Raw genomic sequence first — 72,089 nt, forward strand, 5'->3', positions numbered from 1 at the left:
TCTTTTCAAATTGTAATTCAAGGACATTAGAATTTGCTATTTGTTTTATGCTCTGTTGACCAGCATAATCTGGATAATGTTTTATTTATAGTATAATAATGATTCGTCATTAGCACTGTCTCTATTCAAATTTGCACAGTCGAAAAGACAATAACAAGCTGCACTACACTAAGTAGCTCAATGAAATACACATCAATCAAGTAGATTTTTAGCTGTAGGGTGTCTAGTTTTAAAAACCAGACTTTGCCATTCCCATCTCTGCCCCGTGAGCACCTCCTGCACGCATCTATCAGAGCAGCATCCTTTGTTTTGGAACGAACAAACCAAGGGGGTTTACAGAAGAGGAGTTGAATTATTATGAAATACCCTACTTGGTGTCAAACCATGCCTCCCTTGAGGGGTTGTTGAGCTTGGGGCTGCAAAACCTGTTCAGATCTGCAGCCAGGAGTGATGGGAACTGAACAGAGTCCACAGGACACAGCCAAGGCTGCTGCCACCAGCTCCATGGCACAGCTCTCCAGCCCCAAATACCTGGGGGGTTGCCAGTCAGAATCAAGCCCAGAGCTGTTGGTACTCTCAAGCAAGAACCCCAGGCATGTAGACTGAATTTTAAAAGAGGAAAAAAAAAACACAGAAAAAGATGTAATTCAGTTTCCAACTCAGCACAAATCCAGCACCAGCTGCAGCCCAATTAAAAAGCAATCACAGCCATGGGAAAACAGTTTAGTTGGAGAAGAAAAAATCCTACCTGCATAAACAGTGGTGGGACTCTATTTCAGAGTCCAAAATAAATATCAGCACCTTCCTATTCAACAGTAATGGAACAGCCAACCAGGTCAAATAGAGCCTCTTGCACTGCTCTCTGCTTTTGTTCTCTTGTTTCCCCTCAGAACAGAGGGGAAAAACTCCACTGCTTCAGGGACTTTTTAATAGATTTCCTTCATTTTATGGAAAATGCACACTGAGATCAGCTCTGAGCACGGTGCTGGTAACACCAAGGTGGTGGGTTAGACCCCACATGGACAGTGCACTTCAGAGTTGGATCAGTGATCCTCCTGGCTCCCTTCCAGCTCAGAATGCTCTGTGATTCCTCGCCCAGAAGCTGAGCTGTACCGAGGGTTCACAGGTGATGAGCATTCCCCTGTGCATACAAAAAGCTCAAGCCTTTCCCAGCCACCAGGAAAGGAGGGAGGTGGAAAGCACAGAGCTGGCACTTGGGGAGACCATGGTCTCCTTTGGCTGGTCAGGAGGCCAGAATTGGAACAAGGCCTGATGGCAGGAGTCAAGCACGGCCACGATGGAGGAGCCCCTGTGCAACAGCTGCCCCTGGAACACCTCCCCAGACACCCCAGTGCTCTCCTGGCCTCTCATGTTCCATCCTTGGAAAACAAGGCAGCTTTGTCACCAGCCTGATCCCAGACCAGCACCTCACATTCAGTCCTCACCCTGCTCACTTGCCCTTGGCAGCCCTACATCTCGGCCCCCTTGGATGCAAATCCCATTTCCTTGTTCTCTTGCCTCATTCCCAGACAGTTTGTGGCTCTTTCATCATTACAATCCAATTAAGTCTTGGCTACCTTATCTTAACAGCTCCAAATAAGCTGGTGATCTTCCTGAAAGGTGATATATTATAATTGGTTCCAAATTGGCAGGAAAGAGAACAGTGTAACATGAGACTTGGAGGTTATTTGAATTAGCCCTGAAGTTAAAAATGGACCAAAAAAACCACCCCCACCCAAAGCTATCAAGGCGTTTGCTTTAAACTTCTAGTCAGTGTTGCTTCCCAGGAAACAAGACTTTGCATCTTTTGTGCTAGAGGTCCTGCTTGAAGCAACCTGGCCTAGGGAAGGTGTCCCTGCCCATGGCCAGGGGTTGGAAGGAGAGGGTCCTGAAGGTTCCTTCAAACCCAAACCATTCCATGAGTGAAACAATAAACAACTAAACAACCATGAGAGACACATCCCAATTATGAAGTTTTAGATGGGTGGAGAGCACTTACACTCCTGCCCACGTCTCAAAAGCCCCTGATGAAATGCAACTCACGCCAAGCTGTTCTAGACAATGATCAAATCGGTTCAGGTGTTCAAAACACATCAAGTTTATTTAACTTGGACAGGAGAACATGTTCTGGCTTAGCAGGAGAACTGCTCTGAGAGGAGCTGTCAGTCCCTTCTAAGCCAGCAGTACTCCTTAAAAGAAGAGGTGCTGGAAGAGTGTGTCTGAAGCAGGTGATGCCGAGCACTGCTAACCTGGGAGCACAGAATATTTAACACAGATTTCTGAGCAGGTAAACTAAAGGATTAAAAACTATTTCAAGTCGCCACATTGAAGATGATAAGCAAGCCTATTTATTATATAGTACTTAGAGCTACTTAATTCCAATCCACTTCTCATGTCAGATATATTTAACTGAGGCGTTTCTGACTTCAGTCAGGGAAGATTTGGATTAGCCGAGGTACCCGGGGAAAACAAGATGCCTGCTCACCCCAGCTTCAGGAAGGCAATGCCACACAGGGAGACTGATCTGCCCCAAGGGAATAACCTCTCTCTTCCACTTCCATCACTTGGTTTTAAAGTAAAAATACTACAAATACCAGGCCTACAGTCTTTGGTCACAGCCAAGCACAAGCTGGCTGCTCCAAGCAAAAACAGCAGAACAGATGAATGGTGTGCAAGGCTGCCCAGATCCTCGGGGTCAGCCAGGCTTGTGGGTATCCAGACATTAAGGGATACTTACATTTGGCAAAAATATAAGGGGAGAGAGAAATCTATTTTGATTCACCACCCCAGTTACCTTTAAAACAAGCACAGTCCCTTATTTAAAATATGAGTATTGAATTGTGTTGCCAGAAGCAGATTAATTGCAGCTTCCAGGAAAAAAACTCTGAGCTTATTTCACACTGACTTTATTCCCACTTGAATTAAGTTCCTTATGCTACACCAACTCATTTGAATTTTTTGAATTGGTTTTGCATAGTATCATTTACTGATGTACTATCTTTAATTACATAACACACATACACTCTCCAACTGCATTATTAATGAAAGTGTTTTTAATTAAATGGCTCTCAGCATAATATTCAGTCATTAATTTCTCTAGCTCAGGATGTGCAGAGATTCTATTGCGATGGTCTGGGGAAGCTCTGTACTTTAGATGAGGGATACTTGCAAAGCAATAGTTTCTGAGAGAAGTTGGAATCATTATGAGCACAGAATCACCTCCTCAGCAGCTGCTGCTGCAGTTCTGCTCTGCTGGGCATTATCTGTTCTTCAGCTCAAGTGCTCCTTTTGCTCTGCCACACTTCACCACTGGTAATTTGAAAATGCCTCTCCCTGGACTCACCGAGATTCCAGGGTGAATAATCTGAGTTATCTTTTAGGAACAATTTACACTTAGACAATGGCACTAAGGCTGCACCCACTGCAATAAAAAGCTTTGCACCCTCCTCCCTAATTATGGCTGCCCACCTGTCTCCACTCTGAACCTTTCAGTGCTCCCCGAAGTGACAAAGAACATTCACACTCCTGGGACAGGAATTTTTTTGCCCACATGGAGACACAGACACACCGGCACATCATGCAGTCATTGCTGTGAGCTTCCTTCCTGCTCACCTGCTGCAAAAGTTGCCAATTATGGCCAAGAGGCACAAAACCAGCTTTTTGTTTGTTGTTTTTTTTTTTTTTCTGCAAACTAGCACAAATGTACCATTGTTTCACACAGAAACAGCAGGAAGACCTCTTCTCCAGACCAGCTGGGAAAAGAAAGCCCACGAAGGCAGTCCTGTACAAACTTTTCCCTTCCTCAAAGTTCACCAGAAGGATTAATTTTCACCTCAGTTTATGCCTTCTATTTATTGATGAAAAAGAAATTCCATTTAAAATAATTCCTAGGACAGCATTTTCCAGGAAGACTTTGGAGGTCTTGGAATTAATTTTTATCTTTTTATAGAAGAGCTCAAGGGGATTTGAGAGGAGCCAGACTGCACACTATGGTACCTGTTTCATCTGTGAATTACATGGTGAGTTCTGTCCATCCTCCACAAAGGCAACTGCATGTGAAACTGTTTTTGGATAGGATTCTTCCTGGAACTCATCATTTAGTTAGGCTCTAATCCAGACAGTCCTGGACTTTTGATTTTGACTAATGAAGTCCTTCTCCTTAAAAAACTCTGTAATTGCTAGGCTTAAAGGCCTTTCCCTCAGTGTTAATGCACACGAGGAGGGGAGTGGCTCTTGCCCACCCCATTCTCCCAAAAGCAGAACACCCTGGGTCACATCTCACTCACCAGCCCCATCTCCTGTTGTCAGGCACACTCTGGACTCCTCTCTCAGCTGAGCTGCCCTACAGCTCTGTCCTCCTTGAGCTCAAGGCTGGCCCTTCCAACCCTGCTCCTTCAAAAGAAAAAGGGGTGAACACAAAACTTTACTCTGCCAAAAAGATACTTAACATGGACATTTCAGTGGATTTTTGAGAAATTACTAATATTTTTATATGGCATGATTAATGATAATATATGCCCACATTCCCAGCACTTCATGTCTACATAAAACATTGTGCCATAATGAAGATAATTGAAAGTATGACTTCCATCAATATTTAATTAGCATTTGGTGCTAACTCATTATTTCGGTGCAATTAATTTGACATCTTGCTGTATGGCCTGCACAGATTTCCTCCTAGAGGGTTGTTTTATTGGTGGGACACAAGTAACATAAGACACATGACACCTTCCCCAGGCATTCGAGGGGACTGTGAAATGTGGAGAACATGACTGACACTTTAATCTACTGCAGGATACAAAAGCACATTAAAGCTCACAATGTGCACGTGCATTCAGCTAAGGCATTTCTGCAATAGGGCAATATTCTGCTAAACCAACATTTTCAGAAAACAAACTGTACCATCATCACACCAGGCTCTTCCACGTGTCTCTGTTCAAATCCCTTTTCCAGGCTGCAGAAGGGTACACATGATGTCAGCACACAGCTCTGGGGACAAGCACCAAAGAAAGATTCTCTTCCCTTCCAAATTATTTCTGCAGTTCTTCCCAGGAGCAGTGAGAGTAGCTCTGCCCCCACCCACTCAGGAACAAGTTACTGAGCCCAGCACTCACAGCACAGCCAGAATCTCTCCCCTACTGTCACTTCCCCTAACCTACCTATTCCCAGCAGCTGATACCTGGGGAGGGGACACAAAATAAATTCTGCAAGGTGCAAATGGGAAAGAATACTTGGCTTACCATGTGAAAGGGACACCAAGTCCTTCCAGCCTAAATTCACTGGAAATAAAAGCACTCATCACCCTCTGCTTACTGATTATTTGATGAATCTTCTGTTCTGAATATTTGACAAAGATGTAAAAGAAACAAATGACAACATATCAAACGGCAACTGCTCCACTGCTCGCTCCTACTGCCCTGCTGGGGGGCCCTGGGGTGGGCAACACAAGCCCCCTCCTTCACCCCCAGCTTCACTATTTAAGCCCAACTTGCTGAATATTTAATAAAGTGCTTTTGGCAGCCCCACACACGAGTGCCAGCTGTGGGCAGGTGAGCAGTGGTGCCTCGGCTCCACCCTCTGCCTCCTCCAGGGCAGCATTTCCCTCCCAGCTGTTCAAACCCTATGGAGCTGCAGGAACAGAAGCCAATTCTCACCAGGTTTAGCCCAACAAGAAGCAAGTTAAGATTACAAAACTATGATAGCACTACTACTGATGGTTCTGTGGCAAGAATCTCTGCATACAGCTAAATAAAGCTTATTTTTATTACTGATGCTGTCCCAGTGGCACTGAACATTGCTGAGCCAGCCCGAGGTTTCATTCTTGCTTCTAAAGAATGAAGAAAAATATTCATTCCAGGAAAAACTTCTTTCCATCCTTGGTAATTCATGCAAAAACACAAACCAGGTTTAATGTTGAAGACAATCTCAGTGCAATAGCACCCTCCCCTACATATTTTTATTCAGGGGAATCAAGAACAAATATTTAGCTTGCTCTCTTCAAACAAGCAACAAGATTATGGATTCTTTTGACAGCACTGACAAAATAAATACAACTGTTCATAGTATGACTATGACCAAGAGTGTTGATATGAGTAATTATTAATCAAAATGGGTGCAACTTCAAAATGCTCTTAGTTTTATACCACATGGAGTACCCTCAAGAGCTGACTATTAAAAAAAAATAACTGGTCCTTTAAACATACCTCCTTTAAAGTCATAAAATACCTGCACTTTTTATCTTTGCTTCTTTTTCTAGCTGCCCAGGATATTCCAATACCTTCTTGGAAAACTGCAGCCTCCTGCTGAGTGTGTACCTTGGTTACCAAATGAACACATTCTCAACACCCATACTATTTTTTTTTTCAGGATAATTCTTCCATAAATCCTGTTTTTATACTCTGCTTAAATACTTCAATTACAATTTGTACAGAATATTCAGAGGTGAATCTCACTGGGGCACACTGCCCCAGTAAACACCACACATTTAACTGGGTGGCAAAACAACTAGAATGAAGTATTTATTGATTTAAAAAGTAGCTGAAACTGCCAACACTCCGTTTCTTTGATGAAGTGTATCTAAAGAAAAAAGATTTCTAGAGCTACCCAAAGAGATGCTAATTTCAGACACACAGACCCCACCACTGTTGCAGGCTCCCAGAGCTGGGGAAGGTTTTGGGGTTGTTTTAATGAGTCAAATGCTGGACACCTGCAGAGCAGCATGGAAAGCCTGAGCTCCTATGCATAAAGAAAAGCAGTGACTTTCAAAATCTCCTGCTACTGAATTTAAACACAAATTTTGTATGATTATTTCTTTAGATAAACCCCTCCATGTGTGCATGTCAGGGGTAAAACAGAATTAATTACAACATAAAGGAGGCATACAGAGACTCAAAACAAACAAACAAACAAACAAACCAAAACCAAGCTCTGAAGAGCAGATGCCCTCCAGGATTTACCCAGTTTTACCAAACTGAAGCTGTAAATCTTTCTCAAAGCTGATGCAGGATGAGTTGAGCTCCTGACAATAACTTTGTACCCCTACATTCCCTACCTATCCACTAAAGAGAAAACATCTTTACAGGAAAAATTGAAGACCTGGGTTATGCCCAAATTATTTACGTGGAAAGAGCGAATTAAACTCCCTAATGCAGCCATCTTATTCCCTTGTTCAACTGGAAATACAAAGCTGAAAATCTGAAAAACCCCAGCACCCTGAAGAAATAACAGACAAACCAGCCTCACCCACATACACAAATCTGTATTTTTTTAGAAACACTGGAGACTGAATATGCAAATTATAAGAATGTATTAATTATCATTAATCATTCCTTCACAAAGACTAGAACTAATTGGAGAAATAATTTGAGAAAATTGAAGTACATGACAGAAAGCATTAAGATTCATTAAGTTTCAATTCTCTGGTCTGTCAGCTTGTCAGAAGTAGATGCCTGCTATTCTAGCACTACTGGTAAAATACTGAGTATCTTCCTAATCTAGTACACAATTTAACCCCTTTTATAGCTTGTTCTGAGATTAACTACATCTGACACTACACATTTTTTGCTAGAAGGCACTGCCACAAGGAAATTTGCATCTCCATTTCTTTAAATCAGCAAAATTGAACTTGCTCAAATTTCACTATAAAGCATTTGCAGGTTCACTAGTTATTTTGTATTTATTTACATTTGAGAGGTGCCAGCACACATTCAAAAATCCCACCAAGAGACAAACACCAAGGCATTTGAAGAAAAAGCTTCATTAAAAAAGAAATCCACCCTGCTCCATACCCACACCTCAAATTCATCTTGACTGGAACAGCCAATAAATATGCAAATATTTTATGTCCTTCTATTCGTGGTTCTGCAATAATCCTCCTCATCTGAGTTGGTACAAACTCCTGGTTGAGCACAATGACCCCCAGTCCTGCTGTGAGGGAGGAATGAGGGTTTGGCAGTGTAAGAATTGCCTTGTGTGTGTGACAAGAGCAGCCCATCTGCAAGAGGGACAGGATGCACCATTTCATTGACATTTTTTTTCCTCCATTTAAAAACATATGGTGTGGGCTTTACAAAGAGCACCACAGCTCTTAATCTTGGGATAGCACAAGTACCAGAGGCAAGATTCAGTCTTTGCTGGAGGCAAACATTTCAGTAGCAGACTTCAGTAGCAAGAGTAGGTGGTTTGTTTTAAAGTTTCAAGACTCAATAAACACAGCTGGGTTAAAAAATTGTGTACGTAATACATAAAGTTAATTTCAAAGCTTACAGGAAAGTCACCAACTTAAAAATGAAAAATATAAATAGTTTATGTGGCAATTAAGGCTAAAATAGGTCAGCCTGAAGTTAGGGTGAAATCTTAAAGCACAGAAGCTCCATTAGAATGTTTTTGCAATACGCTTCAAAATTTACCTTTTTTAACTGAAATGGCTCAGTCAACTGTGCAGGGAGAAACGTGGGAAGTCACAAACTGTAACTGCTTAAAATGCAGCACCAGTTGTCTCCATTCTGATCAGCAGCACCAAGTCTGACATGGTGTAATTTATTTTCTGCATGACTATCACTGCCAACGCATGAAACATGCATAAGTTGGGCAAAGCAGAGATTTCCACTCATTATACACGTACCCTTGATTGAAACACAGTACCTGCATGAAAATATTGCTATGCTCCAAACTCTGCTAAGAATGCAAGACAAAAATGTTGGTGTCAGGTAACATTTTCAAAGAAGGCCCTGCTCCCTGCCTGACAGGATGATGATCACCAGGTATTGCTGCAGCTCTGAGGCTCCTTCAAGAACACTTTAACCAAGAGCTCAAAGCACTCCTGGTGCCTTCTCTATAAGCCAAGGCCATGGAAATTCTGAGGTGTTTTTTTCTTCCTGAGTCTCAAAATTGCAAGTTTGTTTCTGTTCTCTGTACTCGACTTATGAGAAGCCCGATTTTACACTAAGAGCACCAACTTCACATCCTGTCTGAAATATAATTTATTGACACCCCCTGGAAAGCCATTCCAAAGCACTCAAGAATTCTCTCAGCTGAGCCTGGGTTGGGTTTTTTTTTCCCCTTGGTGCAGTGCTTGTAATGGAAAAGCAAGTCCTTTGCATCTCACATCTGAAATGCTTCACTCGACTCCTTTTATTTTTCCCAACTTTCTCTGAGAGTACAAAGAAGGAATCTTCAAAACTGACAACAAAAAACATATTCTCCTAGTGGAAGATTGCCAAGAAGTTTGCAGAAAAATAAACTGTTCAAGACTAATTTTAAGTGGCAATTAATAGCATTTCCTCCATTAGCACACTATCACAATGTTAAGTGCAAAGTTATTTGTGTGCAATGGAAGCAGCTGCATCTTTAATCTAATTTACTTAATAAACGTGGCAAGTCAAATTTGTAGTGGAATGGGTAATAATCTACCTTGAATAGTAATTGTAACAAAACCCATCTAAAACACAGAAAACCATTAATACTACGAAGTTTGGAGTAGTGGCACAAAGACTCACTTTAATCAACTTTAATTTCTCACCTGACTGCTCAGGCTGCACTCAAATGCTTCAACATCAAACCATCCTTTCAGCACAGGGCAGGACAGGCAATTCGGCACAGCAAGAGATGGGTTTTACTCTATTAGCCTCCATCACCCAATTGAGATTCAATATTTGAGCTTCCCCCTTTTAAAGAAAGGGCACATACACAGGAATGGACCAACACTGTAAAACACCTTCAACAATATTCAACTAAAATGAGAAAAAGTTTTCTTCGTGTGCTCAGTTTCCACACAAAAAACTGGAATTTGCTATAGAAGAAAGAAGGAAAAACAGGTGTTTTTTTTTAAATCAATGCTCAGTGAATTAATTCTGAATAACAAAGAAAACTTTTTATGATGACAAGATAAACAACTGGGAGGAAAACCATCTTCAGAAAGGATAATATAGCCTTCTAAAAAAAGAAATAATGAAGTTTAATATTCTTTTTTTTTATCTGGAATTTGAAGTTCAGATCAGACATTTGGATTGCATAAATAATTCTGATACCACTGGCAGTGGTAAGCAGTCCTGTTCCTCTCAGAGGTTACTAAACTGTGGGGATGTGAGTTATGCCATTGTTGATACAAACCCCACGAGGAACCTTAGACTGGATCATTGTGGAGTTAATTAAGGGACGCATGTTTTAAGCACACCTGGAAAATTTTGCATGTACCTACCCAGACACACACTTTTTTATAAAATAACTTACCCTGACATCATCATTTTCAGGAGTGCAGCATGCCCAAAGCCACGTACACAGAGCAGTCTATCAGCAATCCCACAATCACTGCAAAGTATTTATAACCATACTGAACCCCTGTGCTCCCCCTACAGATTCCTCTTACATACCACTTCTCCTGTAACAAATGCCAACAGCATTCCTGCTGGATGTGCTCATCAGCAGCCTCTGCTCTTTGGCAGGACAAAGGATGATGGTTTTTGATGGTGGGTGGAAGAGTAAAGCAGATTTCAAACCCACCAATCCCATCTTCGTTATCACAGCATGAACTCTTCTTCCCACCAGTCCTGACAGAGTCTGTGTAAAGGGAGACACTTCTCAGGTAGGCAAGTTAAGCTGTCCAGAGCTTTAAAGCATCAAAAGAGAAAAATAACCAAGTTAATGGAGATCAGAGCAAGGCTGCAAGATGATCCTCCCCAAAAGAGGCTTACAAAAGCACAGCAGCATATTTGACACCAGACTGACAGTGCTGATAAAATACCTTTCTCAAAGCAAAGGTAGCCATTGGGAACAAATGCAAGTACAGACAACAAATAAAGACAGACACACTCTGTATAAGTAACAACTTTATTGTAACTTGATGTGCTGAAACGCAAAAATATTTTCAGCAACAAGGTACAAAAAGTATTTCACCATTAACATCAGCTGATAAAAAAAGGCTGGATGGTTTGATACGACTGTTTACATATCTGAATTCTCTTTACCATTTCCACCCCAAAACAGATCCAAGTCATTTCACTGGTTTAACTTCTAAAATAGGACTCATTGATCTTAAGCCTTCAAAAACCAGGTTACAAACACAGTGAAGTTCCTTGCTAAACACTTGAAATAGTGAATTCCCTTTACAAACATAGTCCATTTACTGTAAGCAGAAGCCACGATATGAGACTGAGTGTCTTGGCTAGCTAAGGAGCTAAGCTCTGCACTAAATAAGCTATTGACACCAGACAAAGAGGACAGGTAACATTCTATTTGTCAATTACAAAAAAAAAAAAAAAAAAATCAGTTAAGCTTAGGAATTTTAAATCAACTGTAAAATTCAACAGAATCTGACAACATTTCAGGTAGCAGTACCTCACATTTGCAATTCACTGCCTTCTATGAAACACAGTTTCAAATACTGCACGCGGCTTTTATTCTCCCAAAGGAGAAGCCTTGCCGTGAGGATTTAAAAGGAACACAATCTCCATGTAGGTCTTCTACTGATCTCCTGTGCAAAGGTGAATTTTATACTAAATATTCAATGTTTAGAAAAACATCAGAACTAAAGTAACGTTGTGTCCGTGATTATCACGTTTTGACATACACTTATCTTGTAACAGCAAATATTATCACAATTTCACAAAAATATACCATTACTCAACTTGTATCTGTAATACTTATTTCACTTGTTTGTGTAGTTTGTACCTCGGTGAAATTGAATTTAGGAAGCAAGAATCAACATGCAACAGAGGTCAAATGTAACTTGAACTTTTCCATCTCGATTGTGTACCAGAGTATTCTTCTTCACCTTTAAAAATACGTTTTACAAAGACCTTGCACCCTGTTAAATCCCTTCATTGCAACAGTTTCTAAAAAGGCACAATGTGTTCATACTTCTGCATGCAGTAAATGGACTAGGAAATAAGGATTATTTATTGAAGCAACTTCCACCCAAAGCATCTCCTTAGGAGAGGTTTGAATGGAAACAAAAAAAAAAATATATATATATATAATACATAATAGCATTTTAACAGCAAATTGAGTCCTTATTTTTAGAAAGTCACCCTTGACAAAAACACCACACAGTCACACACACACACACGCACACACACACAGGACACATGCAGGGTTCTCCCCAGAAAAGCATGGAAGTGGTGGTTCACATCTATCTGAGAGAGTAGTGTTGGCAAGCCAAAACATGGCACCTTCATACGGCATTTTCCTAACCTGGAGGGAAAACTAGGAAAAACCCCCAAGATTTCAGCCTGGAAAAACCTGACCATTGATTATGGGATCGTTCCTGATCTGCTGCACTTCCAACTGAGGCTTAAAGGGCAAGTTCTTGAGGTGTGGGGAATGAAACTGAGCTACTGAATCCAAAGGGGAAGGTTGTAATTGCCAATGTCCTGTTCCAGTGAGAACGCTGCACGCAGGTAATTAAAGAGGTGAATAATTAGTGCACTCACTTAAGAATACAGCAACTGCTTTACCTTCTTCTCAAGATCTGAGAGAACTTGAAAACATAAATAAATAAAGTCCAACCTAAGCAGATGGATCAGCAGAGGGCTCTTTCCTGTTAGTGTAACACACAGCTCACACTGCCTGGCTCCAGGAGGGGACACTCTATGATGCAGATGATAGCACAGTGTCTGACATTTTTTTGGTACAAAGTGTGCTATTAGGCTTTAATAAAAAAATGCCTAGAAATCCTTAAGCTTTCCATCTGATTACTGTAAGTTGTTACAGAAGAACAGGCTGGGCAATCATTACAGCATTAAATATTCAAGTCACTTTGCACGTGAGCGCTGTGAGTTTTACAGTGATGAGGATGAGGAGCTGTACTCCCGACACATTACACAGTGCAGCAAAAACATCACGATTTTGGAATAAACAAACACATTCACCTCCTGTTATAGAGAATGCTTATAAGACCTTATCTTAGATAAATATTTAAAAATTGATAAATCCCTGTAAATATGAAATTTGATACCTTGTCAATTATTTAAATTTCCAATTTTACACTTTAGCCACCATTAAGATTTAATTATAGGCTAAGAAAAAAATTCATGTTTAGAGGTTTTAATCTATGAAATTGGACTGGGAATTTTTTTTCCAATTTACCTTTGTAAGCAGTTTACTAGATGCCAAAGTATAAAATTATATATTCTTTCCTCTAAAAATTTCATTCAGAGCAAGTCAGATGAATGTCAATGAAATGAGGATTGAGAAACAATCTGAAATTCTTCCTCTCTCCTCCCTGCACGACTTTTTTTTAATAGGCAAATTCAAACCCTTATGGAAAGACATTTATAAATTAGCTGAGATCTCCTCCCATTCCCCACTGCAAAACCCAAGTCTTCCCCCCCCCAAAAAAAAAGAGAAATACAGCATATTATCACTATTACAGTAAACTCAATGCAATAACTCAGGGAACATTTAGAGTGTGCACTACTGCAGACTTTTCCTCCCAATTGTAAACAAAGCTATCAAACACTGAGGATGTTGATATTAAAGCTAAGGTTCATATAATAAAGAACTGGCCCGTGACAAGCAGTTTACAAATGTTTCATCCTTTTCACATTATGCAGAATTTCAATACCATCCACAATGCTAGTACAATAACTGAAATGCAAGACTGAGCAAGTCTCTGCTTGCAGATACCATCTGACATTTCAGGGAAATACTCCTCGATGTGTGCACAGCCTCCCCAGGTGTTCGTGGGAGCCATGCACGTACGTCAAGATGGGAAAAATCCCCTCGAAGTTTTTACCATTCACATGCCTTTTTCAAATAAGCGAAAATATTCTGTTACTTAAATATGAAAGCTCGCAATAGCCACCTTCAATTGGGTCTTAAAAAGACATGCCTTTCTTTTCTAACAAAACTAAATCCCATGTGGCTGTGGGCATCTTAAAATGTATCTAAAAAGTTAAGCCACAATTACCTGTACCTCATTAATTCATCAAAAGCAAAATATATATGTACCACACAACATACAAAAGTTACACATTAAAAGTGCATATTCAGAATCCATTTGGCCCATTTCCTCAATTTACATTTGGTCATTCTATGCATCCTTGACTTTTCTATGAAACCATACACTGGGATATATTTATTCCATATACAACACTATTCCTTTTCACAATGAACTCTTTCACCTCTCGTTCAGTTCTGCATTAAATGTAAACTAATGATGGACCATTAAGAAACACAAGCAAAAGGTTTATTCTGTGTTTCTTTTCACCGCTTGGACAGCTTTGACACACACACAATAAGCATTACAAACTGTAATGAAAATACATTTTTGGGCCAAACCATTGCATATTTGCCCCCACAATGAAAAATAAATTATGTTCAAAGCAGTATATTGCCATAAATAGCCTGTAGGCATTTGCTGAAGGTAAACAGGCTCTCCCTATATTTAGCACTTGCCTAGGGTACATGATGTGCCTGTGGTTCAAGTGCTTTTGAAGAGAGGCCAGTCAAAACCTTCCAGTTAGCACAGGACCAAACTATAATCTTTTTCTTTTCTCTTCTGAAAATAATGGAAGATCCCTTTCAAAAATTAATCTTCAGTTATCAGCTTTACTGCATTATGGAGCTAGTGCAATCCTGCAGAGCCAAGTCAAAAAGACAAGGCACATTAAAAAATAATAATAAAAAAATCAAGGTACATTAGACTATATGGACTAGAGAGTCATTGAAGATAATTTAAGGCCTTTCAGTGAATTAGAGTAATCAGTCTAATTTAAAGCTGAGGATTAAACCATAAATTATCCATCTGAAAAGCAAACAATAGGCTTTTTCAGCTTCTGTTCTGTGGACAAGGATAACAAAAACTCTTGTTATGGTTTGTGAAAACACCTCTGGACAAGGAGGAGTGGAGTCAGTCCAATTTCTCTAGAGTTCATGGAAGATTTCAGGACTGTTTTAGTCGCTTGCGTGGAATGCCAAACTGTGGACACTGTGCAGACGCCAGAGCGCGAAAGGCCTCGGCTACTAAGTGAGGGTGGGAGTGGATCATGGACTTCCAGCCTGCAGTTTCCATTATGTCTGTTGCTTGGCTGAAAACAGAAGCATTAACAAGAGTCACACAATTTTACAAACCAAATGCACAGTGGAGAAGAGCAGGCAAGGCAGAAGTGCTGCAGAAGGGCAGTCAAATATTGTGGAGCAGACTGGGGATGCCAGTGAGGGTGCCAACAGAGAGAAGCAGCAATTTGCAATTTGGGTACAGAAATACAATCAGATTTGGGACAAAGGGTACTTGTTCTGCCCTACACAGTACCAGCCAGACCTCAGCTAGAGAACTGTGTCAAAATAACCACCTTGAAATTGTTCGGGAGAAACAATAAAGAGGAAAACTAGAAGAAAATGAGGTCTAGTGCAGAGATTAAAAGCAAGGGAAGACACAATAATCTCATTACATAAAAGGGCATGCTCAATTTGGGGAGAGAGAAGGATGACAAGATGAATCAGCTGAAACTGCAGCAAAAACGATGCAGTTCATCTCCTAGAAAGAGCCATGAAGGCAGATTAGCTGGCTGGCTCCAGACCCCTTGACTGGGAGTCTGCAGTCTCAGTACCAGTGGAGAATACTGAGAATATTCACTCTTTTTTCAGTGCAGATGATGGGCAACATTCAAAATAGCTTTCAATGGCCACTGCTGATTTTTAACTAACACAAAAGCAACAACAGATTTCACCAAATATCACATTGACACCCAGGAGATTAAAAACAATATATTTACTCTATGTATGTATTTACTTTTGGGTGAAATAATATAGAAAAAAAGCAGAAAATTCACTTTGCACATGAAGAATATTATATTGGTTGTGCTGCATGTCACACTGACACAGAATAAATTTGTCATTTGGAATTAATATGGGTCAGTCCCAGGTTCCCATTGCTCTGCATTTTCAAAAGCCTTTCATGAGCACCCTCACACTGTTTCAGGAACATTATCAAGCATGAAGTTATCGGCTGACCTCTACACCACATGATCTCTAAAACACCTTTGGCAGATTTCTAATGCAAGTCTTTCATCTGCTGCTGCAAGTTAGGGAAGGTAAGGGCCTTGAGAAACAATACCAAAGTTCAGACTCCTCAGTGCCTAGAGTCAGTAAATTAAGCCAGGCCCTCTCATATTATTTCCCTGAATTACTGTAGATGTTTTAGCTGAAGCAAAGATGACCAGCATGTTAACTAACAAACATTCAAGACAGAAATCAGCTCAGGGACTTCCAAATCATTTGAGAAGAAATACATCAAGTAGTTACATAGTTATGATACTGACTTATCTCTATTACTGGTATTTTACTATTTACCTTTCACCACCCACTTCTTTTCCACATCATGCTCGATCACTATGCCTGTGGAACCTTTTTTTTTTTCAAGGAGAAACGATAATTTAAACTAAGTGGTACAACACAGCCTTTAAGTTCTCTGGAGATTCTGATGGTAAGAAATAAGTGCTTTGCTGCCCTTACTGTTTGAACCTACCACCAGCTATTCTGCAGCTGGCTGTCTTCCACTCTGTGATTCACTTGAGCTGCTGCAATCAGTGCCAGAGCCTGAGCCACACAGTCTCAACCTATTTCCAGTGTAGGCAGGAGCCCTTAGAGTCAGAGGGACCTGACTGACGAGTTGTGTGGCCTCCAGAGCACTTGTGCTGGCATGTGGGAAGATGCACAAACTCATCCCCAAAGGCAAGACAGCAACTGTCCTCCTTTCTGTGGAGCTACTGCAGGCTCAGACTGACCCAAGCAAGTCTCAAAACCACACTGGGGTTATCACTCCTCCAGGCACAAACCTGGGTACTCATGGGAATGGTTTTCTCTATAAAGGCTGCTTCCATCATCTCACAGCACTCTGCCCCTGGGAGAGGGAATGAAAACCTGCTATTGTTAGGATCTCACACCGGACAGCAGTTAACATTGCCTGTCATTTAAAGGGGGAGTCACAATCAGAACTGGGGTAGCATCTGCTGAATCCTACTTTACTTACAGTCAGTGACAGGCCTCAGTAGTGTGGAAATGAAGCAACAGTTCTTAAGATCTGCAGTCTACTTAGCAGTGTTTGTACAGAACATCGTGGGGCAGGGAAACTTACTTGCTATTCCAGTTTTTCCCATCTTTACACCCAAGTTGTCTAAGAACACTGCACCTGCAAGAGAGAAGTGTGCTAATATTGCAAAAGTACACCACGTATAAACAGAAATATATTTAGAGTCTCGTAAGTATTACTTGCCTGTTAATAAAGTCTATTGCTTGTGCTTTTAGCTGTTCAGCGCTGTGCAAATCTGCGAGGATAAGAATGTCAGCAACATTTTCTACCGAGAGGTTACTACAGAGTGCCTCCTCACACATCACCTTCAGCCGTTCCAGTGCATACTGCAGAGAGAGAAAAACTGCACTAATCATTCCTCAAACTCATTCCTTCTGTCCTCATCTCTACACTTCCTAAGAAACTTCCAGCCAGGCTTGGTGCCACCCAAGCTAAACATCAAGCTGTTTCCCCACAGGTACTGCAAAGCACAATGTGCTGCATGAACACTTCTCAAAGGTAACACAGGCATTACTTGACACAAACTACTTAAAGACCTTGCTGACAAAGTTCTTATCAAAACAACGAAAAGTAACTCATTCAAAAGTTTGCATTTCACTTCAGCTTGGTGAGGAGGAGGAGCAAGGAACCAAATCAGCATTGAACAGGCTCACATCTCTAAGGGGCAAGAATTGATACAATGGATACATTGATTTAAACAAATTTAAGTTTAGCCCAAACCCATTTCTGAATTTCCTTATTTCCCTCATACCTTTGATACAGCCTACAAGAAATTTGATGGAAAATAACTGCATTCCCATATTACATTCTGCATGAATAAACTGTGCTTCTTTTTTGAAGGATGTCACAGTCTGAACAGGTTTTATTTTTATTTTCTGGTATTGCAGACAATCATATAACTCTACCTTATAACAGTCTCTACATTTATCAAATATGCCCTGAATCAAGGCCAGCATTCAAAAAAACCCCTAGTTGCTGAGCTGCCATAAATCCTTTAATTTTAAAAATCATAACTGAAAAAGCATTTTGAAGACCTACAGTTTTAAGACTAGACAAGATCCAAACAAAGAAGAGATGAAAGATTAGAACTATTACATTTTCAGGGAAGACAAAAAGATGAAAGTTCTATAGTAGCAGTACTTTAGAAAAGTACTTTAGGAAAGCACAGTTAATTCAAGAACTTGGATAAATCTTCTTGAAGAAAACAAAGATCTAGTATACATTTTATTCAAAACCAATTTTCCAAATAATATTAATGGTCTCCAATTTCTAAAAAAAAATTGGTACTAATACCTGAAATGCTTCTCTTTAAAAAAAAAGATTTATCAGCCTTCTACTGCTAAAAAATGTCTGCTCTTTCCTATCTCACTTAATTTCTCATGCTTCTCAGGTTTTAAAAAAGCAAAATATGTATCAAACATTCTAAATAAGATTAATAAATAAGAATAAATAAATAAATAAATAAGATCTAATAAAATCTAAAATAAGGTATTTTTTTCATCACCATTCCCCAAGCAAACACCAGGTTTGGGAACTTTGGAGTCAATTACTTACTTTGTCTGCAGCTGCCAACAAATTGTCAGCCATTTTTTCAAGGTTTGGTGCTTTTCCTGTGTAAATGAATCTCATCATTTCTTTAAAAACTTCAGGGTCTACATCATTTATTTCTACACGATTCTAGTAAAGAAGAAGAAAAAAAAGTCTTTAGAATTTAGCTACAATTTCAAAGTGAGTATTAAATATCATCTGCATGCATGCTACACGTTTTCATTCACCATACATCATACAAAATCCTTACAAATTTAAGGTAAGATTCAACAATGTTAAGCCGAAAGCAATCAAAAAAGCTCTCAGAAGTTAGGTAGAAATCAGCTGGAAAAGCTTCAGCAATAAAAAGTAATTGCAATTTTTTTCCTAGAAATGCATATCTCTGGAGTCTATCACACAGACCCTACATAAAAGTCAAGACAGTTTCAGGAATATTTAAAAATGTTTCCAACACAATGTGTTTGGAATATCAGAAGTCAGAGCAGCAGACAGAACAAATTGAGCCTTTCTTGGCTCAACTTAAACTGAGTCAACACAGCTCGGAATCCAAAAAGCAAACACGCAGAACTGACATCACACAGCTGAAGATTGCCCTAATACAACAGTGGCACTGCAAGCTTAACCAATCCTGTAACAGCACTCCCTGTAAGCAACTAATAAAGTAGGAAATGATGTCAAAGACGTAGACGCAAACACCAGACTTTTGAATGGAAATGCCAGGCACAGGAGATGTACATGGTCTGGTTTCCTGTCAGTATTTAGGAGTAGGGCTGCACTGGAGATCCACTGCTAACATGAAGGCAAAGGCCTGGCAAGGCACATTACTCCAGCTGTGACATGCTTGGATTTCTTTCAGAACAGGAACCTCAATAAAATGCCCCCAATATTCCAATTCCACCTGGGACAGTTTCCAAACTGGACAGGTGCTGGGAAGGAAAGTGACCCTCAGTTGCAGCACAGCACCACGTTCACCTAATGCGTTTGTGCACACAAGTGGCATCCTGCAATTTTCAAGACCAAATGATGATCATCTATCATAGCCCTTTTGTTTTTGATTAGTTCCTCACCTTTTCATGGATTCTGCCTATAACCAACCCATTTTGATAATTCTTCTTCAAGAAAGACACAAACAGCTCCTCACTGTGGGAGACATCAAGTGCATAAAGCAGAAGCAGCACTCTGCTGATTAAGTAACCACCCATCCAAAACACTTACACAGGTCAAGTGCCTACAGAAGTGAATGAAAAGAAGTGTTCCACTGCCTGAGGACCTAATTCCAGTCCTAATTCACCTCTTGTTTCTTGGTTACCATAAAAAACACTTTAATGCTCTACAGCAAAACCTCAATCAGCAAAAGTCAATCAGCTGATAGGGAGATACAAACTGAGGCACAAAGGGTGCAGAGATCACCAGGTCAATACACCAGTAGCTAATGTTTAAAAACACTATCTAGGGCAGATACAAGTACCTGAAAGAATGCAAATCCTCCAGCACCTCTCCACTCTCTACACAAATTCCCTCAGAACTCACCAGGAGAGGTTCCTCCTGCCTTCATGCACCGTAAGAACCCTCATCCTCCTCAATCTCCTCTATCTCAAGTTTTCTGCAATGTCTTCATCTTTCACAAGGTACAAGTATTTACACATAACATTTTCAGTGAAGCTTACCTTTTTGCTTTCCTCCATTTCATGTTCAAACATTGCATTAAAAACTGGAGATCGTGCTGTATCAAGAAAAGTAAATATTAAATAGAATCAAATTTTAAACTTATAGCAATTTAAATTACAAAATAATAGCATATACAAAAGTAGAAAGTACCTGCAAGGACAGATTTATGAGCTTTGAATTCTTGTCCTCCTACATAAAAACTGCAATCTGTAAATCTTGTTGTTTCCCAGAGATTCCCTAAATCTTCTGCTAGTCGACATTCAGGTACCTTCAAAGTGTTTGTATTAGACTGTCCTGATATATTTACTGAGTCTTGGACCACGCTTACCTAACAGAAAATCACAGCAAGACAACTCCTTCATAACTGCATGCCAACAATAATTAAATCACAGTACCTATTGCTAGAATTCCAACAATTCCAAAGCAAAGCAAAAAACAGTAAATCTTCTGGCATTAGGCCAGAACCATAAACCAGTGCTTTACAGTTTACTTTTAAGCAACATAAAACAAATAGGTCTTACTTAGAGACTAATATTGTGTACTTATCCAACCAAAACAGAGAGCACAATACCACATGCCACCTAACAGAAATGCCAAAGTAAATAAGGACAGATACAGTTCTTGGAAAACTAGTGGGAACAAAAACAAGTTAATGCTATTTCAGAGTTGAATTAACAGGTCAACACACATCTGAGTAAAATACACACAATATAAAATTCTATGCAGATCATCAGGATTACATGGTTAGAGAAAAGTTTCAGAAGAACAATTCATATAATTTTTCAATAAGCTATCCCTTATTGTACTGGCAGTTAAGTTTATATATAACCTGCAGTGTGATAATGCAAACTAAATGCACGAAAGAGCTCCTTCATTATTTCATTTTCCTTAGTCCAGGAATCACAAGTAATTGGTATCCAAACAAGATTAAAAGCCATTACTTTCAAAATACAAGATGTAGCAGGTAACTTCAGTAATGAAATGCATGCTCACAAGATCTAACTTCTGTACAGAACCAGTTAAGAAAACTGAAACATGTACATTTGAAGTGAATATTCTGCCATTATTCCCTATGTTTAAGTCTTTCATACAGGAACTGAACAGGGCAGCAGCACTCCTTGCTGCTTTTTCAGTTATCTTCACGAACTAAGTCCTTAGAATCGGTGTTAGTAAAACAGAAGAGTTAAGCAGGTTTTGCTTTTCTTGTGTGAGATCACAGACTTGAGAATAAAACTTTTGCAAGGAGCCATACTACAAGATCTTGATCACTCCATCTCCCAAATACAGAAAATTAAGATTAGATATTAAGAGAAAAAGCCAATTCTGTTAGGATGAGGGCTTTGGTTGATTTCCAAAGGCATCTGGAATAAATCTGGCATAAAGCAAAAACAGCACAGCTCAGCTTCACAGAAAGTTGGAGCACTGCAAGCCAAACTCCAGACCAGAAGAGGAGGAGGATGATCCAATTATGACAGCAGCTTGGGGATTTGAATCACTGCCTAATTCCCTGTATCATCTCATACCCCCTTGTGAATACAAGAAATTCCTTTATATTCTTTCACCTTAAAAAAAGCGAAGAAACCCCAAGCACAGCAAAATTTCCTTTTCACTGTTAGACTGTACATTTATAACAAAGAAAATAAATCTGTAGAGCTATTTTCCAGTTTTCATACACACAGTGATTTCAGGAGATATACATACACACAAAGGAAGTTTTAGTTTAGCCAAGCTCATCTTCTGTTGCCAGAGAAGAGTCTGCTTTTCCAGAGCCTTGACTCTCATGGTCCCAGTGTCCACAGAGCATCCTCCAGTTAGCTATAGTGCCTAGGGAAAGTCATCTACACACTCTTTATGTGCACTTAAACTGATCTCTGACCTTCCAAACTTCTGTTTTAGAATGGTTTCTAATATGTATTGAGAGCTGTGCAACACAGCAATTTGCTACATCTTTTTAAGATGTAACCCAAGCAAAGTTTTAATTTAAATCTCCCCTGCTGCAGTGACCTGGCATGCATTGTCCTTTAAAGATTCTAAATACAAAAGGATTACAGGGGTCTGATACTTTATAGCTCACTTGTCCAACAGGCATGCCATCAATCAAGAGCATCCTCTTGTTATTTATAATTTGTTTTAATAAAGCTGAAATCAAATCAAGTTAATTCCACCACATAACTATTGAAAACTTGTCAACTTAAACAAGTTCTGTGTGATGACACTTAACAAGGATAATGCTCATGATTTTTTTGATTTTGAATCTGTGGTAATCTAATGGTAAGGGTGATATAAATGACTCCTTTGACTATTAAGGCAGGTATGAGATATATGAAAAGCAGAGAATATGCAATTCCATTAGCAAATGGAACACCTGCAATGCTTCAGTACTTAAAAGATTATATGGAAAGGGAGAATTCAGTCAAACCGATCAGCATGCCCAAAACACTGAGGCTGTATTTAATCACTAGTTGTTGCTGGCAGCACCAGACTTTACAAAATATTAAACTTAAGAGTCCTTCAGGTCCAATCCAAGGGCATATCCAGTTGCTCTTGAGAATCTTTGGCAACGCAGAATAAGTATCTTTGTTCCCAAAGACAACCAAATAATCTTCTTGCAAGCCAAGGGGAAGAAGGACCAACCAACAGTGAGTAATCAGTGACCTTCACTAAATACCTGCTACATCTGACAAGTTTTATCAAGCCAAGTGCAATATGCTGAAGAAGTGGTAAGTCCGTTTTCCAAACAGGAAACGAGTAGGAAGGCAAAAATGGAAATTAGAGCTTAAAAGTGAAGTTATTAAAGGACATAAACTTCAGGCTTGTCTTTAGTTCAGGTCCTTCAACAACACCTGTCATTTCTAAGGACAGCTGAAGAGCTGGTATCACACATCCAAAGAAAGAAATTCTTAAAATATTTGGGTTTCCAAGTTTTTCCTTCACCCTGAAACAAGCCAGAAGTTATTTTAACATGCTCACTGTGAACAACTAAACATTTTACTTCCTTCCACATTTAAGATCAGGGTAGGTCCAACACTTCACAAAAGCCACTCACATTAAAGCACCAAGACATTTTGTAGGGAAACACAGCTAAATTCAGTGATTATCATTAGAATTTAACTAACAACATTTCTCTGTGGAAATTCAGTATTTCTGCTACTTATATTTTTTAAACAAACCTATTCTCTAAAATTAGAGAGTGACCTATTCTAAAGCCAAATGCTACTTTTAAAAGCTGTTCATTTACATCAAAGTGTTCATTAGGAGGACAACTTAAGAAGAGAAAATACTCAAAAGTATCTTTACAGAACCATAAAACACTTGTTATATCTGCTTTTATCACCCAAATATTTGTATTCATAACAAATTTATCATGCAGCTAATTTAACTTGTCTAAGTGAAAATAAGATGCACTATATTTGCAATATCTAGTCTCAAGGGCCACATTTCAATTATTCTTCCTACCCAGCATAATGACATATAATTAAATTGTAATCTTGCCAAGACAATTTTACACATTTCCTGTAAATACACAGATCAAAGCAAACTTATTAGCAGTTAGAGCATCTATCATCCTCCTAAGTCACTAATCACTTTATGGCAGCCCAGATAACCAGCCAATGTATATTCAACATACACTCCACTTACACTGCTACTTTCCATTTTTAACACTGAGTAAGCTTTATACTGAAATTTAATATGAAAATTTAGGTTATGAACATAAATGATATTATAGAAGAAGGGACCCACAATGCACCATGAAGTTAAATTTATACCACAGCTCTCAGTATTAATTTTCAGCATAAAGCACATCTTCTACAAGATATTTGCACTTGCTCAGAAAACAAAATGTAACAATTAGTCAAAAAATAAAGTGTTTAATTTACTGGAAAGATCTGTTCATTGGTTAAAGCCATATCAATATAGGTTTAATATTAATATAGTAGATATTAAAGAAATATAGATTCTGACAATCAGCTGACTTTTCTTTTATAATTTGAACCAGTATGTGAACATTCCCTTCTGCTTATCCAGTGAAAACCAATCTTCTAATTCCAAACACAACTTCTTTAAATACAAGTGACGAGTAAAACAGCATTTCTGTAAACAGCACACACCAGCTACCTCTGGCATAAATAATTCTACAGTCAATTCTGATGTAACTGTGGCAAATTCATGGAGAAGTCCAGCAGTTTTCAAGTGATCAATTCAATATTCTACACTTCAGTGTACAAGCACAAAAAGAACAATATGCAATGCAGACAAAGCAATGTATATTTTACCAAGCTTATAGTTTTCAGAAGACAATTTTAGAGTATGTTACTGTTAAAATCAATATAAATCTCTATTTATTAGAGCAGGAAACATTTTATTTAAAACTTTATTACTTAAAAACTAATACCCACCTCACAGAATAATGTAAGCTTGTCATCTGGTAGAAGACCATTAGCTTCATCTAGTAAAAAATCTCTTCGGATAAATTTCTTAAACCCCCAGTCCTTGCCTTGCACAAATCGATATGCTCTTTGGCTTTCTGATAAAAAATTGTGTACAAATACAGCAAGTTAAAGGAAAATAAGAACAAATAACACCTAATTCCACATCAAGACTAAGTGTTAATAAAAAAAATTAATTGGTTCCACACATTTGGGTCACGTGTCACATTTCTAGAAAACACAGAACTGATTAAAACCTTTTTAATATTGTAATAGTGTTATTTTATAAAACACCTGATAGAACTTAGTGGAGCACAATTTGTAATTCAAACCCTATCATCTCTTTACATCTCTCAGGCACCATCCAGCACAAAGAGTTTTTCAGTGATTTTAAGAATGCCAATGTGTCAAAACAGGAATTGTTCAGAGGGAAGCACCATTACAATGAATTTGTCACCACAAACCCATCCTGACAACGCTCTGCAGTTGTCATAACAATCTGCTTTGACTTCTTCCAAAACGGAAAATCTTGTTTCACAGGTTGAAATTAGTTTGAAATACAGTAAAAGCATTAAAATAGCAAAACAGAAATGAAAGCTTTCAAATACTAAACTTTTTTTGGTCATAAAAGATATTAATTATATTTACCTTTTGGCCCTAGTTATGAGAATTATTTTTTTAATTCATCAGATTTGCTGTGACCAACTTTTTTTTCCTAATGTTCACAGCCAAAAAAGAATTCCCACAGTCATCTCAGTGCAAACACATGTAAATTCAGTAAGATCACACATTTTACATGGTTGGTTGACTGAAAAGTGGCCACTTGCTGCCCAAATTAAACCACAGGAAAGAGCACCATATACTTTAAGTAAAATATGGGAAAGAGGTTATTTGGGATTGGCTTTAAGAATCTAAGTAGACTAAAACACATTCAGAATTAAATTTAGGAAGATTGTTCCTAAAAATGAAGACAGCAAGAATAAGAGCACAGGGGGAAGTGGGGAGGGATCTTATGAAGAGTTCTTTAAGTTCTTTAAGAACTTCTCTTTCATTCCAAAAAAAAAGTTGGGCAAAAAACACATCACCATCTCATTTGCTGTTTGCAGAGATGCTTCAGCCTTCCAGAGAGCACTTTAGAAGTCAGAAGTTTGTAATAAAAGCAAAGTGTTTTTCATGACAGAATCTGTTAAAATATCATTCCTTCTACAGCCTCCAAAATAAAGCCATCAGCAAAGCCAGACTTCCCTACACTATTGACCTTGGCAGCACCACTGGAACACGCTTGAGCATGTACCACAGAAAACACACGTGTCACACGCTGCCCTCACCTCCAAGAGCTGGAAAAATTACTTGCAGAACAGTTCTTCACTAGGATTATATCAAGCAAAATACCCTGTAGAGATTTTAATTGTATTTTCAGAATACACTAAAGAGCACCCAGGAGCTGACACTGCAGGAGGTGTGAGGTCTCTGTCCCTGTTCCCTCACCACACTCCTGTATCAACAACCCCTTGCCCATGCAGAGCACAGTAGCAGAGGGAAATGCATTCACTGAAGTGCAGTGTGGGCTTTGAGGGCAGCAGAACAAACACACAACATTGTTCACATCTGAAAATCTGTATACCAAGGAAGAAAATCACATTTAAAAAAATATTGTCTAGCTTTTTCAGCATCTGGATTAGCGCTTTCACACTTTCACCAACTTTTAACCTCATTACATTGAATTAAAAAAAATAATAATCAGAAAATAAGGTTCCCAAAAGCATTCAAAAATTTCTTCTCTAGATTCAGCCCAATTCTTTATTCTGTAGACTTCGATTTTAGTTTAAGCAGCAACAACCACTGTTAACCCCCAAAATTAAGAACCAAAATTGAGCAGCACAAGAGTGAAAATGTATCTTTCTTCTAAGAAAGTAAAAATGTTAGTTCACTATATGTTTCATACACAGCTTCATCCCTTGAAGCCACAGCCTATGCATGAATTATCAGTTTAGAAGGGACACTGGAAGTGGGGCATCATTTTCCTGTCTCAGTAAATACACAGCATCTACAGAAGCAGACGGCAAATGGCTGGAGAGTCCAAGAAATAAGAGTTCTGTTGGTAATTTCACAAAGTGAAAAGATACTTGTAACTCCTGTGGTGCCAAACACGGCACAGCTACAACTGCAGGAGCTGAAGACACCCACTCATGGGATTTTCAGCACTGCAGTGGATGATGAACCAGCAGAGCTGATGGGACAGGATTTGGGTGTTTGCTACAGATCTACTGTCAGGAACAAACAGGTCACTGGAGATCAGGGTCCTGAGGGACAACAAATCAACAAGAACCCACAATGAACCCCTAAGGTGAAAAAGGGCCAGCAGGACCTAGCTAAAGACTAAAATACATTGCCCAGATAAGCTGTGGAGTGTCCATCCTTGGAGACCTCAAAGCACCACAAGTCCCAAGCAAACTGCTCAGGCTGACTGCTTTCAGCAGGGGGCTGGGGCCAGCCAGCCTCCAGAGCTCCTGTGCAAACTCAACAATTCTCTGCTTCTTTAATTATCTCTAAATAGTTTTTGATGCAGTTTTACATTTTATTACAAATACCATTGCACTCCTGGACTGTGTCAAGTCCAAATGTATACATTCTCCAAATGATTCCAACTTTGCTCATATAAGCTCCAAAAGCAGGAAGTCTGCAGGGACCGAAGAAACCATCACCATCAGTGTAAAAGGATTAGTGGAGTTAAACATGCGTATGAAACATATATATTTACCCTCCTTAGGAAGAGCCCAATAATTTAATTTTTACATTTGAACCCACTTCTGTAGATTTAATTTAGAGATTACAAGTGAGCCTAGGTACTTAAGGAAAAATAGCGTGACCTTTGGGTATAAACACTGCAGAATTACAGACTTTTTGTAAGAAATGCAGAACTTGCAACAAAACAGGACCTGAAACCACCTCTTAAGTCCTGGAGTAGAAGAAAGGAAGAAAAATAGATATTCTTCATACACAGGACTTGCAGCAGAACAAATTCAGTGCAGATCAGCATTGCATTATTCATTTCCACAAGAATCCCAGCTTTCCCAAAAAGCATTTCCAAGGAAGGTTGTGCTCACAAGTATGAAACTAAAAGCCTTCCATACATTTTTCATATCAACACAACAATTAAATCACCAGTTATTTCAAAGTCTTCTAATTCCTTGGGTACACAATGCAAGTTTTTAAACTGGTTACAGTGTAGATCAGCTGAAATAGACCAAAATATTGTAAAGGATGCCTAAAAAAAACCAGCCAAGTCTGCTTATCCTATTTAACAATGGAAATCAAACACTTCCACTTTAGCTACAAACAAGCAAATATACCTCTGTTAACAGGAAACAAGAATAATCTGCAGAAAAACTAAGTGACAAGGACCTAGAGTGACAGCAGTTGGCAATGTGCTGCGATTTATACTGCTCAGGATAGAATTAACATAGCTCAGTGATCAGAAACAGGCGAAACATGAACAGGATTTTATAATTACGTTTATAAAAGGAAATTAAAAAAAGTTACTCTAAAAGTTTATCTCAATATTAAATTCTGTTCTCAACTGAAAAAAAATTACATTGCTGATGATGTTCTTACAAAACCACATTAATATTCCCTTACCCATTGCTTTTGTTTCTTCTCTTTTAGCATTCAGCAGGGAAAATTTGAATTTTGCTCTGACTTCACTTTTTGGACAACTGACTAAAAGCAAATACAATGACAAGTAGTCTTTGCTTTCATCATCTAATCCCTTTGGATTCACTCTCAGGCACCTGAAAATAATGAAGAAATCGTAATTTTTAAATGGCACCCAGAATAAATTCAGAAATACTTTTACAAGAGATAATAATAAATGCTACTGAAATAAATGTTTCCTTTGTGATTCCTGACATGAAATTAGAATCAATCCATACCTACAGTAACCCTTCAAGAAGTGTCCAAGTTTTAATATTTATTTGTAATTTAACTTTATAATTGTTGTTAGCAAAATAACCCCAAAACAAAACCAAAGCATTTGCTCAAATAAAGACCTTACCACTTCATTTTGTCATTTGGCCCTGATGAAAATGTAGAACTCTTTAAAACTTCACCCATTTCTTCACGGCAAAAACTGAAGTTATTAATGGTCCACATGTATGAAAATTTTACTACTTTAACCTGAACAAAAGATCAGAAAATGTTAAGAAAATTTAACTTACGTATCAAGCATTAGCTATGAGAACTACTTAGATTGTCAGTTATATTTTTTTCAATATGTCAATAACTTTAGGTCTTTTTTAGCAATTATTATGACACTAAGAGAAAATAAAACCATTGGTATTTATGTTTATTACCTGTGTGTAACACCAGCTTTCAGCCACAGGTCCACTGGACATCTCCCCAGGAGGAGGTGGGGTGGGAACCCTTGACATTGCCAATTATTGCAGGTTTATAGTATCAAGAGAGCAATCCAAGCTTCAGCAATTCTCCTAAAAAGAGGAATTCATACATTTTGTTCACACTTTTTAGGTGTGGGAAATACAAAAACTCTTATTACTGTGTTTATTAAATGATGCATCTGAAAATTAAACCTGAAAAGAGGACAATGGCTCTGCCGGGTGTCACATATTAACAACCACTGGTGCTCAAAACCTGCAGGCTGAGCCCTCACGCAATAATTTATAAAAATAAGCACCTCTGCATCACACACCACCACTAATGGTGCTAATGACAATATTTCAACACCCCCTTCGCAAATTACCACTTAGGCCACTCTAGAAGTGTTATAACTTTCTTCAGGCTCTCCTCCTTTGATTTGCAGAGTACCCGGAGCACTCGGTTATTAGTGCAATGCCTTGGTTTGTTCACCCAGACATAATTCACAAGAAAACTCAGCCACCTGGGAGCAAAACAGGCTCACACAACCCTGAGATTTCTGAATGGAGGGTAAAAAATCAAACCTGCATTTCAAGCAGTATTTTCTTTCACAGATGCCTTCTATCTTTAACATGAACAGACACAGATGAAGAACTATAATCACCACACCACGTGCTCGTTGCCCCTTGAAGGACAAAGCCAGAAAACAGTTTCAGTCAACTCCCAACAACAAATAAAGTGATTTTGTTATGAACTACCACCACCTAACAGAGCACTACAGTTGTTCCTGCCCATCAGGAACTGAGTCACTTGCCCAGATCCCTGACACCTGGCTCCACAGCAGTAATTGGGACTGGCTAATGAAAGAAGGTGGGCAGTGGGAGGGCAGCTCTGGGTTCCTGGCTGTCTCTCTTTTGAGGGAGGGCTTGCTGTCAGCTGTGGACAGATTCCCATCACAAGCACAGCCTCTCACTTAATCTGCTTCATTAAATTGCTAAAAAGTGAAATGAACCCTAATCAAACCAGAAAAAAATCAATTATTTCTGCCACAAAACATTTTCTCTCAGTACAGGAAGTTTCTTTAAACATATCCTGCTATCACTTAAAAGCAACCATCTTTCTGCAACATTTGATTGCTTCACTGTACAGCTCTTTTTAGCTGTGATAGAACAGCATTAATTGTCTTCCTCAAAAGATGTGACTGCACATCACTAATCATGATGGAACTCTCCAGGGATGGAGCAACCCTTAGAAACAAGGTTTTATGCAAACATTGGTAAAAAGACACTGCAAGAGCACATACAATTCAGTCATGATGTGAACAAGTTCATTATTCCTACAGGAGGAATTCTGCTCTGTGAAATGCTATGATCCTTGCTGGATACTTTCCCCCTGCCTTTCCGGCGCTGCTTCTCACTCATGGTATGAAGCAGCCCTTCCACATCAAAGCCTGCTGACAGGTGATTGCTCTGAATCACACAAGTGTAAGACCTTGAAAAGAAAGCTAATTCTCAGTTTTTACCAGAGGAGGAAGCAGATGCTTTGTAATCATATCCCTTAATGAATCTCTACCAACAGATCTGCTATGACAGGGTGAAAATAAAATACTGAGTAGGTCTCCTGTAAGATATTGATCCCTGAGACACTGAAAACTAATCATAAATACAATTCAGCTGTCTTTAACAAATGAGTTTTCTCCAAATACAACTTATATTTGTGGCAACATTCAGTACTTCATTAGTACTTTCCATAAATGAAAAACAAACATCATCCCTAAATTTAAGATAATTGAACTTGTTTACTTCATATTTTTTTAAGCAGGAAACATATATATTGTGCATATTGTGCTTACATAGTTTTTTCTTACATGTTTACAATTGGTTTTGATTCTCTGTACAGAACCACCCAGCGTAAAATTCCTGGGAAGGATACATACGAACTTTTGCTTTCATAAAGCAAACATTAGCACTTATATTACCACTATTTCTAGAAGTACATCTTACTCAGTGGTGACAAGTGAGGCTGTGCCCCAAAAGCAACAGATTTTGACACAGAACCATATCCTGAAAGGGTCAGAACAGCTTACCTTTAGCCTTACTGAACCTGCTTGCTGCACCTCCACTCTCCAAAGCTAAAAGCAAGATGAAATAGAGCTCATTCCTTATTCTGTCATTTGCATGAGATGCACAGGACTGTCTCGTCTCTCATCTGCACCTCAATTCTTCAGTCCATTAGACCAGTCAGCTCCCAGTAACCATGAAGGAGCAGCAGATCTGAGCCAAATTTGCTCTGAAGGGGTTTCTAAATTGGAAAAGCCTGAAAATAACTGCTGTACACAATCTCTTTTAAGAAAGTGTTCGGTGACCTTGGGCCAGCTACCAGTAGCTATCTGCCCACTCCCGTCTCACAGCTAAATCAGTTTGATTCACTGAGAATTTAACTCTAAGCAAAGGTAGTTATTTGCAATTATTTTCAGGACCATCTGTTGCCTTGTCTCTGTACCTGTTCTACCCACAGCATCTGTGCTTCAGAGGCTGCTTCCACCTGCTGCATGGCCTTTATTTAAGGAAGGCCTGATTTTACCTAAGTACATTTCTCAGGTCCTTCTGAATAGCCTCAGCTTTTTGTGACGTTCCCCTTTTACAGCACTAGCACCAGACAACTGATTTTCATGACCTCCTAATACATCTCTGAGGAACAGATTTACACCCCACTTTTTTTGCATGGATTTACTAAGCCAACCACTTTTTTAGACTGGGAAAACTGGCAGAAAGCAGTAACCTTAAATCCTTCATACTGTGTGTCTGTGTTGAGGAGATGTCTGTATTTTTTAGTACACTTGAGCACACAATTTTAAAAAAACAAAGGCCCAACCAAGACAAACTGAATAATGGGAGAATGAATAAACAGAGCTTCTGATGCTCTGTTAACATGTACCAAAAGACAGGCAGAAGGATGGAAAGGGTTTAGCAGTACTGCAGATCTGCTGTTCGCTTTACTTAATCAATTAATTGAGATTTCAGTGGGGTCATGGGGATATTTACCAGAGCTACATGGTGAGAGAGAACACAAGCTTTCAAGATGCTGTCCTGAAGGGTAGAGGTGTTTGGAGAAAGACATTTGCAGTCCTCAGACTGACACCAGGCCATGCTGAGTGGCCACCAATGGTCACCAGGGCGAAGTGGACCCTGCACAGGCAGCCTGAATGTGAGAGCAGAGATGCAACTACACCCTTTGTTCTACCACGCTCTGCCTGGGAAGGAGACTAAGTACTACTCTGAAGAAATTATTTATGAATCATTGATTAGCCACCGTCATCAGCTCTGACAAAATGGTTTTCCAAGTATCAACCCCTCATCATAGCCTATTAGACCAAATGGTTGGGAACAGAGAGAGCTGCAGTTCACAAAACCAGTCGGAGAACAATTGGGTGGAATTAAATCAGTGAAGTGCAGGAAGACAGGTCTGCTATCTGCAGGATGAAACAACTTAGAGGGACAGTTTTCATGCTAGAACCTGCATTTATTGCTCTGCAGGCTCTCATGAACAAAGCAGCAGAAATGATGGAACATTATCAGACAATAGCTCCAAGAGTTTTCAGGCAATGCTGTGCCTGTCTGGACACAGCCCAACAAACCAGTCTGTGTGGCCATTCTGCCAGGCTGAAGTGTCTGACCATCAGGGCAAACATGCAGTGGGAACAGGAAAACAAGCTTCAATAGATAGGGTGAAAGAAGTTTCTGGTTTTCAAAATGAAAATAAGATGTATTTTTAAAGGGTGTCAAGTTCCTTTGTTTGTTTTTTTTTTCTAATGAAGTGATATACTGAATGTTGTACAGCAGTCAGTGCTGATTGAATTCAGAGTTTGTGTTTACTGTCTTCATTGAACACTTCTTTGTGTTCATTAAAAAAAAATAATTAAAAATCGAAGGTTCTTTGCTTGTACTTCCAGAGCCCAAACATGATGGACTTATCAGTTCTACTGGTCTGTTAAGGAAGGTACTGGTTTCACCTGATAATTGCTCTGCAAATAGACCAGATTCTGTTAAATTAGAATCTTTGAGGAGCTGATACCACAGTGAGCAAGTAGGCAGAAACAACATGAAAAAAAAGGAGATTTCTCAAAGCATATCTTATTTAGGAATTAAATGAAGTGCTCTCCTAGTCAAATACTTATGCTAAACTTAAAGCCATCTGAAATTGATTATTGTTAATTAATTACTTGTACACACAGTGTAAAGAAAGCACAGCCTACCTTCCAAAAAATGTATTTTCACAGATTTTCATCAAAAGCTGTATCAGATCTCCATTTTCCTAACTTTCAAGAAGAGATCTTAAGATTCAAAGTGACCTCCTACATCAATAACATGACTTTTAAAAATATAATCTCGTTCCCCTCTCTGAAATAGAGTATTTATCAACATTATTCTAAAAGTTACTTTTCAACCTCTCTGAACTAGACAAGAGCACATTCCCAGTCTCTTACATCTTGTGCTGGAATTAGCACAACTTTTTCAGTGAAAAAGTGACTGGCTCGTTAAGAAAGCACCACATACAAAGGAACATACAAAGAATTTTCTACACCCCCAATAATAAAGCCACAAAACACTTCATAAACTTATTTGAAGAGCTGCCCTGTTAGGAGGATGCTGGTCCAGCTGTCTCTGTAGGAGCAGCTCAGTGCAACAAGCAGGTCCCAGGAGTTCTGCCAGGGCAGAGCAGGTGCACACCAGGTGCTGCACATTAACAGTGACCACAGCAGTGGTTTACCTCGGCACTTCACTGAGGGACTGCAGCCAGCACGTCCCTGCCAGGAATGGCTGAACAAACTCTTCTGCAGGGTACCCAACACACCCCAAAGTCAAATCCAGCCTGCCAGAACCCAGCCCAAGGACAGCTCTCCAAGCAAACCAGTGATCCTGTCCTGCTCCCTTCAAGAATGAGAAGAAAAGCACGTTGTGAACTCAGTGATCAGTTCCTGCTGAGCCTCTTCCTTCCAGCATCCCTTCTTCCCAGGGTTTGGGCCTCCAGGATCAAAGTGGTTCCTTCCAGGGTCACACCAACCAACTCCAAGTGCATGCACTGCATATTGCACTCAGATGGTGACAGTCTTTTCCTGAGCTGGGCTCAACATTGCACGAAATGCAGAGCTGCTGTGAATTAACTTTCTGTCCCCTCTCTGGAAATACTGATATTTCATCACTGGTTGATATAAAGATCACTGTCTGAAGTCTGGTAAATAACATTGTGTTCCTCCAGCTTTTTATTCCTAGTAAATACATAATTCAGAAACCAAATATAGTTTGTGAAACTTGAAGGGCTGGCTGTAATAAAAAGAAAAATCTGAAGTAAATCCTTCATTCAGTAAAATCAACTCCCAAAAAACCATTCAAAATAAACATGGCGTAGTTACAGATACTTATTTAATTTCCTCTCATTAAATGATAACCAGTGAATAAAGTATTACATAGTATTATATAATTAATACGTAAGTGCTATATATAAAACTATCAATATTTGTTCCAGGATTCAGCTTCATTTTTCAAATAACAGAAAAGGCAAATTCTTGGTAAAAACATCATCTTCTCACTTCTTGGCTGAGAAAGAATACATTTATGAATATAAAAATGAAGGAAATAAACAAAGCCAATCAAAATAGTTACGTCTGAAGTGAAAGACATTCTAAGGCCAAAGACAAAGTTATTTCTGCACTGCCCCTGGATCCTGCTGGATCACACAGTTCTAGGCAGCATCTGCTTATGAAGGCCTAAGAATGAAAAAAGCCATGTCCCTTTCTCATTGATCACAGCAGGATTTGTGTAACAGCCACCCACCACCCTGGGTCACACTAATTTGGTGGCATGAAATGCCTATGGCTTGAAATGTAATTTTTTTCTGTTTAAGACTTTGTCTTATAAGCCAATAAAGCTTAAATAAATTCCCATGATTTTCATTAGTAAGTAGAAAAAAAATGAACTTAGCAAAAAATTGTTTTCTTAATTAGGAGGATTTGCATCCCTTTACAATTGATCTTTTTGAAAGAATTGCTGTCATATTTCCTAAACAGCTAACTATTAAACTAAGTTTCCTGTTGGATGATCCACAACATAATAACAGATGTCTAAAAGGTCTATTAAGCTCAGGCAGTTTTCCAATTTGTTCAGTTATTATCTCCTCTGAAAACATACTCAAGATATACCTACGAAAATTTAAATACAGCGTTTAGCATTTATTGATTTTAATCCCCATCCATCACTGCACCATTTGAGTGAACAGAATTACATATATCCATCACCTAAGGTAGAAAACTTATAGGTTAAGGAGGTATTATACTTTACATTATCTGTAGTACTTCTAACATGAAAAAATCTCCTTTTTGGGGCAAAAGAAGGGAAGAGCAGTTGGGCTACACAAAGGAAACTCCTATGACACTGAAGAGGCAGCTTATATCAGTTAAAAAGTCTTGAGGCTTTTTAGAACATGGTATTAAAAATGCTTCTTTAAGTATATATGTTTGCTCTGGAACCACCGAATAGTAACCAAGTTTACACAAACCCAAGCTTCGGGGCTTTAATCAGAAGGTCTGGCTGCTCCTGTGTGCTTCAAGCTTAACATCTCACCCTTGCCATCCCACAGCTCTGCTGGAAGCCTGTCCCTGCCAGGAGACACAATCAGCAACCACACCACGAGCCAATTCATGACTCTCTCCACACTTTCCCAGTGAGAAAAAAATACTACCATGGACTGGGCCGTGACAGCTGAGGAACTCCATATACACCCTGTCACCCCTGCCCAGGGACAGTAAACTCCAGCAGAGAGAGGGCAGGCAGCTGGGGTCACAAACATCTCAAAATAGCTGCAACTTAGACTGCAGCATTTCAAAGCACATCCTTCCTCATGGTGGTTTTGGCAAAAAAGCCCCGGCAAGGCAAAACCCAGCACAAGGGAAATGCCCAACTTTTCAGAAGGATGATGGGTGTACCTATGACTGATGACACTGAAGTCAGCAGCTCAAAATTAGCAAGATAATACTATTAGTTGTAAAAACTGTAAGTTTGTGTACATGCTATTTTCAGGCTTTTCTCTAAATTTTCTTTCCTATCCTAAAGCTTTGAAAAATGAAGCTGAATTTTACCTCAGCTGTAAGAAAGCCCAAGTACTCATCAGAGCTGGAGCTGAAACTGTCTAGTTTACATCAGCCAAGCTCACTGATAAAAATCCCTCAGCATTAGCCTTGCATTATTGTTCTGTAATACAGGAAACACACTGTGCTCTGTATTAGATGTCCCAGACCATTCCCTACAGCAGTCATCTATGCATTTCCCTGGAGAAGAAATGAAATATTATTTCTTACAGCATTTTTCATTTTCATTGCCCAGTCTAGTTTTACAGGACCCAAAAGAGGGGTATTTCCACCACAATTCCTCTTGGGAAACTTCTATTCAAATAATCTATTGCTGTCGGGTTTGTTTCCTGGTATACAGCCAAAGTGATCTTTTCCCCTCCTTAGTTTCACTCCATTACTCTTACTCCAACAAATCACTGGCATGTGAAAGTGTATTAAATGAAGACATTTTTTCCTTAAATGCTTCAGTTACACACAATCAAGAGTTCACCAAATCGAAAATACTAATCTTAACTTTTTTCTTTGCACTTGGAACAGGATTTCGTATAAGCCAACAGAAAGTTAATTTCAATTGTAACAAAAAAAATAATCTTTCTCTAGCAGATTCACAGCTAGTCTGGGGTGGTTTGGGTTGTTTTGGCTTTCTTTAAAAATCTGTAAGATTTGTGAAAAGCACTGGCCTACACTCTCTGGAGACAGGCACTTTCATTTGCTGCAAAGGAGCTGTACAGGGCAGCAGAATGTTCTCCTCATTAACTTCTGCAGAATGGCATCACCTGCAAAGCTCACATGGCATTGGTACAACTGCTTTCAGCAGGCAAAAGTGCATACTCACAGATGCTGCCAGGAGGAGGTTGATCAGCCATTTGTTGCCCTGTTACCTCTCACGGCAAAGCAGTGGTCACATTTGTGCACACAGCTGCATCTTGGAGATCCTGAGTGTCACAGCTCATTCCAGGCCTCCTCTGTGCCCGAGTGTCAGACTTTGTGCAAAAAACAACTGATGCTTTAAAGCTAGGAAATTGAGAAAAAAGGCCTAAAACTCAATTCTGCCAGAGGACCAAACTGCATTTGATACTAATTTGCCACAACAGTCTTGAACTAATCCACAACAGCTGATTAGACACATCCTAGGAAAGACAGGCAGGTCAAGAGGTAGAGCAGCATACACACTTGCTTTAGTGAATATGAAGCAGTAATTTCTAAAAGCCATCAATACAGCAAAACTTGACATCTCAGGATTGGACTGCAGCTAAACTGGTTTAGACCCACAGAGATAAAAAATATCCTAAAAATTCATAGAATATCTTGAGTTGGAAGGATGATTGAGTCCAGCTCACAAACTAGTCCAACAGAAACTGGCATCTAAATTTCAAAGACAAGTAGACAACTTCTATCATTCTACTGTTCAAAAAACAACTAGGTACTGTTTTTCTTATACCTCAGGATTTAAGAACCATTCTGATATAATCTGTTTAAGATAATTTTTTCCACTACAAAAACAATCCAAAGCTTGGCAGTCTCCTGAAAGTTTCCCCACTTACACAGTCTTAGTTGCTCAAGACAGAAGTAAGTAGCAAGGCAAAGAGGCTGGCACAGGCCTGTCGGGGTGGCCTGGCTGTGGAGTAAATAGATTTGGTTTCATCTTGGGTGCTGTCAAACAAGGCAGACCAGAAGCAGATCTGAGTCTGCTGCTTTTTGCCTCCATCCACAGGAGACACAACCCCGCTGTGAATCATCCCCACGAGGCCACCTCGCACACATGGAGCGGTGCCACCGCAGAAAAGCGCTCTCCCGGAGCAGAGAAACAAACAGCGGGGAAAAAGGCAATTTACTATCAGGAAATCAAGAAGTCAGCCAACATCAAGCACTGAGCCCTTCTTTACAAGTGACTCTGGAAACCTCTGAAGGCTCAGACACTGTAATTTATTAGTAACCCAGACTAACACTTGATGATGTTACTGCCATATATCTTTCCCCTCAGCACTCAGTGAGCAGTCTCACGCTTGTTGGAGGGGATGGCACATTTCCAAACACAACTGCCATTTAATCATTAAAAATGATGCCTGGCCTGTAAAACAATATTCAAAACCACTGACTACAGAATAAAGGTGGATTTTGCTTGATGATCTTATTAATATAACTAATCATAGCAATTAACTCTGGATATAGTTTGCCACACAAATTTTGAGCAGGTCACTGCATATGGAAGCTTTTCTTTTTCACTTCTGCCTATATAATGCTTTCTGCCTTCTCTCTTCCCTCCCTCTTTTTTTTTTTCAAAAGGGAAAACCCATGCTTTAGGAGAACCTTACTAAAAAGGCTTTTTTTTTTGCCACAAGCAAGGCAGGAACTTGCCTAATCACAAGCGTCTCATGAGATGCAACAGTATTAATTCAAGTCTTTCAGATTTATTTACTGTATTTTTTCCCCTGGACCAACCACCTGCCCAGTGGATTTTGCAAAACTTGCATAAAATGTATTTATGCAAACTTCTTCAGTATAAGAAGTTCTTACAAGCTTTATCACCCATCACAACCCAAATATCATTCTGCTGCCATTTTTAATTTAAATTAGCTTGCTATATGCACATAAATAAACAAAAAAAAATCTACCTTGACATATTCTGCAGAGATCAGAAAAACTCACTGAAAATAGATTTCATACATTTTATTCCTCTGAAACCACCATATGCCAAGTGCAGTGCCAGACCCAAGAGTGAGATCACACCCACTTGGACAGTGAGTACAGCAGTGCATTACATTAACCTGCAATCACACAAATCAGCCAGAGATTTCAGACAACTTCATCTTCAGAATAACATTTTTACAACTCAAATAATATGACTTTAAATAATTTCATAGACTTTATGCAGAACTTCCCAAATGCATGGAAAAAACACCTAAAAAAGGTATAAATCCAGATGTACAAAAATAATTGCTTCAATTAACTTTGCACATAGCACAGACATGTTAGTTAAAATGACTGTTTTGTCCTGTTACAAGAACAGTTACTCAGCTTGATATGTAAATATCAGTATGCCCACTGGTACATCTGACACTTACAAAAAGGAGCTAAAATTAAATATTTTCATTATATATTGCTCCATCCCTGAAACTGAAGAAACTATATTAACCACTCATTATATAAATTTGTTACAAAACGTTCTGGTTTTATCTGCAAGAGTTTTGATTACAAACAAGTAACTCTCAAATTAATCTGTTACCAAGGAATCTATCTGTTTTAAAATTGAAGAAAAATTGCTCCTTAAGAGTGATAGTTTTGTTGCTGAGGTAATGTCTACAGATTAAGTAATTCAGAGACCTATTGTCTTCTGTGAAGACAGTAAACATGTGTCTCTTCTAAAGAATTTAGAGAAATTATTAGCTAATCTGAATCACTAGATTAATTTATTAAGCATTTGAAACAACAACTTGTGTTCAGATTTTACTTCTACTTAACCCATTGATTTTAAACTCTGTGTACTGAAATCATCTGCCCTTCATAGGCTACAGGCCACACTAATGGAGAAAGCAGATTCATCAATGAGAAACCAAGTATGTATAAAGAAAGCCAGGAAAATGAAAGCTTTTGTGAACTTTTCCAAAGAAAAAGTCAGCATGGAACAGAGCTAGAAAGTAGGACACCAGAGGAGAAAGTTACACCAGCTACTCCCCAGGTCAGAGTTCTGCACCTACACCTCATTTCAGTTGTTCAGGAAGCAACCGCTGATGCAACCACCCCAAACCCTTTTAGAGACACCCAAGTCTAATTTAATTGCTGAACATTCAGCACACAAGAAAACAAGGCATTTGAAAGAAATCAAGTCATCACACCCCCCCGCCCCCCCCATTTCCTTCATCTCTATTCGAAGCCCTGCTCATGAATCGATTTTGCAAAAGACTTGACCAACTGGTAAGTGAGCTCTTGGGAGGGGATGAACATTAAAGGAACAACCAGGAAGGAGGCCAAGAGAAAGCTTGGCTCCCAAGTTTCACCCAGTGATCCCTTCCACTGCACAACAATAAGAGGTTCCCACCCCATGAACTTTGGAAGTTTCCCAACTGCTGGAGACATTTACTCCACCAGCAGCAGCGCTGCCTATGCCAAGAGCTACTCTGTTGCATATTCCCTGGCACACAATTGTTTTTTCTTTCTGTAATGCACACAGGTAAATTACACATCAAATGATACCTCACCTTTGAACTACTTAAGAATTCAAGTCACAATATAGTGCAAGGAGCAAATGTCACACGACTCGTCTGCAGCGGATGAGTTGATGCAGATTGTTAAAATTAAAAGTAGTTCATATAATAGTTTTCACCAAAAAATGAAGTGATAAATGGCTTCTGGGAGATGCAAAGCAGTATCAAGGATAAGTAATCTAATTCAGGGAATTTGGATATGTGAGCTCTCTGGATTATTCCATGCCAATGACTTTCTGAATCAGCTGAAAGACTATCTGACTTTCCACTACATTTCCCAAATGCTATATGCAAACACTCATCACAACAACATTGACAGATACATGCATGGTTGCAAAGTGATTCCTTGTACAGAACATAAAAAAAACTTGTAGCTGATAAAGAATAATTTTAAACCAGGCTACCAAAAAACACATTGGAAAGCTATTAAATTTGGATAAAATGGAACCAACAGAGTTGAAGTTTATAGCCGAGAGGTTTTAGGTTAAGCTCTTTCCAATACTGAACATACACTCCTGCCAAAATTCCACCACACAAGTTGAATAGCTAAAACATTACCAAAACCCCACTTTTATGGAAAACACACACTGTAACACACCTCTTAAGAAACCCACTGAACTAAGGGAAGTGACCCTCTCTCAGTTAAGAACTACAACATCTAAATTCCCACCACTCAAACACCTCCACTTCTCACAGAGCTGCAACAGATCCCCTCTAAGTACCGAGCACAAACTGAATGAGAGATTTCCTACTTCCATTTGAAAGGATAATTCCACTAAGAAGCCTTTTGATATGAGTGGGACAAGAAGCAACAGAATGTCACAGGAACATAAACTGGACATTTTCTCAAGAAATCTAAAGAAGGGAAGTCTCTTGTGAAGAGAGACTTGCGTTATTTTGTAGAGGGGAAAGGGAATCGTGGAATGGCTTGGGTTTGAAGGAAACTTGGCAATCATTTCATTCCAAGCCCCCTGGCATGGGCAGGGACACCTTCCACTATCCCAGGCTGCTCCAAGCACCATCCAACCTGGCCTTGGACACTTCCGGGCATGGGGCAGCCACAGCTTCTCTGGGAACCCTGTGCCAGTGCCAAGAGCCAAGTTACAAGAGGCTATTGGAGACCACAGGCATTAGTCAAGCACTGAAGCAAGTGCCTTCTATTTCATCCTAAAAATGCAGGGCCCAGGACACACACGCCAAAATGCACGGTCTTCATGCTTTGATTGGGAGCACAGTTTTTTGAAGATCCCAGAATTTTATGACTACAAGTATCAGGCTGCTGCTTCTGGGAAGTGTAACAATTTCACTCAAGACTTCCTTTAGTCTCAACCAGGTTTTGCTAAATACACAGGAAGCAGACTGCTCTTGACAAAGAGACAGAAATGCCCATAAGGACCATATGAACCCGTCACAAAAACTGTGAGAAAAAACACCACCAAAAATATCCACTTGTCATCAACAGGAAAATATAACAAAAAAGAAAAAAACCAGGCTGAGGTAGTTTTGTAAGGCAAGACACACAGAAGCCTATGCCTGGGTATACCACAGTGCCTGGAAACATTCAACAGGACAAATTCCTAATTACCACCACTTCTAAAAGGGCATGAGAGGCAAAGAGAAAAAAAGTGAACAGATGTGAAAAGATTGTATATGCAAGGCTGGAAAAATAACCAATGCAGACAGAAAACCTGGGAAGAATGAATGAAGAGAGACGTTAGTGAGATTTAAGTGCTAGTCAACTGTTTCTTATTGCTATCCTCAGCTCTTTCTTCTCCACTCTAACTTATGCTGATAATGACAATTGGTTTCATTCTCTCTCCTGTATATTTATGTTTAGGTGCTTTCAAATGCATAAAAATCAACAGAGAAACACAACCCATAGCAAAAAAAAGAAAAAAAGTAGTTTTATGTGATTTCAACTCAAAATGCAAAACTGTAAAAAACATGCACTGAAATCAGTGACTAGGGCCAGAAAGAAAACTTGGTGGCCTTTCAAATTCATTTTATATTTGTCTATAGCATAAGTAAGTTTTTAATAGCAACAAGTAGCTTGCGCCGCCTATGCAAGTACAGAATGTAATTCTTTATTTTCACTGACAGTTTAAAAGCAGGCTGCAAAGTACCAAAGTCAAAAGTTTGGCAGAAAGCTGTTTCAAGGGAATATAACACCAAGGATATTTCTGGATATTTAAAATCTCAGATTTCCAGAAGAGAGTTAAACGCAGTTTCTGCTGATGTACCAAAGCCCGGCAAGTCTGCAGCTTTATATACAAAAGGCATATTATGTAAAAATTACTTTCCCTTTCCTGAGTAAATATCCCCTTACAGAGCGAGGGGGAAATACCATGCAATAGGCACACACTGGAAATCCTTCACAAACATTTATGGTTGTCCTGGCCACACATCCCAGAAGGCCCAGATAGAGACGCCAGGTAAAATACTTTCAGAAGAGACAACAACTGCTAAGTGCCCCTCTAAAAAGAGGTATTTATTTCCAGAAATAATAGAACTTTTAGTAAAAAACAGAAAGGGATACTTTTTTTTTTTTTTAACTTTTTTTTCTTATGGTTAAAGCAAAATGCCTTGGCAGTCATACAAATGATTTTGCTCAGAACCACTGTGGTAAAAATTCCTGTAACCATATGGGATATCTATCAAAATAATGCTTTCTGCAGAACCAGTAAGAAGGACCCTGCTTGACTCTGTCACAGATTGTTCTTCCTGGCAAGAGGTTCAAGACAATCCATTTTGTTCAAATACTATTTTTATGACCCTTAACACCCCTTTAGAAAAGAAATTAAGATTACAGTCACAAAGCAAAGATACGTTTTTAAACAAATTTCTGATTTCAGTATCCTACAGCTAAAAATACACCGAGAGCTCGTCGATATCTCTCATGCTGTTTCCTTTGTTTTGCCGTTTTCCTTTCTTTATGGTCTTTCTCACCTACTTCTGCCCTCGAACAGCCTCAGTGTGATGCAAATTTCCCCGGACTCCCGGGAATTTCAGCAGACGACATCATCAGGTGAAACCCAGCCTGAGTCAACTCCACTTCCTGACCACGTCTAAGATGGTGCGCGCAGCCGGTGAACCGAGGGGAGCTCTCCTCACACACCATTCGCTCCCTGCTACAAACTTTGCCGCAGCCCAAAGACGCCAAACAACCCCCGACCAACCCACCGCCCCCCCCCCGCCCTTCTGCTTTCTTACACGACGCGAACTTCCCAAAACAAACTGCACTTGGGGGGGGTAATGAGGGCACGGGCGGCGATCACGGCGCTGTTCCGCGGGGCTCTCCGCGGCCGAGCGGCGGGCAGCTCTCACCCAGGGCCTGCAGGAGCCCGGGGAGGGATCCCCGGATCCCGGGATCGCTGGATCCCCGCACCGCGCAAAGCCGACACCGCCCGCCCGGCGCAAGGCGAACGCGGCCCGGCCCTCCCGCAGCTCCTCCCGGCGCTGCCCCGGGCCCGAGGGCACAACAAAGGCTTTTCCCCCCGCACCCCCGGCCCGGCACGTACCGGATCGCGGCGCTGGCGGGGCGGCGCGGCGGGGCTCATTCCGCCGGGGCGGGGACGCTGTGACGGTCACCGGCGCCCGGCGGGAGGCAAAGGCGGCGGGCCCGGGCGGGGGCGGAGCCGCATCGCTGCCCGCGCCGAGTCCCGCTGCTCCCGGCCGTGCCCACCCCGCGCTCGGCACCTCCCGGCTCCGCACGGCCCCGCTCCCGCTCCCGCCGCACTTCCGGGAGGGAGCGGTCACGCGGCCGCGGGACGCGCCGCTTCCATCCGGGAACGCGCGGGGCGGGGCGGGAGCGCTGCGGGCGGGGCCGGGGGCTGAGGGCGCTCCCGGACTGCCGGGGGGCACAGGGGCACGCAGAGCCATCCCAGAGCACATGGAGCAGCATTGCGTCCAGATGGTTCTGGAATAGCTCCGCTGAGGGAGACTCCGCGCACTCTCTGGACAGCGTGTTCCAGAAAGGAGTTCTTCCCCGTGCCCAGGTGGAATTTCCAGTGCCTTCCCGTGGCCTCGTGTTCTCTTGCCCGTCCAGAAGGATGGAGCACCTCTCCCGAGGGGCTGAGGCGAAGGAATTGTTCAGCCTGGAAAAGAGAATCTTTGTGGTGATCTAATTGCGGCCTTGCAGTGCTTGAGGGGAACTTACTGGAAAGATGAGGCAAGGCTATTTACAAGAGCACGTAGTGACAGGACAGGGGGGAATGGGTTCAGATGGAAACAGTAGGTTTAGATCAGATATTAGGAAAAAAAAATTACTTTGAAGGTGGTGAGGCGCTGGCACAGAGAAGCTGTGGCTGCCCCATCCCTGCAGATGTCCAAGGGCAGGTTGGATCGGGTCTGGAGCAGCCCGGGATAGGGGAAGGTGTCCCTGCTCATGGCACGAGGTGGAACAAGACGATTATCAAGGTCATCTTCTATCCCAAACCATTCTATTGCTTGGCACCACCAAGAAGACCCTGTGACCCAACAAGTGACATCTTCTTGGCACTCCCCTTTTGGTATTTATACACATTAATGAGGGCCCTTCTCAGCTCTCTCTCCTCGAGGCTTAACAGGCCCGGTTCCCTCAGTCTTTCCTTGTAAGAGAAATGTTCCAGTCCCCCAATTTTCCTCACTGCCCTCTTCTGGACCTCTGCTCAAAGGGGTCAGCAGGGCTCCTCTAAGGACTCCTTATTTACTTATTTTGTTTTGTTTTTCATATGAAGTTGACCTGAAATTGACAGAAGTTCCATCTGCTCCCCAGTAATGGGGCTGGAGAGTCCTCAGTGACTGGTCGCCCAAATCCAGGGCTGGTGTTGGGCTCTCAGCTTCTCACCCTGCCCACAGATTTGCTCCTGGATGGCACTGGCATGGGCTTCAATATCTTCAGTCCACAGCCCCTGACCAGGACTTTTCTGCTCCCTCCACCCATGTTCACCACCCAGCAGTTCTGAGATCTGTTGGTCAGATCTGTTTCCTTTAGAACCAGGTGAATTTCTCTATGTCACTGAAGTAGTTGCTTCTAAAAATAAACAGTGTGATAATTTGTAAGTTACATGCACAGTACTGCAAAATTCCCTGTGGAGGTCTGAAAATAAAACTTAAGCAATATGTTTTGCTTTGTTTTTCAAACAAACAGGTCTTTAAAGAAAACATCCTCTGTGGAGACAATTATGACCCAGTGACACTTTAATTGCTTCTCTTGAGAATGACCGCTAAGAATACACGCTAACAGAGCATTGTGCTGTGTCAGGATAACCAGGCTAGCAAGGTCTCAAAATCGATACAACTGCATTAGTGAGGCTCAGAGCCCTGGATAATTCATCCTGCAGAGAAAAACTTCACTGACATGGCCATGGTGCCTTTGGTAGTACTAGTTCTCGCAGAACTGTTTCATGAACCTGTTCAGCACTGCACTGTATTTTCAGATGTCTCAGCTTTTTTTGTTTATTTGGAGTCTTTTTCACAGCAACCCTTGTAGGAAATAGCTTTACATCCACAGCCAGTGCTTACTCCATTTAGTGAACAGGATTCTGGCAGGCTGCTTTCATGTGGCCCACTACTTAGGAGAAAACACGGTAAACCTTTATCAGTTGTGAGAAGCACAAAAAGAACACAGAGTATCAGGATGTTTGGTCTTGTGAGCTGAACAGTTGAGTGATTGGAGACGCTGTTGCAACTGGGAAGTGAAAGATGAGCATTTTTTCACAGGGCAGAATTCAGTCACTCTTATTGAAAATGAGGGGTGCATTCCTAGCTGTACCTCAAGAGTCTACAATGGGATTCTTAGGATTTAAATAGAGTAACTTGGCACATAGGAAAATCAGTGAGTCAAGTGAATCTTTGTATATAGTAACCATCATCTCCCTTAAATCCCACTCTAGAGAAAGTCTGCAAAGATGAATCATTAACAGAAATTGTGGAAAACATGCGTATTTGCCAGCAGTCAAAAGGTGAGATTAGAGCTCATGCATCCCTTGGGCTGAAAAGTTCCTTTTCTTACCCTCAGAGATAGGATATTGTGGGGGGTGTGGGCACATGCCACAGCAGGGTGTGTAAATGGTGGCCAAGCAGAGCAACTGCCACCTTCCAGATCTGGAGTCTCCACTTGGTTTTAGCAGAAGTTTAACTTATTTTCCTGAACTTTTCATCCTCTGCTTAGTCCTGTTTCCTGCTATTCCCCCTCAGATTCCCATTTTTGCACCCTCTCAGTGCTAAATTAAAGTGCCCCATATAGTGTTGGCCTATAACGTTGAGGTGAAATTCTGGCACATCAGGAGACGTCTGTGTGATTTGAATTTTGGCAGCACTTAGTGGGTCAAATGAGATAAGTGACCCTTCATGCCAAATGTGTTACCAAACACAGAGTTTGTAATCTAATTATGACAGAAACTGTAAAGAAAAACAAAGCCAGGTGATTAAGTGCACTTCCAGAACAAAGATTTTGGCAGAGACCAGAGGGAAGACAAAACTTTCCTGGGTCCAGAGTGAATGCCCTGGATCATGCTTTCTCAGACCAGGCAGGAGGACTTACAGGAAAATATTCTTACAATATACATCATTTTCTGGCAGGACCTTGGTGGTATTTATACTTTTCAAAAATTTTCACAGAAAGAGCCTATGCTAGTTTATTTTCCTGAATAAAACCCAATCTGTTAAATGTATTTAACTTCCAAATTACAGCCTGGGAAACTATATTTCTAAAGACACCTGAAGAAAGCACAATGGCTGTTGTAGTTGTTTTTAACTGTACACACACCCAGCAGTACTGACTCCTCTATTTAGAATGACCATCACTTTTCATTATGAAAAAGCTCTCATTGCACACATTTCTGTGTGGGGAAGGGTTGTTTAATGTGAAAGACCTCTAAAATAATTTTACTTAATAATGCTCCTTGAAAGATTAAGAAAGCATATTAACATATAGCTATAAAAGGATTAGTATGTGGAGATTTAAGTGCTCTTGTCTGGGCAGGCAATATAGAATGATCAAGTTTCAGGTTGTTGGGACTTTCACCTTAGATAAACCCTTCAAAATACAAATTCTGTCTGCTGTAATATTAAACACATTATTTCCTGTGCTTCTATGTGAAATAGAGAATTTATTCTATGTTGTTGATGAGATTTCTTCACCCTTGTTTGTGATAGGAGGTGAGCTGAATTCAGCTGCTGTACATAGTGATGTTAACTCTTAGGGCCTGTAAATAGATTGGTTTTAGTATTACTCCCACAGATTTAAAGAAAGTACATGCATATGTAAATGTGAATTGAAATGATTTGCAAAACACATTTGTGAGTGGAAGCCATTCTCTGCCCAGTAAGTAGTCACATTTCAATGGTGACATTATATATCCTAATTACAGATTCATTATAAAACTCTGAGATACTTCTGCTGAAAGGACCCATGTATACATGCATGTAAGCACATTGCTGCAATAAATTTTCAAGATCCACAACAGGATTATGTCACTAAAATAACATTTTTGAAATAAATTAAAGACAGGAATATTAATTTAATCTATTTTCTTAATCAGTGTAATTATTTTATTAACATATTGTAGAAAAATCCATTGCAAGTAACGCAAGAGAGGGCAAGTATTACATGCTTTCTGTTTTCTATTCCTGTCTGTTGTCCAAATGTAAGCACTTTCTGGAGGAATCATGATAAATCCATAGCATCTTATTTCATTCAACCCTATTTACTTTTAACAGAGCCAGCAGACAGCACTGCAAATGTGCTGCCAAGATGTATGGGTGACTTTGCATTAAGTAAATGCAAAGGCAGATCTAGCTGATATAAATCACAATTTTATGGGCAGTTTTAAAAGAGTGAAAAATTTCAGCATGAAAGTTTTTTGTCTTTTTATAATATAGGGGTTTCAGAATTTGAATTGCTTTTTGGAATTTAAAGTTCCAGGGCATTAAGATATTACTCAATTTAGAGTGACTTTTCCACCTTATATCATTTTTATATTTTCCTGGACTTCCTGTCTGAAAAAGAAAAGAAAATAATAAAACTGTTAAGCCACGACAAACAACTAATTTCCTACAAGGTGGTGATACAGCCCTGAAATTATTCAGTAATGTTTCAACAGAATGGGTCTTCACTTGAAAAGGTCAGTGTTTTGAAGCCAGCACTCTTCACTGTGAAATATATACTAGTTTTAGCAGGAAGGTTTTAGTGAAGATGCAGCTTCTCCTGAGAGAGGAGGGTGACACTGGAGGAGTGAAATGTTCTTCCAGTGGCTGTAGCACAGAGCCTGACAGTGGGGGTGAGTCACAGCCAAGTCTCTGTTTTTCCTGATTCAGTGTGAGTTTAGATCTATCTTTCACTGCAGATAAAAACCACCAAGCTTCTGTAACCACTAAGTCTTCTCCGTTTACACTTTGTATAAACAAACACTAGCTTTAGCAGGGGCTTGAACTTGGGGCTTCCAAACTTTGCCTGAGCTCAGCAGCTGTTGGGTGTGAGCTTCCCTTTCTTCTTCCATTAAAACTAATAAATAAACACTGAAAAGATTTTCATGCAAAATATGAAAACATTTCAGTTTTCTAACTTTCACAAGACAGGTAGGTATTTCCCAAATAGTTTCAGTCAGTTTTTCAACACATTTTATTTCAAGAGGTGCTTTTATGTTATTAGCGTTAAAAAAGAATTATTAAATAGAATTTGCTTTGTATTGTCATGTCCCTTTCCATCAGTTTCTGTGTTTGCTCTATTCACTGTTATGCCTTAAAATAGAGAGTAAGGACTTCAAAGCAGGTATCCTATCTTCCTGAGGGTATTTTTTTAATTCATAATGGCAGAAAACTTCCTGGAAACTGATTGCAGCACTGCATGACAATATTTTTTCTGCAGAATGATGAGCTGCAAATCACTGACAATCTTTGTTTTACTCCTCTTCAGTATTTCCTAATGTGGTATCACCAGTTTCTTGTAAAAAAACCCTCCATATCTTCAACAAATCTTCTGAATTTGTACTTAGTTTGTCTTCATTCATATTTGCCAGAACTCCACAACAGGATGGCTGTGTAACCAGGTGCTGTGTCCCAGGTTTTTTCTCCTTTACTCTCTCTTCACTGCCACTGCTGGGTCACTGAGGGTCACAAATGAGATAGCAAACCATTTGATATGCTCAGTAAGTCACAAACCTGACTGCCACAACTGGAAGAGGTAATATTTTTTATAATATTTTCTTCAGGGAAAGATTATTTTTTTTCATTTCTTTGTAAAATTAATACAGCTTTTTCAGATCTTGCTAAAGGATGAGAAAGCCTTGTTAAAGTTCTTTGCAAATAAGCATTCCTCTCCTTTAAAAAAAATAAAAAGTAAAATCAAACCCTGTGGTTTTAAATGTTATGCCAGATTTGTCCTTCTCGACTTCCTTCTGCTCTCCAAACTGCTGAAACACAAAGGGGCTTCCCTTCTAGAGACTTCAGAGAGTGGAAACTTCTTTTTGTACCAGAAAGCAACAATAAAGAGTAAATGTTGCTTTGTGGCTTATACTCATAAATTTGATAGTGAAGCCAAACGCAGTCTTTTCCTCATTTCAATACCAAGTAGCTTTTTAAAATGTATTTAAAAGTAACTTTCATAGAGGGAAGAACAAGCATGAAGTTCTGAATTTTATGAAAGCCCCAAACATGATCATTTATAAATGGAGATATGCCCAGCATCTGAACACGATTCAATTGGCTCAGAGAGCCCATGAACAGACTCTCAGAAGAATCCACAGATTCTTCACTGAATGAAGATCAAGCTGCTAAGGCACATTTAGAGGAAAAAACACACCTCAGTTCAGTTCTGTCAGAAAGCTAAGTTTTTTGAACTTTATTACCCTTTCTGGTTGTGAGATTCTGTGGTGTTGCCTCTTGAAACAGACTCCTGGTTCCCAGCTGATAAACAAAAACCTTAATTATGCTGTTCACAAGAGTATATTTCAATATTAATGTTCCCCAAATTCTCTTGAGTTTCATGACAGGACTTGGTGTAATTGTCTCCATGCATGGTAAAAACCCTCATCTTCCCTCTAATGTAGTATTTTATAGGACTGATCTCTTTTGCCATACTTGGAAAACTAAATACATAACTTTTAATAAAGACTAAAATAAAGCAGCATTGCCATTCCAGTAAGTGCCTATTTTTACACCTCCCAAATATGCATAACGGGCAATTGGATATTTACTGATTGTTGCACAATAATTTACCCATGGATTTTTCAGTTACACATGAAATTGCCTGTTTTGTTCAGTTCTGCATATTCCACCAAAACATCCTGTATTTTTTTATTATTTTTTTCCCTGTTGCACAATTTTTTTGGGTTGGAAATCATACACTGGGGAAAAAATGGATTGAGGGAGAAATATTAAATTTAAAGCTCATGCCTTCATGTTTTACACGTGGCTTGGCCTCTGTTGATTCAGGAATTAATTAATCCCTAATGAAACACGCTTTTACCGTGTATCAAACAGCATTTTTGTTTAACCATAAATTGTTTTTCATATTTTTTTTCTGGGCAATAAAAGCATTGGCTGTTTTTCTAATTTTTCTAATTTTTCGATTTCACTGTCCCCAAAAAAGACATAATTTACACGGCTTTATTCACCACTACTATCTATAATTAATCTGGTCATATGGTTTTAATAAAATTTAATTAATTAAAGTGTAAGACTGTAACTGTCCTCTAAGTTAATTTTAAAGTGTGTTGGACCATGTACACTAGATAACAAACAATATTAAATGTATATGTATATAACAATGTCTTCAGTTGTCAAAACAACATAATCTGTGCAATAAGTTTGAGTTTTTGTAGGAAAATCTCCTAAGCAGAGTGATTCCTGAATTTTACTGAAAAAGATGTGGGGTCACTGAATTTCATGTCTGAGAAATACTGGAGATTTGTATAAATTCCCCATTCCTTGTGAATAGATGTAAGGACAAATGGTATATTCTGAATACCAGAAAAAAACACCAAACTACTTTCAGGATTATTGGAAGGATCCCAATGCAAATGCTAAATATCAAGCTGGGAACACAGAACAGCCTTTGGTAATTTCGAACAGAATTATGCCAGATATTTGAAATTTTGATGGAGCCAATCTTTTCAGTTTAAGACAATACAGGTGTTTCTTACTTATTTTTTTATTTCTTTTGGCATCTACTTAGATTTAACCCTTTTTTACATATCAATGTGTGCCGTAAGTGCTGTAGTTCTCCTTAGCATAGATTTTGTACTGTTGATGTTTTCATGCAGTTCATTTCTCCTTGCTGGCAAGCATTTAGTGTCTCTAGACATATTATGATTCATAAGATGAATAGCTTCCCCTTGCTCTGGGATTCAAGAGACCAGCATGGAAGTATCCTATTCCTAGAGCAAAATCTCAGATGAATAATGTAGTATGACAAGTGTATTACTCACTGATGGAGATCTGCTGGAGTCTCTTCAGCAGCTTAAAACTGCTGGTCAGGAAGAGGTAGATTAAGGTAGATACAGGTCTTCTGAGTCAGATTATGTAGTGGTAAAACATTGTTAGAATCAGTTTGCAATAGTGTAATTGGATGCAAACTTCATTTGAGATTTCAGCTTTCAACTGCTGTACCAAATTTACATAACACAAATGCTAATTAGTGATGGATATTATGCAGCAGACTCCTGTGCACATTATGCTTAGGTCAAAATTCCACTTATATCAAAAGGTGAAAGCAGTTTATTAAAAAAAAAAAAAAGTCTGTTGACACCATTGATTTGGAAAATGTGATATTTTCATATTTACATGTGGGTTTGTTTTGTATCTCTTCATTTAAAAAGAATTTGCCACAGTTTTCCCTATATATTAAAAGCACAACTTTTTGTAACCCAAAATTCAGGTGCCTAATTGCTCTCAACTCTTTCTTGGTTTATATTCTGAATACTTAAAATTAAATACTTGATATTTAGAATCAGATATTTGTAATATGGCTGTTTTCTGCCTGAGTATCTATATTAAATTCAACAAAATTATTCATAGTGGTACAGAAGGTGACTCAGATATCCAAAATGATTTTGATAGCCAAAAAGCAGGAATTCACAGTGGAACAACTGCAAGATACTGTGTTTAAATTCAGAAAACATAAATGATAGCTCCCTAGTGAGTCTTGGTGAAAAAGACCAGATAGGTACAAATCCAAACAGGTATCTTTCATTTCGGTTGTTCAGTAATCAAAAACTGGAATATCCTTTGAATTTTAGTATTTCAAGGTGTTTACATAAGCATATAAGGTAGATAATTAAAAAGGAAGGAGCTAAATATGATCATCCTGGATAACTACCTTGAACTTTCTAAGTGTCAACAAAACTTGAAGTGTGTTATCTCAAAGCCATTGACAGTCATGGCTGCAAATCTAAAAATGTCTTCTAAGCGCACAAGGATCAGATTTGTCATCTAAACCACGTGTTTGGCCCTGCAAGTTTTAAGGTCAGAGAAGATGACAGCAGCATCTCCTCAAATTGAAGAGATTCACAGGGAGCCGTGATCTCATGGAATACCTTGAGGCTTTTCTCTGAGTCATCTCTCCCTGATGGCCGTTTTAAGGTCACTCCTGAATATGGACAATTTATTCTGGAGACAAGAAACAGTACTTGGCAAGAAAGAAATAGAGATCAATTGGTACAATACATGACTGTAGTCCAGTTAATCAAAGTGCCTTTGAAATACTTTTGATTTGCAGCTTTGCTAATACATTGTTTTAGAAATCAGTTCAAATTTTTCACCCAGTACTTTAGGAAGAAGTCTGAATTCCAAAACGTCTGGATGGAGAATGATTTTATTTTAGTGCTTTGATCAGTCCTTGTTGACAAAGCTTCATCAACCATTACAGAGATTGATTTTTTCGGTTTTTATTTCAAAAATTTTATGCAAAGAAGACCTTTCACGAATGCTAATTCCTTGGAGTTACAGGCTAAATCAGAACCCAAAACAGAGATGGAAATTTCCAACTGTTGATCCCAGTTAATATCACCTCCACTTGCTTCTAGTTCCTTGGCTGCTCATGTGCAAGGAGGTGGATAGCTCTTATCTCTAAAATGTGTGCACCTTGTCTCAAATGCTTTTGCCAAAGCTTGGGAATTTGGCTCTTTTCTACCTATGTGAACAATCACAAGAGGAGTTTAAAAAACTGGTTCATGAGAGTTCCTCACCAGTGGCAAACATATTTACTTATGAGAAACATGGATGGTGTTACTGTGTTTCTGTTTTACTTAAAAAGATAAGTCTATCAATATTTTTCTTTGAAATAAGTGGAAAGCTGTTTTCCATTCAGCTGGCCTCTTTATCAGAGAATTAGTTATTGAATGGTCAATATTACTTGTTCTTCTCTCTGCACACTGGGTAATAGAGTGAAAATACACAGCAGGACATTCAGAACAATGCAAGAGGAGAGGAAATTAGTGCAAACTCATTTGCACAGATAAGGGAAACCTCTGAGGACTTGAGCCCAGGGCTTCATAGTACAGAACTGCCAGTATGGGTCCTGGGACTGGTTCAGGACAATGCTGAAAAAGAAAAAACTTGTGCTCCTGCCCTTACAACATTTTATTTGTAACAAAGTTGCAATTATAGAGTATGGCATGCTGGTTAAAAAAGCCTTAATTAGCTGTTTTGAGTCTCAAATGACTTTAGAAGTGCAATCCCTGTTTGCAACTATTGCTGACTGTGGTGCCTCACCGGAGAGAAAGAAATTACCATGGTGTTAGTGCTACCCATGAAAATAAGGCTGAAGTTGAGCAGCAATTATGGCTGAAAACCTGCAGCATTTGAAGCCTTTTCAATTCCTGTACTGTGAAGAGTCTTTCATTCAAGTAATAAATTGGATGGCACTTAGATAAGAAGTACAAGTTGAAAGACAGAAGAGTGTAGACCAGACAGTACAAACCTGAATGTATGGCTCAGGCGTTTGCCACAGTTTGGGGATTTCTGTAAGCAGCAGATAAAAAACAATTTGATTGTAAAGCTTGAGCTGTTACTGTTCAGCATTCCCAAGACAAAATTTGATGTCACTGTGCAGATTTATGGCATCCACAATGTGTCAGGAAGTGCAATTAACAAGGCAAAACTGCAACACCTACAGAAAATTGTGATGCAGAAAAAATGAAGATAAAATTGTTTTTCTTTTCAGTTTTTCTTATTCCTTTATTTCTGTACTTTCCCATTGTGAAGAAAAGACATAAAATGATTGACACTGTTACTAGGAATAATGTCTGAAATACTGGAATAAGTATTTAGTGGCTGGTGAGAACTGTGACCTGAGACACAAAGAGGCTTTAGAGTGAAAGGGATCAAACCTTAATAGCCATTAATGCACAACAATTACAAAAGTTCAGAGTAAGGGAACAGGGAAGCAGAGCAGGCAGGCACTGTCTGAGAGAGCAGACATTGCCTCTTAAGGTAGAGAAAATGCACAAAAAGCAGGAGCTAAAACACTTAACCCAAAATATTACTGAGTGTTTTGTGGGCAGAGGAAATATCCCAGTGTTTGTTCCCTAAAGAAAATGGAAGCTGGAGTACATGTAAGCACCCACAGAGGCTACCAAGAAACACAAGTTGTGTGACAAGATTCTCTATGGACACTTCTTATGCAGAAAATAACATCCAGGATGTCATTTTGCCGTTTTGCTGTAAGGGCAGTAACAAGCTGGGTTCTGGCTGACCAGCAGAGCTGCAATCCAGCAGCACTGATAAGCAGCTGGTATATGACCATGTGAAAAGAACTTCAGCATTGCAGGACCAGTGGACTGGCTATCAAATTCATCACAAGATGATACATGTTGCCTGAATTTTTTTAACAGAAATACCCTCTCTTCCAAGAAAACTACCTCCCAAAACAGCTGAGTAAATCTCAGATGAGCCATTAACTTGATCTACCATAGAAATGATTCACTTATTTTTCTAAAATCAAATTGAGTTAAATTTTCTCTACTTCTTTCTTTTACATTAAAGCAACTTCTAAAATGTTTCCTAATGAGAAACCAAAATGAAATAATTATACTTATTAATATATTATATAATTATGCTTATATTATAATTATATATTATAATAACCTAGACACAGAATATTTCTTCTGTAATGTGTTGACTTCTCTCATTACCTGCCATTTTTGACACTTACCCAGACTAAATGTAACTCAAAATCACAAATAATTTGGGTTCTCTTCAGTTTTCTGGCAAACAAAGTATTTGGCCAAGGGAATCAAAGAACTTGTGCCACAATAGTGAAAAAGTGTGTATTAATACTGAGTAGCAGGCAGAACTCACTGCTCTGGAATAAGGAATTGGTTCCACTTTCCACATGAGAGACAGGACAAAGCCTGAGTTGGCAAAGCTGTTTAGGAGAACCAGAGATCTTGCACATCCTCTGTTTGGGAATTTTGTGAATACAAAGCTCTCTGTGAATTCCTGTGTTACGTTCACACCTCACATTTTTGCAAATCCCAGTCTTTGTTCTAACAGAATATCACAAGTGACACAATTACAAGAAATAGACTAACAAACATTAAAACTGACAGAACATAAAATGTTCTCAGTTCAGTGGCTTGGATATAAGCTAAAAAAGCAAAGAACACAGCACATGTTTCTGCACTTGAAAAGCTTCCCCCAGAACCTTCTTTCAGGGACAGCTTGAAAAGACAAATTGTACTGGAGTTTTCCAATCTGTCACAGTAAGGGAAGCTTCTGAGCTGTAGAGAGATGCCTGTGAATTAAAAATATATCATTTCATCTGAAAATTTATAAACCTTTCTAGTTCAGTTGGGTTTCTTTCCCTTTGAATAGCAGAGATACATCCTCCAACTCTTACCCAGATACTACCAAACTACCAAAACAACTCTAACAATCCAAAACAAGTGTTGCAGTGTTGGTTTTTTAATATATTTTAAATGCTAGTTATTTCTTCAAAATGTAAATGTCAATCTAGAGCAAATGAGGAAGTATTTTAATGGGAACTCCAAGCTGAAGATGATCCTCATTACCATGGGAAGCTGGTATCCATGCTTTTTTCTCACTGAAAAACAAAGCAGTACAAGTGAGAGACAAGTCTGTCATGCAAGAAAAGAGGTTTTTTAAGACCCTACAAAACAGGTTTAATTTTAAGGCTAACAAAAAACTCAACTAATCTCTGACTGAAGATATGTGGATTTAGCCTGGGAAGAGAAGATTTTCCTTTTTGTTAGAAATCTGCATCAGTGCACAAGAATTGGTGGAATCTCATGCTCCAACATGATACACATAAAATTGAAAAAGAACACTGTTTTCTGATCAAGTGATTCCTATAAACACAATTTCCTTGGTGGTTACCTGTTCAGTGCTCATCAGTGATCATGTGCAGACTTGTTTTTTCATATGAACTCTGTTTTTGCATGATGTCACAGTTCATAAACTTTACCCCTTAAAAATTGTAATTTACAGTTCATTTTCTTCTTGCGATTCTTCTTCTTGGTAAATATATCAACTGTACATTTTATTTTCTTTTCCTAAAGGAAGGTTCATATATATTTTTCAGTTAAGCATTTTGATTAAGTGAATTATGAAGGCTTTCTGTGAAGTTAATCATGATATTCATGTTTTACAAATGGGGAAGTTGAGGAGCAGAGAAGGAAAGTGACTTTCATAGTGATACTGTAAGTGGCAAGGCCAGGAATAGAAACTGGAGATTTCTACTGCCAGATCCACTCTGCTGGATGGAGACCATAACCTACTACTCTTTATTTTTCCATAATTTGCTTTTTTAAAGTCATTATCCTTGAGACTTTGCAGATAGTATGATAAGTGATGTATTAAATCACCTTTATCAATGTCATGCAATTTTATTGCAAAATAGTAGAAGGGGATACTTGGGTAGTATTTTGGAGATTTTTTTAAAAAAAGCAGATCTTAATTCTGACTCTTTAGAATTTTCAAAAATTAGAAGAGAATTCAAGGAATAGACTAGTAAATTTCAGGAAATTATTCAAAAATTCAAAAATATTCAGAGACATTGTAAAAGTGAGTGTACAAAGGCTGTAATGCCTCAAGGAGAAGGAAATGTGCAGTGGATTTGATGATGTAGTAAATTAGGATTTTGAACTCCTGTAGCCCAATCAGAAAAGTCTTGTGTTTCATCTGCAAACCATCACCTCATATAAATTTAATTTGCCAGTTAAGACGCTCTGTTTTCACAGCATGGTAGAAAACCTTTCTAAGCATCATCATTGTTCTGGATAATTCAACAGGAGTGCAGTTTGCATCTGTGGCTGGTGTGGAACAGATTTATATGGCAGAGTGGTTTGATCCTGCGCAGATCTGGTTTTGATGTTTGCAGTCACAACCTGAGCCAGAAGGAACAGCAATGACCAATCTGGAAAGAATCCAAATGGCATCACTTCTCTTGCATGTCACCAAAAATGATTCTGTTTCCATTCTCTCTCTGGCTCATTTCTTTGGCCTGTCCCTGAACAGGGTCATTCTCTAGTAGTGTTTAAAGGTTTTCGATAGAAGAACCACTCCTGAGCTCTTACCCCATCTGCTCTTGGACAGACCCAGCTGTTTCTTTTAAAAATGCTCTCTTGCAAATTTTACACCTGAGCTTGCTGACCCCTTACCAGCAGGTAATGTTGAGGAACCCACATCTGTTACTCTTGGCCAGTGGGAGGTGAGCTGGGTTGTGCAGAAAAGCTGCATGAAACAAGTTCAGACACTAAATAATAACAAGTGTCAGCCTAGAGTAAGATTTTTATGCTTGAATTATGAGCCTCCTGTAATAGAAACTATAAGGGAAATTCAAACAGGCTATTAATTGTAGCAGTGCCAATATATTAAGATGAGTAAGATTTTCTAAAGGTATATACTAAGCAATTTCAGTTCTTTTTACTTGTTTCATTAGGAGGAAGCTCTGCAGGTGCATTTCCAATAAATGTGTGTGCTGATTTAAGAGCTCCTGTATTGGAGTCAGTCACCCCTGCCAAGGCTCAGAAAACACCACCTTCCTAAAGCCATCAGGGTTGTACTGTGGTTACATGCTCCTCTCTGCCTTTGGCTTTCTCTAATCTTCATCTGACCTGTGGTAAATTCATGCTGACTGTTCTCACCCCCAAGGAAATGAAGTAAGATTAAGGTTTCTAAGAGTATAAAGTTCTGAAAATGAATATCATGGGCTGAAGCCTCTTGGCTGTTTTAGGAATTGGTACAAGTCCACTGGTCATGATATTTTCTTCAGCTGACAGAACTGCTTTGTGGAAAGGCTGAAACTTCTCCTTTGAGAAAGGAAGTTTCAGTGACTTTTGGCCAATGAAGGATTCCCTGAAATTCTGCCTGAAATTTCAGACACAGAGGGAGAGAATCAATCCAGCATTATCCATGGCATGGTGGCTTGGTCACACCGCAAGAGCAGAAAGCTGGCTCAAGCCTGTTCTCTGCCTGACTCGGGTCAAGGATTTGAGTCTCAGCTGAGATCTTTTGTTACAGCACTCACTCCACCTGGTCCATTTTATTTTTTTGATATCTACATGCACTAGAATGATTCTTTGTAAAGATGCAGAAAAAAGGGAAATAAGGATTGCCTCCTAATTAAAAAAAAATAAAAATAAAAAAATTCTCAGAGTCAGAACTCTTTAATCCAGGTCTCATTCTTCAGGAGTGGATTGTGTGAAGTTCACAATATATGTGCATAAATATGTTAGCCACAAATCAATGTGAAAACCAGAAAAGCTTTAACGTAAAAATGAGAACTCTAAGCACATTTACAAAGGACACCCAGCAGAGTTTTACACTGAAGCAAGAACTGCATCTACAAAAGTAATTCTTGTCACTGAAAGAAGAGTACAATTTTATTTCTTATAGCTGTGCATGAGATATTAAGGTTATTTTATTCCATTACTGGTTCTCCTCTGTTCTTCCTGTGCCAAGCCTCTGTGTATGCTACTGTGAACACAAATTTGTGTTATATCACTGTAGAAGTGCATGACATTGTGTACCTGCATGCTGAAGTGTATTTGGGGAACAGGCACCTCTGCCAGAAGCAACTGAGTCAAAAAATATGTATCATCATAAATAGTCCCCTATTTTTCCAGAATATTCATAATCTCATGGGAAGTATTTCCACACACTTCCTTTAAAGGAATGAAGTGTTTGGAAAGCCTAAAGGGACAAAAAAATAATTTCCTCTGACTACGCATCCCTAAAATGTTAAACATAATTTTCAGAATACACAAAAATATCTGTTACTTCATTTGACTTGCTCCAAAACAAATTGGTCTTCTGCCAGCCTCTTCTTTCCTTAGCTTCTCTTGGAAAGATATTTCCATTCTGAGACCGGTTGCAAAAGAAATTAAGGAATCTTATTGAGGGAATAAAATCAACTTTATAATGGATGAAACTGGACTATCACAAAAGAAAGAAATTTTTTATTTTTTTATTTTCATGTTCTTCAGCATTTAATGTATATTGTTATTGAGGTAAATCCAGAAAAAAATTCTTATTTCTGTCTGTCCAGGAGCACATGCAAGGCAGTAACTTCTCACTGTTTTCAGCTGCAAGGTACCTGTGACAGCACTTTGAGCTCCAGGTGGCTTTTCCCAAGATATCTAAGGACTGGGAAATAAAAACTGTGCTCTGTAGATACCAGGCTGCCTGGATCAGTGAAGCTGTTCCAAAATACACAAGCTGAGGCTCTGGCCTGTGAGAGGCAGTGGTGTCCATCTGTACCAGAGCACTGTCGGGAGGGTTTTACACTGGCACCAGCATAAAGCACCTCTGCTTTCTTTTCTCTGCTCTGAAATTCTTTTTCTTAACTGCTTTTCATTACAGTTCTCTCTGGAAAAATACCAGTAATTTAAAGGTTAATAGAATGCTGATGTCACTGTAATTAGAGCAGAGGAAAAACATTTCTGTAATTACTGCTAATGCTTTCCTGCTGTTCAGCCAATAAGATATGGCCCCCAGTCTGAGATGGGAGGTGGGTGTAGAGATCTGTGTGAGCGAGAACTTGTGACAGGTTCATCAGACTAGTGCAGAAATGGTGTCTGAGTCACTGGAAGCATGTTGGAAATTGGTCATTAAGCAACCCACCTGGAAAAAATAGAAGTCAAAATGTCAAGGATGTAATAAAAATGCAGTTCATGGCACTGGCTAGCTAAAAAAAATGTAGGACATGCACTTAATCAAAATTCATGTTTTGATTTCACTTCACAGCATTACAAGTAATCCCATTAGTGTAGGAGTTCTATATTTCCAAAAATAGCTGTGATGCTGCAGAGCTGACCACGCACAGGAGCCTTTGGGAGTGACCCCTGGACAGGGCTGGCAGTCAGTCACACCCGGATTATTATCCCTAAAGTTGGTTTGTTCTGTGCCTGGTCACTTCCCATGGAGTGAGTTGGTGCCTTGAGGTGCATGGTGGGGTCTCTGCTCCACCTCCCAAGGTGGGAATGGCACTTCAGAGCTCTCTGAAATAGATGTGAGCAAACAGAGCAGGTCAGCTTGGGAGGTTTTCTGTTCTGCTGATGGGAGACCTCTCAAAATTAAACTTATAGTTATTCAAATTTGTGTATTGTCAAAAGACCACAAAAAGAGGATAATTGCTGCATTGTAGTTGTTTCCAGAAATGCCAAGGAATTCATTTCCTTGTTTTCCAACAGAAGTTCAGAATTTTACTAGAAGAAACATTTGTTTGCCTGCACCTAAGACCTTAAGGAAAAAAACCTCTCTACAAATAAGGCATTGTGTGAGTTTTGCTAACTTTAATGGAATTACATTTGCTCAATTGCTAATGAAATTCTACAGTCTGATGGATGCTCTGATGAAGACACACTAACTTCCTTCTCTAACCCTCCTGGCATGGCACTGGGCTCAGGCTAATTAGCTGTGTCCCTCAGAGCTGCTCCATCCAGTAGGTTTCCTACTCAGGTTTCCTGTAGTATTTTACAGTGCAGAAATGCCCTAATAAACTCATCAATGAGGAATAAATTTTGCAGTTGCTCTTTCTACTACCACGTATTTCCCAGATTCCCTTTGGCAGATCTGTCATTAGTCACCTCATTGTTTCCATGTGTCACGGTGGATGTGGATTTTAAGAAAAAAAGGAGTTTACAAAAAGGTAGCTACATGTTTCAGAGCAGAACTGGCATCCCCCAGAGAAGCAGGGATCAGAGAAGCAGCACGTGCAGGTGAAGGTCAGAAACACCAGAGAGGAGTTGGAGAATGTGATAATAGGCAGAAGCAGATAACAGGAAGAGTTTCACTACACCGGGAACAAGCAGGGCAGATTAGGAGGAAGATAAATAGGCCTTTGAAACTTCAAGTCTTCCCCTTTCCAATTTAACATATGAAAGTGAATTATATCTGAATGCTTATGGGGATCTAAAACTGAGAAATAGCCAAGGTTCTTTTCTGACTTCTTTTCAGTGTTCCAGCAGCTCTGTTTTCACTTTGAAACACACGTGGCAAGTGAAATACTCTGAATGGGAGCTGTTCAGTTCCGAAAGGCATGGCCTCCAGAGATAATCATTACAACAGTGTTCCTTTCTTGTACCATCTCTGCAGTGATCAGCACTCTTGCACAGGCTCTGAATGTTGTACCAAACTGCCCCTAAGTGATTTTAGTGATTTGGAATTGCAAATAAGTTATAGTTCAGCTGTAGTACCTCAAATGTAATACTGAAACTGCATCCTTGAGTATATATTTCTGTACTTCTTTTAGGTGGGCTAGATTATCTGATTTTTACCTGAATCTTGGTATTAAATTGTGCTCATGGTTGAAAAGCTGAGAACTGAGATCTTCATGGTCTCAGGCTTAGGACAGGTTTTTTTCCATACAGGCCAAATTGATTAATAAGAATTAACACTTGAAGGCTTAGCATAAACTTATTCTCTCTAATTCTTTTCAAGCTGTTTTCACTGGGCATGACATGGAGTCTGGAAGAAATAGGTTAGACATTTCAAGCAAAACCAGAAATCGGAGGAATGGTATCTCTTTTATAGAGCAAAGAGTTCTTGAAAATTCAAGTAATAAATACATAGGAGAATGAAGGATATAATTTATATCTTGGATCTTCAGAAAAAAAGACTCCTCCCCTTCAGTTAACTGTAATTGCTGTGATTCAATGCAAATATTAAATTAATTGCTTTAATACAGTGGGAAGATCACTGTTCAAGCAGTGTTTCATCCCCTCGCTTTTAGGTTCAGTCTCCAGCTTTCTAGCTGTCACTTCTATTTAGACTACATCAGGCTAAATTGAAACTAATCACAGACATGCAGTGTGGCAAATCTGCTTGACCAGAAATTTCTCTTCACTCTTCTGGCAGGATTAGATCCTAACACTGTGTTGATTCAGCCAGGCTTTTCCTCTGATCAACAGAGTGACTAATGGTCCTGACTGTGGTGTTTGTCTCAAGGGCAAAGCAGAGCAGGCAGGCAGGAGCTGGACCTGTCCTGTTGGACAGTCAGCAGTGTTTGCATTGCTGTAGCACTCAGGGAAGCTGTGGCCATGCAGAGATGGAGGGCAGCATTTCCAGAGGACCTGTGCTTTGCTCAAACTCATGGAGAGGAGTTGGATTCTTCAAGCTCCAGGGGAGCACCCCTTAGATGTGGAGAATGCTTATTTAGACTGTAAGGGACAGCTTGCCAGTGATTTGGAAGCCATGTTATGGGTGCCAAAAAGCTCTTAGGCCTTTTTGAATCCTTCTAAAACATGTATTCCTTCTCCTCTTAATTCTGTTGTCATCTTCTCCTTGTTCCCCTTGCTCCCATGACCTGAGATTGATGAAGATACGGTGATAATAAACAGCAAACACTTTGTCAGAAAAACCTGCACGTGTCTTGTCCTCTTCACCAGATATTTGATTTCAATTTGTTACAGTATGGAAAACAGTGTGTACAGAAGCCATACTGACTGACATAAGCTTCTCAAAGGAAAATCTGATATGGATTTCATGCACATATTGGTGGAAATGAGCATTTCATTTTCTCAGATAGCTAATGGCATGGAACTCTCAAGGACATTTAAAACAATGAAATAGTTTTGTAAAAAAAAATTTTAAAAAGTGTGAGTTAATTCACCAAATACCTTTAAAACCAATAAGTGCTCATTATTGCTTGTTCTGGTTTTGGCTGGGATAGAGTTCATTTTTTTCATTGCTCATCCTCTGAATCTGTGAATAATGTTTTTACTTCTTTTTTAAATGCCCATACTGTACTGCACAATTATTTCAGTAACTTCATGTGCAGTTTTTTTATTGAGGGGCAATTTGCCCACAGCAGCTCTGGCACTTAAAAAGTGAGTAAGAGTAGTAATAAGGCAATAATTTTGCTATTGCAATTAAAGGTGAAAATTATTTCTTTTAAATTTGCAAATACTTTCAGTAAATACTGGGCATAAACTTACAGCTATATAATCACTCCAAGAATCTACACTAACTTTGAAAGGTCAAAGCACTAGAATAAAGAAGGAAAATGAGATGTAATATACCAGTTTCTGTAATTGCTACTTTCATAAGAGTGCTATCAACAGCGATTGTAATACTATAGTAATGAGGAGAATTGTCAACATAGGCAAAAGATTTTGCACCTTCTATTGTAATATGAAATTCATCTTCATAGGTATCTTTGCATGCACACTTGCTAAATGCAAGAGTGAATCCAGCTGAAATGGTTTTCTCCTTTACCTTTTCCCTTATGTCTAAGCACCTAATAAAAAAAGTGTTTTCATTTGTTTCTGTCTTATCACAAAAGTTACATGGTATTTTTCATGTCAGAAACTCACAGAGCAATTCGTAATCTATTAAAAATAACTTTAAAACCACTGCAAATCAGGAATATAACACAAAAAAGAGGAAAAATTAGCAAAAAATGTGGGATAAAAACCTGTTAATAACACTTCTGCTATTAAGTGACGCCTTCTGTGCCTTTAGACTTGCACTGTTCCCTTTGCCAAATGGCTGCTCTTTTTGCATATGCTGGCTTTTGCCTCTCTAGTTAAAAAAATACTACTCTGGTATATTAATGGTGCAGGAAAATGGTTTAATCGCAGAAAGGGACAAGAAGTTTTCTTGTAAATGGATAAGAGTACCTTCCCCTGGTTGAAAGTTTAGCTTGTGGCCATTTATAACCTTTCTATTTCCAGCTGAAACCTGAATCCTTGTTCTTTACATGGACAATGCTGCTTTCTGATAATATTCCCCAATGACTGAGAGGAGGGGTTAAGTGTTGAGCTTGTAATTATGGGTCAACATTAGGCCTCTAAATTTCTCAGGGAAACATTCACTTCTGTCAAATTCTTTGCTGCAAATACTGAGTATGCAGCTCTACAGATCCCCTGATATGACTTAACTGGCTAACAGTGATCCACAGACCACACTTCAGGAACAATTACTCAAAACCATGGAATGAAATGAGGGGCAAACTGTAGTAGGGATTTCTATCACAACTGTGTTGTGTTGTTCAGTACTGTAGTACCATGCTGTTTCTTGACCCCAGTTTGAGAGAATTTTCTTATCTATAAAATAGATAGTAGTAGAAATGTCAAGTACAACCCCTGTACTTGGAAGAACTGTTTTACTCCACGCCATAAGTGTTACACTGAAAAAAAAATGAAGATGACGAGCCATTTCATATATTTCTAGGCACCTGCGGATATTTGTTTCCACACTTTCCACTGCAGAAAAATGCTTCTTTCTTAGTATACCTGGGTTTGCATCTGACTATTACAGAATAGTTCTGAATTTATGTTCCTGGTATGCTTATTTGTTATATTACAAAGGTTCAGTCTGTGTCATGGAATTGTAGTCTCTTTGTCTCCTCAGTTTAGTGCAGCTAAGAAGGGGCAATTAGGCTGAGGAAATTAATGTGTGTTTCTCATGAAACTGCAGCAGCTTGAAATGCCCTCTGTTCACAATCTCTTAACTAGTAAGTTTTAATTTAGGGAGGTTGTAATAGGTGCACAGCATGAGCTTATATCATACTGAAGTGTCCTTGTTTGTACAGGTAGGTGGCTGTTGTGTAAATATTCTGTCTCTCATTTTAAGATGGGATCAAAAGTATCAATCTGTGATCAGATCCTGTTAAATGGCTTCATGCTATTTAACTGTAGCTAGCTGCAGATTTTGATATTTGCAGTGCATTGTCTGTATTTTACCTGTGGCACACCATGAAGTAAGAGAGTTTATTGCAGGACCTAAATATGATACACATGAAACTTGTCTGGGCCTTAATTTCAGTAACAATTCTGTCATTACTTTTCCTATGCAAAGTTGTACTCTTTCACCCAAATGAGTTTTGACTTGAAACTGTTTCTCAGGAACAGATTTGCTTTAACCATCACTTTCATTCTCTACATGTGTGTGTTGGACTATGTTTTTTTTTCAATGGCATCTGGCTACCTCTCTCACTAGGCATTTAACCTTTTTTTTTTGAAAATGAATGTGTGAGAAGGCCTTCTATGAGCTACCAGAGCTTGCATTCAAAACTCAATGAGTTCCCAGTTGTACTCTGCAAGATTAATTCAAGTCAATAGAGGATTTAGAAGTGAAAGGGGAGAAAAATCAGGTCAGCAAAAAATATGAATAGACTGATTGAATCAGTGGGAAATGCTGTGGTAAAAGACAGAGGATTCCAATTCCATTTATAATAAACTGGGAGGCTGAGATGCTTAATAGCAAGGAAGGGCAGTATTGCTTGAGAATTGGGTTGGATTGGCAGAGTACATCCAAATGTTCTCCTTCCAAAAGAATGACTGAATATGTAATATGAACTTGGTACAAGTGCTTGCTCTCTCTGCTTTTTTTGTGAACGTAACTCCTGATGAAAAGATCAGTGGTGTTTCCTCCCACCAAGGGAACGAAGTAAGAATGCATTTGATACTGTGTGGCTTTGTGGTTTCTGGTTTAAAATGGTGGTGACAAAATCTGGGTGGACCTAGTTCATCATGTCCAATTCAGAAAGGTCAGGATGAAGTCCTGATCCAATGATCCATTCCAGAGTTCTTGTCACTAGTTACATAAAACTATCAGTACATTCCAGAGTATGGTTTGCTGTCCTTTAAGTCCTAGATTTTACTGTAGTAAAAACATTCCCCACTGTGCTGAAAACAGATGCAGGTAAGAAGGAGTGTGTCTTGGTTACTCTAATTAAATTTGAAACAAAAATCCTAGTTTCCCTTTAAACCTATTTATAGGAGAAGTATCCAGTGTTGCTAAAATGTGCTGTTGTGTGGGTTTTGGATCATGAGAGGGAAAGGTTCCCTGGGATTTTGTCATCTCCAAATGAGATAAATATTTTAGGCCTGTGATTGACTTTTATGGACATGCAAAAAGTCACAAACCCAACAAAACCCCAAACTTCATTGGGGAATCCAGTCACTTGTTCTGTATAAATATTTAATGGTAGGAGATGAGAGAGAATTTCTCACTATGGCATTATGCATGCACCCAGCATGATGGCATTTTAATTCTTTTCTTAGATGGTACAGTGCTGTCACCCCACAGAAACTAGAAATGAAAAAGTCTGTGCCAGCCTGCACATTCCCCATGCTACACAGAAGAAAAGCTATCTGAAATAACTGAGGGCTCAGAGGTGACAGAGAATGTCTGGATTAAAGTTTGATGACAAAGGCACATATACCCTGAAGATCTGACTGTTATCATTGCCATTTGACACTTCAGAGTGTTGCTCAGCAGAGTGTGAATTGATGACACGCTGTTTATTTCTCCTTATGCTAAATCCCTGTGTGGGCATGGCTTGTGTGTGTATATATATGCATATATGTGTATTTTTATATATTCATATATATATATATGTAAAAGTGGGCTCAGCCATCATCATTACCTGCAAGTGAATGTAAAGCCATCAGAGATTCAGAAATTTGTAGCTCAGGTTTGTGTAAAGCTCCTTTATGCAGAAAGACCCTCTCTAAGCAAGTTAAAGTCACTGATTATAAGTGCCCATGGAGAGGTTTCATGAAGTTAAATAAACTGCAGTAGTGCGTGTCAAGTTTCCCATTTTTCCCTCTGTAGGTGAGCTCTAAATATCTTCACCATGTTTTCTAGCAGCCTTCCCAAATCCTTCATGAGTCCAATTTCCTGATGTCAGAACGGGACTGGGATCTGCAACCACATCAAAGTTAACTTGTGGGATTTTGCTTTGCTTTTCATAGTTATGGATGCTAAGCTTCAATAATGTGCTTAGTGCTATAAGAGGCAGCGAAATGACACTTGGTGGCCCTAGGAGTGTGCAATCCAACGACAGACAGACAGTGCAGAGTGTGCTGGGAGACCTGGGGAATGTACTTCTGAGAGAAATGGTACTTTTTGAAATAATGGTTGGGTGCCTGACAACATTTACATTAACACTGGTGAGTATTCATGGCTTCAAGAATGATGAGAGTTTAGGGAGAGGATTTGGCTTCAGCAGATTTTATTCTGCCACATGCAGAGGGATCAGATCAGTCGACCATTGATGCTATAGTCATATACATTCCTTCCTTACTTTTTTTTTCCATATGGTGTTTGAGCCTGCTTTTTGATCTGTGCCCCTTACATTCTGCACTCTGACTAACAGGCTGCTCACAAATGCAGAGGAGTTTACGTCCTGCCAAATGTGTAATTACTGCAGTACTCCAGGCACCTCACTGCATACTAAGGAAGTTTCACTGGCCCTACATTGATGTCAGATACTGCTGTACCAAAAAATCATCTCCAAGAAAATAAGCTTCTTTAGTCTATGATTTTTAGTAAGTCCTTCAAAGTAAAATTGATATATTTGGGCTCATACTTCCTTTCCCTTAGTTATGTGGATATGTGTAGGATTAAAACTGCTTTCTGTATTAGTGATTTTCTCTCTTCTGGTTAAATAAGTGTATTTATTGAAGGGACAATTCTAATAGAAGCAAAAAAGTGTCTGAAGACAAAAAGTGAGGAACTTTCAAGCATGCTAACAATGCAAATTGCTAAGCTGTTTTGGGGCTGATTTTAGAACAGAATACACATGAGAAAATAATTTGTCATATGCTTAACTTTTATTTGGAATAGATTAATGAGCATGCTGTCTAAAATCTGGGTCATGAGTGAAAAAAATTGACACACAGCCCAAGTGAAGTCAATGAAATTCTCAGGTTAGGAACTGGAATAGGCCTTAGGAGAAAACAAGAGGATCTTTAGGGTAAAGCTGACGAATATGACACACTTCCCTTTGCTCCAATTCTTTTGCCCTGCTTGAGCTTTTGTTTCAGGTACAGATCCCAGGCTTGCCTGTATTTTAGTCTTCTGATTCTAGAAGCAGTTGAAAGCTCATTGTTTATCATTGCAGATGTGTGAGAAATCAGTTCTCAGCACACAGCAACTGTTAATTGCTAAAGCAAATGGATCTCCCCATTAGAGTAGTGATGCAGTCTTCCACTAAGCCTGACAGGACTCATCCAGTCCAGGCTCTCACAAAGGAATGTGTTGTTGTTTAAGTGGCAAATTAGTAGATCTATAGCTTTACTCAGACGGCAGTAATTGTTGTAGTCATGATTTGTCATGATTAGTTTGTGAATATTAATTATCAGCTTCTCAATCTATTTCCTCTGAAATAGGCACTGATGATGACCAATTTCTGATGGACTGGTTTGGGTTACCACTTTTTCTTATGTTACTGTCACTGCCTCGGGCCTCACCTGCACTGGGTGGCTTCAACAGAAACATTCTTGTTCTTTCACAAGAGCTTCTATAACTCATCTGTTCCTGGTTCAGAGTCCTCACAGAGACTGGTTCTACCTGTAGATATTGTGCAGTGTTGTAAATGAGTGTTTTGTTGTCTCCTCTACAATGGGTGAGTGGGAGTTCATTTACAGTGTGCAGGTGGAATGCCTCTCTGGGATTGTGAAATCCTTAGCATCAGTGCACTTGGTCCTCCCCATCAAACTTTGTTTCACAAACTCGGTGATTGCTTTAAATTTGTATATTGGCTTCTCTTTGAAAGAAAAAAGTGTCTGTACAATTAGCTTTTTGTTTCATACTCTAAGCTAGACTTTCTTGTGATTTTTGACTTGCTTTTTAGCAGAAATGGCAATTCCTGGGAGGCTGTGGTTTCTACGTAGAAGCAGCAAACTGAATTTAATTAGAGGTGAGTGCGATCTGGTGATGTGACAGGCAGGCTTTGCCCAGCACCACCGGCAGCACAACTTCCCCAGCTCTGAAACAGAATGGGCAGCAGGTCAGGGCACCCTTTTTCCCCAGCATCCACATGCCTCAGCTTGTAGCATCTCACCTCATTGTGCCTGTGAGTGTCTCAGCAGCTTGCAGGTGGGGACTTGTTGAAGCTTTCCCTGCTCTCAGGCAGCACCGGCTGCTCTGCAGATTTTCCGTGGGTTCCGCACCCCTGGACATCCAGCACCAGCAGCCCCTTTGTCGGCAGAGGCCAGAGAGAAAATACAGTGTGGGAACAGAGCTGGTGGCTCAGCCGTACAGAAATCAATCACCAAGGTCAGCCCCTGGCAGGAGCTGTGAGGGCTGATAAGGCAGCATCCTCAGCTGGAGCGAACGTGCCTCATTTCACTGCATCTCAGCTGCTCTCCGGAGCGAGGCACATCAGGCTTCCCGTGACAGGATTGCTGATTCACTGGGAGAGTTCTGTGGGCTATGTGCAAAGGGGAAGGCCGAGGCTGTCAGAAGAAAAGGAGGAATCTTCATTTTTGGAAAGTGGCAGAGAGGACAGATTTTGAGATGTGGTAATAGAAAATCGAAGGAAGAAACACTGTTTGCTGTGACAAAATGTGGATCTTCACTGTTCTCCATTTGTGAGCCTTCATTTGAGAAGAAATTGATAGATGGGATTTGCAAAGTGGCTTATATATAGGTTGTGGTTTTACTAAATATATGCTATTGTTGACCAAGCTTTCTTATTTCATCTGAAAAAATAAACAAATTTCAATCTGGAACAAACTAAATTCAACATGAGATCAGATCACTGCAGCTGCAACTTTGCCATGTATATCCACAGATTCAAGAGCTAGTGCTTTAAAAAATGCATATTTTGTGGTTTTCTTTCATCTTGAAAATCAACAGGATAATAAAGATAACAAGCATTTTTCTAAAGTAGTTGTTAAAGTCTAAATGTCAGAGAGGCAGTTAGGCATTCCATAATTAGCTAGAGAAACACATATATCTTTATGCATTGACTCTTCAAAGTGTTTTATTACAGTTTGACAGTCGAATTGGGATACTGAGTAAAGGTGTTTACACCCTCAGCCTTCATGGCCACACCAAAGCAGGAGCCAGCAGGAGGTTCAAGAGCTTACGGTGTTGCAAGTGAAGGCAAGTAGTTTGCAACTGAGTTGTTTGTTGCTGAGAACACTTTTTGTTCATTAATTCAGAGACCATAAAATGGTACAGCAGATAAAGTATTTGATGTGTATAAAAGATTTAGTTGGATTCTGCAGTGTGGGTCAGTCTGAGACACATGCACAAAAAGAAGGCATGGCTGGATGTGGCCGTAATAATTTTTTCTTCAGGTGATCCTTACAAACTTGCCTGGACGTTTTGTGGGAGAGAAAAGAGCTCTGTTGATGTGAAACCTCTAGAATTATATCTCTGAGCTTCCTAGATCACCTAGAGCTGTAGTGGATAATGGGTTGTTATCTTCTCTCCCTTGCCATTGATCTGCAGTCTCTGCCTGTCCCTATGGAAAACACCAACCTCAGAATCTCAATTTGCTTTTTACTCCACCCCAGAGTGGAGCAAAGTGGACAGTGCAAATTGTTATCTGGGCATGTTTTGTTTTAACCAGCTGGCATCAGAGGAGATTCAAACAACCCAATAAAGCTTCCAGTTGACCACCCCTCTCAGTTTAGGGAATCCCATTTAAATGATTCATAAGCTGCCACCATTCTGTATGGTTTCCAGCAACAAGTAGGTAGAACTGTTAGTGTGGCTGCTATTCTATTACATATCCTGCTGGGCAGCTGGTCCCTGAAATTTTTTGGAGGCCATGCAGATGGAAGCAAAAAAGTTGGAACAGCTTCTGTGCCCAGAGGAGTAGCCAACATTTTGATGTCCAAAACCTCTCTGTCCCCACCATTAAATTTCTACAGTGGTTTCCAGAATCCCAGATTGAACACTCATGCTCTCTGCTTCATAACTGTCTCCACTGAAAATCCAATTGATGCTGGAAATTGTGTGTGTGCATGTGCAATGTACTATATACCTGAAAGAAATGGGTCTATAAGAGAGATAGTTGTAAGATTTGCCTTTTGAAAAGCCATTTTCAGGAGAAATGAAGGGTGCTGATTTTACAGCATTAAGAGATCGGGCTGAATGGAGGGAAAGCAGCGTGGCATGAACCTGTGAAAAGCTGGAAAGTTTACAAAGGACTTATCCCACAGCTCCCAGCGACAGCAGCTGTGCTGTGACATACAAACTGATGTACCAGTTGTCTGATCCATAGGTTTCACTTCTAGGACCATTATTTCTTGGCAGCCAACCTAACGTAATTACGTATGTTTTCCTGCAACAAGCAAACACTTTATGTGGCTGAGGAAGCAGCTGCACTACACTGAAGAGCTCATTTGCATAAATATGAAAGTATAGTCACAGAATTGCAAAATTACATATTGGGTAGGGTTATGTGTTAATGTCAAGGATTATAAATACCAATAGGGATTATAAATACCTATAATACCCTTTTATTTAAAAGGAACTAATATTTAGCCATTTTGAACATTGAAAGACAGTTTGTCATCTGAGTA

At 39.4% G+C, this 72,089-nt stretch overlaps 1 protein-coding gene across 2 annotated transcripts; it reads right to left on the reverse strand.

Moving 5' to 3' along the window:
* Positions 1-10,808: 10,808 nt before the first annotated feature.
* On the reverse strand, positions 10,809-44,032 carry SPOPL (speckle type BTB/POZ protein like). Of its 2 annotated transcripts, none has more exons than XM_005519599.3 (11): positions 43,896-44,032; positions 29,025-29,159; positions 28,727-28,848; positions 28,312-28,463; positions 24,643-24,770; positions 20,396-20,573; positions 20,245-20,300; positions 18,584-18,706; positions 17,213-17,355; positions 17,075-17,128; positions 10,809-15,026 (listed from the first exon to the last, which is right to left on the reverse strand). In XM_005519599.3, the coding sequence occupies exons 2-11, from the start codon at positions 29,100-29,102 to the stop codon at positions 14,882-14,884; spliced, it is 1,179 nt and encodes a 392-aa protein (XP_005519656.1). In that variant the 5' UTR covers positions 29,103-29,159; positions 43,896-44,032; the 3' UTR covers positions 10,809-14,881. The 2 variants fall into 2 exon arrangements, 1 of the variants encoding a protein (XP_005519656.1); XR_001331270.2 differs by having other exon boundaries at positions 14,887-15,026; positions 16,970-17,128.
* Positions 44,033-72,089: the final 28,057 nt, after the last annotated feature.

The sequence above is a fragment of the Pseudopodoces humilis genome, chromosome 8 (genome assembly GCF_049639895.1).
Source record: "Pseudopodoces humilis isolate 2021_Gansu_Grassland_sample_001 chromosome 8, ASM4963989v1, whole genome shotgun sequence".
NCBI classification, from domain to species: Eukaryota; Metazoa; Chordata; class Aves; order Passeriformes; family Paridae; genus Pseudopodoces; species Pseudopodoces humilis.

Coding starts and splice junctions, on each gene's coding strand:
- SPOPL (XM_005519599.3), bottom strand. CDS start 29,102: ATGTCAAGGGTTCCCACCCCACCTCCTCCTGGGGAGATGTCCAGTGGA. Junction 20,574..24,642: donor AGCTTACATTATTCTGTGAG/GTGGGTATTAGT, acceptor ATTTTCTGTTAG/GTAAGCGTGGTCCAAGACTC. Junction 17,356..18,583: donor TGTTGGCAGCTGCAGACAAA/GTAAGTAATTGA, acceptor CTCTCTCTGCAG/TATGCACTGGAACGGCTGAA.